Source organism: Haemaphysalis longicornis, unplaced genomic scaffold (genome assembly GCF_048455015.1).
Source record: "Haemaphysalis longicornis isolate Haplotype H1 unplaced genomic scaffold, Haemaphysalis longicornis Haplotype H1 scaffold_6, whole genome shotgun sequence".
NCBI lineage: Eukaryota > Metazoa > Arthropoda > Arachnida > Ixodida > Ixodidae > Haemaphysalis > Haemaphysalis longicornis.
This window is the reverse complement of record NW_027526407.1, coordinates 11491050-11563138: the sequence shown is the minus strand read 5'-3', so window position 1 is coordinate 11563138 and position 72089 is coordinate 11491050. Positions and strand designations below refer to the sequence as shown.

The 72089-nt window shown below is 47.3% G+C and overlaps 2 protein-coding genes across 2 annotated transcripts in view; both read right to left on the bottom strand.

Moving 5' to 3' along the window:
* LOC144141809 (histone-lysine N-methyltransferase PRDM9-like) overlaps positions 1-10948 on the bottom strand; it is a 26415-nt gene extending 15467 nt beyond the window's left edge. The window contains exons 1-4 of the mRNA XM_077673301.1: positions 10819-10948; positions 10392-10481; positions 1513-1620; positions 1-95 (exon numbers count right to left, since the gene is read on the bottom strand). The exon at positions 1-95 is cut by the window's left edge and continues 10 nt beyond it. Coding sequence (XP_077529427.1) covers positions 1-95; positions 1513-1620; positions 10392-10481; positions 10819-10948 — 423 coding nt within the window. The remainder of the gene's footprint in view (positions 96-1512; positions 1621-10391; positions 10482-10818) is intronic.
* Positions 10949-39853: 28905 nt separating this feature from the next.
* Positions 39854-69837, bottom strand: LOC144141807 (histone-lysine N-methyltransferase PRDM9-like). The gene is made up of 9 exons (XM_077673300.1): positions 69708-69837; positions 69281-69370; positions 58341-58448; positions 56832-56936; positions 55805-55881; positions 54383-54571; positions 53057-53309; positions 42533-42698; positions 39854-40561 (listed from the first exon to the last, which is right to left on the bottom strand). Exons 1-9 carry the CDS (start codon positions 69835-69837, stop codon positions 40054-40056), a joined length of 1626 nt encoding a protein of 541 aa, XP_077529426.1. The 3' UTR covers positions 39854-40053.
* Between the last annotated feature and the right edge of the window lie 2252 nt (positions 69838-72089).

Sequence of the window (72089 nt, the reverse complement as noted above, 5' to 3'; positions counted from 1 at the left end):
AGAACCGGAGTCGTCGCCATCGCCCTCGGTGTAGTCCACCACCTTTCGGCTGCGCCTCGGGTAGCGATGCTCACTCGATGCTACGCTCGCTGGTGCTGCGATGCACGCGCACGCATAACGAGCAAGGAGAAAGTATGCGAGCTTCTTCTACCGATGAAATTACCAATGGGCATTTCATCTAGAGTCTAATATTGTTTAAGCATATCACCAATCGATGTCTCTTTAACGGTTGAACTTAGGGCGATTGGCCGACTATGTAGGCCACTGCTTGCGGTATACAGTTGAATGTTACATATTTTACGATAACACAGTGGAGTGTACTGGTTGTATCTCTCTCATTTTTATCCCCTTTTTGTGACTACGTTTTCTCCTGCAGAGAAATTTTATTCTTTTTTTGCATTATCTTTACAATGTACTTTCAGTATATCGATGTTGCCAACGTACAAAATTCACGCCTTTGTTGTAGCTTTCTGACGAAAAAATGTTCTGTACTATACATACATCACAATAAGGACTGACTCCAAACCCGCCTGCCATCTCTACACCACGGGTTGTATCACCAACCTCTTCCTAAGCATCGCGTCCTAACTGCCCACACTACCAAACACCCGAATCGTATGAATCCTGGGGCATTGATCTCTTCCCGGGAATTATGTGGCTCAAGTCACTGCCCGCGCCTTAACCTAGCGGCCATTCCTAGAGGGGATGAATCACCTCCAACACTCAGACATCCACCCTTTACCTCGCAAGTACGCCAATATGCTCTCCGACTACCATCAGTCCCTCCACCTGTACCCACTATCTCCCCTCTCCCTTCCAATCGCGAACGCACGGATCTGGCGCTGCCTACACAACACCAGGGTGTATAACTACCAACGTCTACGCCACATATCTCTGGTGCTACAATCCCTATACTCCAAACACTGCAAATCCCCATTAACAACACTCCACTTGGTAAGGCGGTGTCCTACTAACCGCTCACCACCAACTCATGCAACCCACGACCAGTCGGAGGGCCTGCTGCAGAGCGGCCAGCTCAAGGACCAGGTTGCACTGGTCGAACGAGCTGGGTCAGCGGCCGTAGCACGTGTTCTACCGGAATATACTGGCCACCCATGCCCGTTTTCTTAATCACCCTTCTTCACCCTCCCCCATTTTCAGAAAAATGTTTAATCTCGCTGTCTTCTGATTGCCACCCTACACAATCCCCCATTGAATTCCCACACGGTCATTTAGAGTATTTAATTGAATAAATAAACAAATAAATAAATACCCTTACAACAACGTAGATAAAAACTAACGCACCCTCAAAGCGGCGAAAGCCGACACAAGACGTGTCACTACAGCCACATCAATGAAGTCCTATTACCTGGGATGAAGTAAGCACAGTTGACACTTCATTTACGGAAATATTCTGACATGCCGGTCTCCCTCGGTTACCGGAGACTGCAACTGCAGTGTCACGCACCTCAGCCTGCGAGATTCTTACTATGGAAAGTCTGTTGTACTCACCGTACACCTGTCCCGGTGAGCCGCCGTCATCGCTTTCCTCCTCGTAGCGGATCTCCTTGCGGTCACGCTTGGGATAGCGCTGTGCCGCTGCTTCTCTGAGACCAGCCTCTGCCAAAGGGAACATACGCAAGGGTACAGTTGAATATCATCGACCTAACCTGTGCATTCCAAGAAATCGGGTGCAAGAACTGCATGCAGGTCCCGTAATTCCTAGGCAGGGTAAATATACTGCACAAGAGCGTAGATTTCCGCAATCGATCGATAATGTAACTGCAGCAGTTTCGCCTCTAGAAGGCGATTTCCATAGCAGATATATTCCCATCGCAGTATTCCTTGATGTCTAATCTGCGTTAAATTAGTTTTTCTTGGTGCGGTCCCATTATCCCTCGATGCTCTTGGTCTCGATTGAAAACGTTACTCGGGGACATCAAGCTACCTACAAAAGCGAAAACTTTTTATGTGCACTCCCGACCGCCCAACTTCGTACTATGCTATGCACAAAAGACAGTCTCAAAGAGACGTATTAAGCCCTCTCCTATTCCACCTGCCACTTAAAAACCTAATGCAAGCCCTCCTGCCTGGCGCACGTCACGCTCTGAATGTGAACATCTTACCGGAACACTGTGTGGTTGGGTTAAACTTGAGGAACAGGCAGATACACCAAATAATTGCGTTTATTGAAAGCGTTCCCAATGTTTGGAGCCTACTCGACTCATTCATCAGTGAGACTGGAAGCAGCAGTTATATCAGGTGTCTTCGTTTTCTTTTTTCTTTTACTTGTATGTTTTCTTTTACTTGTATGTTAACTAAGCCTCGAAATGAATTGTGCCTGAAAGAAGGTGCATTTAGTTTGTTAGTAGATTGTACCAAGCTCAGTAAAGGCTTTGAAGGCACTGTAACTGCACACAAGCGAACACGCAACGCTTCGCTGGCTGCTACGCTAGTAGAAAATGTAAGAACAAATAGAGGCGGGAAAAAAGGCCAGCGAAGTAACATAGGTACTAAGGAATTAAAATCAACCGGAACCTTTATTTTACTTCTTACAACCAAGCTACGGGAGCACGTTTCGCTTTGGGTGAACTAGCAGAGCGGCCAGGTGCACGACCACACTTTTGCTCTCTTTTTTCGTTCATAAGGTTTCGTAGCGCTAGCAATAAGCTGTTGGCGGCAATTTTGTGGACGCTACTACTGCGCAAGCCTTATTTAAAAAAATAGTCATCTAAGCTACTGGGAATGGAAAACTAAAAAAACAGGCTATACAATATATACCTTACATTTCCATCCCCGACAGCGGTGGGGCTAAGGCAGAATGGTCTGAAGCATGGGTGGTCGAATCCTGAGTCAGGCTTGGGTTTTTTTTATTTGTACTTAGTGATGTTTTGTATACAGAATTCGCCATTTTTCACTGCCGCCGTCACTGCTCGACGAGCGAACTGGCCGACTGAATCTGGCGTTCTGGCGAGTTCTTTTTGGGGTGCTGTTGCACCGACTTTTTGTGGGCAGTGCCGAATAAGGCGACACTCGGTCTGGCGCGAACACGGCTTTTACGCCACAGGGACGAGGCAGGCAAGCTCCAGAGGGGGTAGTGAAGCGCCTTGCTGTTTTGCGCCCCGATGACGACGAGGGCGTTCAGCCACTGCAGCCACGCATCGCTCGCTTGCATCGTCGCAACCCTTGCCGCGCACAATCATCATCATAGCCCTCGTGGCTGGTTCTTGTTGACTCCTTGGTGGAGAACGCCGGAATAAAGGCTGCCCTGCCTTAGCCCTACTTTCCTCTCTCAAGTGGTTGCCAAACTAAGAAAGTAACTCGCTATACGATACCTAATTATTATTTCAATACCCGACAGCGCTGGGCTATAACGGAATGGCGTTGAGAATAGGGTGCAGTGTGTCGCAATTAGCAAGATCGAATCTGTGGTTAGGCATAGCTTTTTTCGTGATTATGCCGCACTTATACAACGTTTTCTGTAATGAATAAACCATTTTCCCCTGCAATGTTCATCGCTTCATACGCGAGTTGACAGACTGACACTGACGCGCTGGCGAGTTCTCGTCGTGGTGTTGACATAAGCACGGATTGCTCGCGCGCACAGTGCCGAATCAGCCGACTCTCGACCAGGTGCGACTCTCGGCTGTGTCTAACGACGCAGTGAGGACACAGGCAAGCTCCAAGTGGTGCGGGGGCGAAGCGCCACGCAGTTGTGCGTCTCCGACGACGCGGAGGGTGTTCAGCCATGCACACACGCATCACTCGCTTTCATGGCATTCCTTGCTCGGCGCGATCAAACCCTCCTCCTCCGCCCACTTATCATCATCATCATCATCATAATCATCATCGGGGTTGGATCTGTTCAATGCTTGGTCTAGAATGCCGAAATGAACGGAGCCCTGCCTTAGCCCTGCTCTCTCCTCTCTCAAGTAAATACCAATAATGTTGTTGCAAAGAACCTTAATGGTAACTGATTTAAACTACAATATTTGACGTCGTGCAATCCCATAGCAATCCGAATACACGTTATTGCTGTTGTAGCAGCCACCGCTACTACTACGTGGTATTTTTGATTCCTTGAGCTTATACAGTTTAAATACTTCTTTGTCGACTCGGTAAATGATGCACACTCTATTTATATGATCCAGTCTATAGAATGAAAAAAAAAACAGAGGCTTTACAAATTCAGTTCAGTGTCCCGTTAAGTTTTAATAAATGAAATAAAATGAATACTGATCCAGGTATCCACACATTCTCACCCTACGAAAATACTTCTCACCAAAGGTTTCTCAATAAATTTTGCAGATAAACCAGAAACTGAAATGTGCTCATGCTCTCCGTGACTACTTCCGAACTAAAACCACTTTCTCTGGGCACTCTCCTCCGCAGTCAAAGAATCATCCGAAAAGTTGTAATTTTAGAAAATCCAGTCAACGTCCTGCAATTTTTGTGAAACAAAAACAACAAAAAAGAACCGACGCCACTCACCCTCTTTGCCCTTGGTCTTTGCAGGTCCTCGGGAACCAGTCCCCTTGTTCTTTGCACGAGGCCCAGGGGCCGTTTTCTTCATCAAGGCTTTTTTCGCTTCTCCGGTTGCTCCATCGCAAGCAGCATTGGAGTCCCCAAGGGGCGCCTATGCAATAAATACACGCGGGTTAACGGCATCTGAGTAATCTGCAGATATCGTCGTTTTTCTCAAATACACAAACTTCTGAATTGTGTAAGCGGTACTACTAGAATTTTCAGCAACTTGTAAAAATGCCATAGATTCACAACATTTACGTAGAAAGACTTATCTGTTATCTAGTCTTACATTGTGCATATATATGTATAGCCAGGGCCCCTTGCTAGGCATGTGCAAATTTCAAACACTGCGAAATGGAGTAATATTCGTCATACCTGAAACCTTTTGGATGGATCTGGAGGCAACTTACTTGCGACCACATCTGTAATGTAGACCCATTGACGAAATTATATGATCCAGGAACCATGAATGAAACAGAACTCTTCATCGAAGGCATGGAACAAAGAAAAACTTCAGTGAAGCTCTAATGACACTTTAAGTGCACCCGGAAACTCAATTATAAAAGGTATTTTGCCGCACACTCGCCACAGTCTGGCTCTTTAATTGCTTCTTCTGAGTTCTTGGTTTTTTAGCATCCTGCATATATGCCCCGAGATCAACAAAGAATATCGGAATTCGGTGAGGAATACACACCGGCCAACAACACCCGCCACACCGACATCGCTGACTCGCCTAACTATGCAACCCTATGCATTCGCCGAAACCAAGAAACCTTCTTCCCCGCAGCCACAAGCAGCTACGTACTTTCAGCTGCAGCGGAAACTACGACATCAGCCCTCGCGCATACAGAATGCTAACTTCGCCCGCCTCACTATTACCACCGTCTAATAGCGGGCCTGCCGAAGTTACCTGCTTGGAAGAATTCCCCCACCTGCCCTCAAGCTTTGACAGGGCTGAGAGTACCCTCTACCATCGCCCGTACTCCTGTTCACGCCTCCTTACCCGGAAATGAAGCAGCACACGCTGCGGCACACGAAGTCAACTACTGGGCGCCTTAGACGAGGCCGAAGACTTGTCCACTACGAAAGACACGCGATACCCATTTCCAGCCACCTACTGGGATACCTCATCGCACTACCGACACACCCGCCGAGAACACTATCCTCCACACAAACCCCTGCCAAAAACTAATCCCGCATCTGGCGACATCTACAAACAAATTCACACTTTCACAGTCGTGTCCCAAATTTCTCACTGCCGTGGCACCCAAAATTGCCCTGACTGCTCCACCCCAGCCACAACCCCCCCCCCCCCGCGTGCTCAGGTACTCCAGAGGAGAGGGAATGAGCAATCAACCGCTCTAACCTGCAGTACCAGCAAAAACGCATCGACTGGGCCTCCCGAGCAGCGAAACACGCGACTTCCTGGACTGAGAAGGCCACCAATTTGCTCTAAATTAAAAAATTGGCCGCGTATCTGCTTCTTGCAAATGTCGTCAACAGACTATAGTCTTTATTGACTTTTGCCAAGTAAATGCCTCCCTTCGCTTTCTCGCTCACCTCTCATGTTGTTCCTCTTGCGTGGTGCTCCTCCCAAGGTAAAGACGCCAAAGGTTTGCTTAAATCATTTTAAATTTCCCGCGTTCCACTGCTCCAAACCGGGTGTCTCGATGCCAACGCTGCCGTACGGCGAAGACGCGCGTAAATGGAGGCGCCCTACTTCAACGTTCATAGAACCGCGTTTCCTCACTCCACGTGCTTTGCAAGCAGAACGTGGAACCTATCTAGTGGAACCTTTCGTAACTGTTGCCGGGTGATTCCTTAAAATTCCGCTAGAAGTTATAGTGGCGCAGCGAAAGCAGGCGACGGCAAAGTGATTTTTTTTCTGGAATTGATGAAGTATTTAATTTCGCCAAAGACAAGGATGTATGATTTTTATAAAGGAACACTGCAAATGTCACTTCTGTATTAATTTGTTCTCTTATATTTGCGTAATGTCTTGTTCTTCTTCAACAATGTTGACAGGTATGAACATTACAACGGACTTAGACGGGTAGATTTAGCTGTGACTATATAAGACTGTTCCGCAGGCATTGTTTTACTTTGGCCGGGTGGCTGAATCGAGTAACAGGCAGACAGAGGGACAGACATACAGACAGACCAAAGTTTCTGGTTTAAGTAGTCTGGTTTAAGTTTAAGTAGCTTTTTTAGAGACTATCGTCTCTAAACAACCCTGCTCATCCTTTCCTTTATTTACCCTTAACTCCTTTAGATTCACAATGCTCACAAAAACAGCTCCCCGAAATATTTAAAGTTTGTCCTAGTTTGTTTTTGCTTAAATAGCCTCCACCCCTCTTCTGCCCGCTTTAGGAATACCTCCGAAGAAGTCAACAGTCATTCACTATATAATAATAGTTGGCTCAGTTTGGACGTGTGTTGTAGTCAACAAATTGTTTTTTCTCGTTCCCCTACGCGAAATGACCTTTCAAACCACACAGTTGCTCTCACCTTTGGTAAGTGAACGTACAACAAAAACACTCCGAAGTGAATTTCATGGACATCGAAGTTCCACGGCAAGAAGGGGGACACCCCGTGCAGGCAAGGTTTTGTCCACACTTGAAATATTGCGGAAAATCACCTCCCAATTACAAGCCGTAAAATTTCATGAAAACTGCCAAACAAGTTCGTTCCGTCTGCGCTTACACCGCTGCAAACGATGCCAGAGACTGCTGTGTTTATGCCAACCCTTCCTCCCAACTCCCCTCAATTCTTCCTTACCACCCGCCCTTATTTCTCCCAGTGGGCTCCACTTTCATCCTCTGCTACCTACGTTCGTTTTACTTGAATTTATGCCTTCCTCTCTCTGCGATTACAACCTCCCCTTTCCTTTCTTTTGTCACTCTCTCTTTTCTTTCTTTCGTCGTTTTGTCACTCTTCCTTCGTCTTCCCCTACTCCCCTTTTCTCCTACAAACCTCCCCCTCCGGTTTCGCCCTACCTTCCTACGTACGCACTCTTCCCAACACTCGTTTCATTCTGTCGTCGCTTTCTCACCTTCTTTCCTCTTCCCCTACTCCCCTTTTCTCCTCCCACCTCCCCCTCCCCTTTCGCCCTACCTTCGTGTGTGCGCACTCTTCCCAACACTCGTTTCATTCTTTGGTTGCTTTCTCACTCTTCTTTCCTCTTTCCCTACTCCCCCTTTCTCCTACCCACCTCCCCCTACCCTTTCGCCCTACAATCCTGTGTACACACTCTTCCCAACACTCGTTTCATTCTTTCGTCGCTTTCTCACTCTTCCTTCCTCTTCCCCTACTCCTGTTTTCTCCTAACCTCCTCCCCTTACGCTTTCGCCCTACCCTCCTGTGTACGCAATCTTCCCAACACTTCTTTCATTCTTTCGTTGCTTTCTCACTCTTCCTTCCTCTTCCCCTACTCCCCTTTTCTCCTACCCACCTCCCCCTACCCTTTCGCCCTACCTTCCTGTGTACGCACTCTTGCCAACACTCGTTTCATTGTTTCGTCGCTTTCTCACTCTCCCTTCCTCTTCCCCTACTCCCCTTTTCTCCTACCCACCTCCTCCTCCCCTTTCGCCCTACCTTCCTGTGTAAGCACTCTTCCCAACACTCGTTTCTTTCTTTCGTCGCTTTCTCACTCTTGCTTCCCCTTCTCCTACCCACCTATCCCTCCCCTTTCGCCCTACCTGCCTGTGTACGCACTCTTCCCAACACTCGTTTCATTCCCAACACTCGTTTCATTCTTTCGCCGCTTTCTCACTCTTCCTTCCTCTTCCCCTACTCCCCTTTTCTCCTACCCACCTCCCCCTGCCCTTTCGCCCTACCTTCCTGTGTAAACACTCTTCCCAACACTCGTTTCTTTATTTCATCGCTTTCGCACTCTTCCCAAGACTCGTTTCAGACGTTCGTCGACTTCTCACTCTTCCGTCCTCTTCCCCTACTCCCCTTTTCTCCTATCCACCTCCCCCTACCCTTTCGCCCTACCTTCCTGTGTAAGCACTTTTTACAACGCTCGTTTCATTCATTCGTCGCTTTCTCACTCTTCCTTCCTCTTCCCCTTCTCTCCTTTACTCCTCACCACCTCCCCCTATTCTTTCGGCCTACCTTCCAGTGTACGCACTCTTCCCAACGCTCGTTTCATTCTTTCGTCGCTTTCTCACTCTTCCTTCCTCTTCCCTTACTCCCCTTTTCTCCTACCCACCTCCTCCTCCCCTTTCGCCCTACCTTCCTGTGTACACACTCTTCCGAACACTCGTTTCATTCTTTCGTTGCTTTCTCAATCTTCCTTCCTCTTCCCCTACCCCGCTTTTCTCCTACCCCCCCTCCTCTTTCGCCCTACCTTCCTGTGTATGCACTCTTCCAAACACTCGTTTCTTTATTTCGTTGCCTTCTCACTCTTCCTTCCTCTTTCCCTACTTCCGTTTTCTCCTACCCACCTCCGCCTCCTCTTTCGCCCTACCTGCATGTGTACGCACTCTTGCCAATACTCGTTTCCTTCTTTCGTCGCTTTCTCACTCTTCCTGACTCTATCCTTACTTCACTCTTCTCGTCCTCTCCTCCCCCTCCCCTTTCGCCCTACAATCCTGTATACAAACTCTTCCCAACACTCGTTTCATTCTTTCGTTGCTTTCTCAATCTTCCTTCCTCTTCCCCTACTCCGCTTTTCTCCTACCCCCCTCCTCTTTCGCCCTACCTTCCTGTGTATGCACTCTTCCAAACACTCGTTTCTTTATTTCGTTGCCTTCTCACTCTTCCTTCCTCTTTCCCTACTTCCGTTTTCTCCTACCCACCTCCGCCTCCTCTTTCGCCCTACCTGCATGTGTACGCACTCTTGCCAATACTCGTTTCCTTCTTTCGTCGCTTTCTCACTCTTCCTGACTCTATCCTTACTTCACTCTTCTCGTCCTCTCCTCCCCCTCCCCTTTCGCCCTACAATCCTGTATACAAACTCTTCCGAACACTCGTTTCATTCTTTCGTTGCTTTCTCAATCTTCCTTCCTCTTCCCCTACTCCGCTTTTCTCCTACCCCCCCTCCTCTTTCGCCCTACCTTCCTGTGTATGCACTCTTCCAAACACTCGTTTCTTTATTTCGTTGCCTTCTCACTCTTCCTTCCTCTTTCCCTACTTCCGTTTTCTCCTACCCACCTCCGCCTCCTCTTTCGCCCTACCTGCATGTGTACGCACTCTTGCCAATATTCGTTTCCTTCTTTCGTCGCTTTCTCACTCTTCCTGACTCTATCCTTACTTCACTCTTCTCGTCCTCTCCTCCCCCTCCCCTTTCGCCCTACAATCCTGTATACAAACTCTTCCCAACACTCGTTTCACTCTTTCGTCGGTTTCTCACTCTTCCTTCCTCTTCCCCTCCTCCCCTTTATATTACCCCCCCTCTTCTTTCGTGCTACTGTCCTGTGTAAGCACTCCTTCCTGTAGCTTACCACTTCTCCTCTCCTTTCCTCCTCCCCACTTGGTGATGTGACCGACCTCTAGATATCGTGTCCTAACGGTGGGACACAAAGTGGTCAACAGTAACCCCCAATGCCACTGAGTGACACCGTAACTTGTAGGCCCCGTGTACTGTCCCTGGGTGATTCCAGAATCAACGCCAAACAAACAATGACTCCCATAACCTACGCGAAGGCTGCCGTGGCGCTGTGCTAATACAACAGGCACCCCGTTTTCCTCTTATATTTTCATCAAGCGATAAGTATGCTGGCTTTAAAAGGCTTAAAGTAGACGACCGAAACACTTCGGAGAAACTTCTAGTGAAATATGGACACAGGTGAAGCAATATGTAATGTTTGATATCGCGTGAACTGAGTGAAATTGAATCCTGTTCAAATGGAAACACTTGCCTTCTGCGAATGTCCGGGAGCCATCTCGTACATGGGGCTTCTGTGCAGAAGGCTTGGCCTTCAGGAACTCGGGAATTGGTGGCGTCAGACCTGCGGTTGAAGACATTTCATTAGCAATTATAGGCTTTTAAAGAGAGATGCGGTATAAAGATAGCCACAGATCGGCCAAAGTGGCGAAACCAAAGGAACTGACCCTGTTTATTTATTGTATGTGTAGCTTTCTCCTACAGCTGAAAAACGTCAATAGGCAACATGCGAGTTCGTGGGTCATCTCTGTGGTTGCCCTGAGACCCTGGATATGCCTGTTCTCGAAATATGCACCATAAATACGTGCAAGAATAGAGCTTATCCCTTAAAAGTTGCAAGAGAGTACGATTTGTGTGAAGAACAGGCCAGGGTGAAAAGCGCATCAATTGGGGTCACTTACCGACGTTTAGCATAAGCTCGTAGTTGACTTTTATATTTGCGTAGCGATACTTGGCGAAGTCTGGAAGGTTCTCCCACTCATCATCGGTGAAATACGGTCGTATCTTCTCGATTTCCACTTCTTCGGTCATCTTGGATAGCGGAAACCGATGACCTGAACGGAGCTGAGTTGAAGGTCTGTCTGCCGGCTTACAAAGTATCGTCTGCTCTGCCGCGGAGCTTTTTACATGAAACAAAATTACCAAAGACTGCAAAGAATGACACCAAAAACCTTATATATTACATTTTTTTAGTTGTTAAGCATTTTTTAGTGCCGTTACTTAAATTTAAATTTAATAATTGGTGACCCTATGTTTGTGCTCGCCACCTGGCGTCCGTCGCGAGCATCGCCCTAATCAGATCGGCTTCCCGACTTGGCGCTTGCCCGACTTCGTGGCGTGCCGTGGCCCGTCGTATGCCCGGGTTAGTGTTGGTCGTCGTAACTGCGTAGTTGTCGTGATACAACTAAAAATACCCCGAAGACGAAAAAGCGGAGGTGTAAGAAGTTTTGTTTCGTGCACTTCTGCGTGTCGGCAGGATGGAAGCACAGCAGTGCATCCTTTTAACGCTTCCCGCGAGAAGCACACGACGCGCCTCGCAAAGCGTTGTTGCACTGAACGTACGGATTGTGAGAAATGTGACGCGCGTATAGGGACCGGGCAGCTGGACGGGTGGCGCCACCACTCGGCGCTCCTCTCGTCAGTGGAATGAGCCGGTGCACTGGACTACACAGCCTCCCGTTCTTTTTGTTGTGTTTACTTCGGTGCTTTGAACGTTTTGGTGGTGTTGTGAGCGTATATGCGCGCTGAAACAAAGTCTAGACAGATGTGTTGGGTTCTTAGATGCAGTAATGACTACGTAAACTTGTCGGACGCTTCTAAAGTTGGGTGTCGGCTGCAATGGCATGAGCGCTTTTTGCAGCGATCTGCGCTTGGCTACACCCGTTCTGAGTGCGAATAAAACTACTATTAGTAGTATTATTTTCTTCTTAAATGCACTAGCGGCTACGCAAACCTATTAGATGCTTGTAAGTTTGGGAATGGGCTACATTGACACGAGCGCTTTTTGCAGCGCTCTGCGCCTGGCTCCGCGTGATCTGGGTAGGAATAAAGCTATTAGCAATGTTATTATTCATTTCTACCACTTTAAATTATCTTCACTGGTTTCAATGACTACGGTTTCCACGCCAGCCTTAGCGGTGGGATACCTCAATACGTGTGCTTTAAATAGAAAGGCACCTGCATACGAGATGGATTACCGTGTAGCCGTAGAAGTGTTGCGGTAGTTTACACTTTCTGTAACCGTGAGCTTTGTACCTTCGGTTTTTGTGAGCGACTCTGTGACAACATGGGAGCCTGAAAGCCGAAGTGGAAATCCCACGTTTGTGGTGGTCATTTTATCAAGAGCCGAAGTTATTCACCAACTCAACAGCTCAACACCATCCCTCCTCCCCTTCCCGTTTTACCACCTGCGTAGAATAAAGGCTGGCACAGATAGTTAAACAATGTGGTAGTGTTAACGTCAGCCGGTGTTTTTTAATGCTTAAGTATTCTTTACAGAGTACCTAAAAAATTGTGAAATGCCTGGTGAAGACACCAAAAACGCGCGATTAGTTGCCTCAAATATGGGTGCATCAGCCCGAGTCCTCCAGCACAGACACATTTCCGACACGCCGGACAAAGTTTAAATTTGGAGAGGGGGGCGTGGAAGTTCAAAATTAAACAGCAAAATCATCTAGCCCTCCATGTAATTATTATGATGGTTGAACGCAAAGCTTTCTTTTTACGAAATCGAATGGGAAATGGTCAAAGTCAAAGACACAGCGATCAAAAGACCAAACTGCGTGCTGGTCAAATTCGACGCTTAAGTAGTCAAAGTTTAAATCCAGAAGGCAACCAAGGAAACTCATACGATAGAGCTTTGCGATAAACCATCATCGTCGTTAGACGGAGGTGTGCATGATTTTTCAAGCGTAGGTGACAGCTTGTAAACCGACCGCAGCATTCAGTTGTGAAGCTGAGTACAGGTTTCGGGCACCCTCCTGTCTTGCGTCCTTCAGCCACGCAGGAATTGGTTTTTGAAAAACCATTTACCAACTAGCCAGCGACCATTGCAATTCTTGTAAAGCAATTCTTCTCCACGACAAGCAATATCGTTCTACTATCATGCGGTATTTATTCTATGAACGATTCCCGATGACTGTAGTAAGAGCATTTCTGTGAAATTATACACGTTTCAGCCGTAGGTAATGAAGTTACGGAAGCGTCGTCTATCAAAATTTCTGTTTTGAGGTATATCTTAGAAGACACCCCCCAACTTTGTCTTTCGCTTGTGCACGATGTCGACGCCGTTTCGTCATCAACTGCCCAAGGGCAGCGCCGCAGCATTCCTAGATCGGTTGCACACACCGGCTTTGTGGGAGCATTTAGCTGCAGTATACTCCTCGATACGCGAAACTGCATGCAGGCATCAAAAAATTGCATGAAGCAACGAACTTTCACTTCCAGCTTGACTTCCAGCTTGGCGCATTGAGCGTCGTCTGCTATTTGTAAATACTGAGTATGGGCGTAAATCACACACATGGCATGCCTCGTAAACGTCACATACACGCTCAAGATATACCGATCTGAAAAATGCACGTGGGGTTACGTACGCTTTGCAAGCCGCATCGCAGAAAAACGACAGAAAGCCATGCACAGTTACGCTGCGCTGACCGCCGCCGGCATTCCACTGACGAGCGGTTCGCCACGGGCGGCGCTGTTCGCTGAAGCGACGGTGGTGCCATACAACGGCCGCCCGGTCCCTATTGTAAGTTTGCCAAAAGCAATTCGCTCAAAACGACTACTATCTTCCAGGTGAGCCGCCACTTACCTTTTCATTGTAATGAAGCGGCATTGCATGCCCGAGGCGTATTTTCTGTCGGCGCGCATCCCCGTGTGGTACATGTACTACCTGCCCCTTTCAGATATCTATGAGGTGCTAAAGGTGTCTGTTAGGTGCTAGTTATGTCAAGCTAGGAGCTTGAAATTAAGCCTTGATTTCGGTTAGCTCGGAACATCGTTTTTTACTCCGTGCTTGAAGCAGGCCTCAAATGCGCATCTGCGCGGCCGGCCCGCGCTCAGCTCGATATGCCTTTTGCTCAAGGCGGTGAATAGCTCCACTCCCGCAGCTTCGACTGCTTCAAGTTGCGATCGCACGACGTTATCTTATTGGCGCATGCTGTGTCGCCTTTCTGTTTACTTTTATCGCACGTGAGCTTATAGTTCCGTCGTTTCCCAGAAGTAAGTTGTGCGCGCTATACGAACGCCCGCAGTAATCCGCGCGATTGTTAACCAACTAGCACAACTTTGTACTTTTTATTAATTTACGAACGCCGCAGGCGCCTACAGATCAAATAAGTCAAAGTTTGGTCTCAAAGCGGATAATTACGAAAGTGCGAGAAGAAAATGTACAGTCATGGACAATTCAAATAGGCTGCGTCTAATCTAACGGCAGCCGTGAGAATTACCTCGGGGAAATTCTCACGGCAGTTTCCATAAAAGCTGGCTGGCCAAAATGCGCTGAATAATATTACGTCCCAACGTAACCTAACGTAACATAACCTGACCGAACCCTTCCTAACCTAACCCAACGCGTCATAACCTACCCAAATTCTGCCAAACTGCCACAAGCCCAATCTAACCTAGCCCAACGACACAGACCACAACCTGTATTAAACGTAATTCAACAAATTGTAAAAGTCATGTGCGTAGTTCTCTTGATACAGTAAAAACTAGAGTAAGAAAAGCACTAAAAAATCACAATGGCCAAAAAATTCCGAAAGCTACTAAAAAAACGTCCGAACGTCGGACTCGAACCTTACCCTTCTCGTTTAATACCGAGCACTATGCCACAGTGCTAAAGAGGTAGCTGGAGACAGGTCTTTATAGGGGGATATTTATCAGATTGAATCTCCGCGTAGCGTGAGTTATAGCAGATCGGAAAAACGGTTCCGGTATGGTACACGCTACCCGTTACCAGACCGTACCGGGAACGCTCATTTTTTAGAGTTATAGCTGACCGTAACTACCGGTCATGCTACCGTGAGTGGGAGCGACTTGTGTTGTACGTTGTTTGACAATTTTTCGTGAGCCTGTGGCGTTTCCTGTGCTGAAATATTAGTTTTCAGTTCTCAAAAGCGCTTAAGACAGTGTTAGAAAAAAAATTCGGACTGCCGGCCGTGTGGAAACACGCAGATGTCAATATGCTTCCCAAAGCCAACAAACCCTTGGGGATATCCTACCTCAGGCCGATATCTCTGACTTGGTGCGCGGGCAAACTAGTGGAACACATGGTGATAGAGAGGCTGACATATCACATGGACGAATCAATAGAGGGACGAAAAGGATTCCCGGAAACCATGCATGGATTCCGCCCCAAATTGTTCACTCTGGACATCCTTTTAGAAATAAAAGAAGAGCTCATCGACAGCCTAAGCACCTCAGAGACAAGCGCCATCCTCGTCTTGGACGTCAAAGGGACTGTTGACAACGTGTCGCACGCGGCCATACTTGAAACCCTGAGGACTACCCAATGCAAAGAGAAAGATTATGATTACACCAGGGAATTCTTCTTGCATCGCAAGGCAACAGTAGGACTTGGCAAATTACTGAGCGACAAATTCAACGTCACCGCGAAGGGCAGTCCGCAGGGCTCGGTTATCTCGCCATTTTTATTAAATTTATCAATAATGAACCTACCTGACAAGCGAAATGCCATCCCAGGTCTCAGGCATGTCATGTCCGCCGAGTACGTCATCTTTTGAACAACCAAAGGGCCAGAAGGGCTACAACAAGACGCCCTGCAGAAAGCCGTTAACGGTACGGAAACGTATCTGGAAAAATGTGGGCTGTCTATTGCACCGGAAAAATCTGAAATTCTCATACTCAAGAAGCGAACAAGAGGTAGACCACCTTCAGTACACTAAAAGCTAACTCCTACCCGCAAAACATCGTTGTACATAGCCTGTATCTCATCCTGTATCCCGCCCCATGCACATTCGGCCACATCCAGGCACCGTGTACCACCTGGTACCACCCGCCAGCAATCTCAAACTCTCACCCCTAACCGCAACCATGACTCCCAGCAGTGGCGCTCTGGGTGGAGCTGCTGACCAGCTGTGACCTCTCAGACTAGCGACGAATTGGGGAGAGGGCTCAGATGGCCAACACGGGCCAAAGCATCGCGGACTAAATACGCCTCCCACCCGGTGGGTTCCTAATACCAGCCCCTCGACTCAGACTAAAAAAGTTTATTCATCATCATCATCATTATCATCATCGTGCGTCTTCTCTTCTTCATCCACCTTTTCTAAATGCCTCATCATTACAAACTTCTGCAATTGCCTCATGAACCATGAACGTATAGCGCTCATAGGGTGGGAAATCCGAGAACCTGGAAAGGCAGGCGACAGAAGACAGATTAAGTTTGAGTTGCGTAGAGGTGCTAAATTAAAACTTTATGTCGATAATCACAAGGCCAGCGGTGGCTGAAGGAAACACCACTGTGACTACTCTATCAATGAAAGCCAGACCTTTCATAAAAACACATTTGCAAAATCAGAGGTGAGACCAAGGGCCCCGACGTCCCAGTGATACCCGTGTGATTTTATTTACGAGATAGCGATGCAAGGACAAAGAAGCTCGAGCGAGCGCCGCCGACTTCAAAACGGGCACCAGTGATGATGATCTTATCAGTGCAACGATGAGGACTATGTACAAATGTCTGCGATAACTATCAGCATTATCATCACCCTATCTAAATCCACTTTAGGAGAAAGGCCTCTCCCATAGATCTCCAATTATCCCGGTCCTGTGCTAATTTTGACCAATTTCTTCCCGAAAACTTCTTGATCTCATCTGCTTATCTAGCTTTTTGCCACCCCCTGCCACGCTTGCCTTCTCTAGAGATCCATTCTGTTACCCTTAATGTACAGCGGTTATCTTGCCTTCACAATACATTCCCTGCCCCTACCCATTCCTTCTTCTTAATTTCTACTAATATGTCCTTAACACGCATTTGTTCCCTGATCCACTGCGCTCTATTCTTGTCCCAGAATGGTGCACCTATCATCTTCCGTTCTGTTGCTTGCTGTGTCATCTCTAAATTAACTTGAACCCTTTTAGTAAGCCTCCAAGTTTCTGCTCCGTAGGGGAGTAGTGGTAAGATGCAGTTGTCATACACTTTTTTCTCCAGGGACAATGGGAGGCTGCAATTCATTATCTGAGAATGCCTGCCCAATGCACTCTACCCCATTTATATCCTTTTAATCATTTCTGCCCAATGATTTCGATTCGGGGTCACAATTTGGCCTACCGTAAAGTTCCGAGAAAACACCCACCCCGAGACATCGCCCACCTCCCTTTAGGGGGGGGGGGGAATATTCAATTTACTAAAAGAACATAAACATCGCCCACCCTCTAAAACCGATGACTTCAGCGCCGATAAGTGAACAAAAAAAAGTGAATCCTCTATTCACGTGTTGATGCGGTTACTTATTTGTCCTTTCCGCACTTAACCCGAAAGTTCACCCATCTCGTATTTTTCTTCATATCTCAGCAGTTTTGGTTGGCGGCGCAGCCACTTTTTTGTAGTGTTTCGCACCTAACCTGAAAGATCGCCCATCCCGTATTTTTCACTCGATATCTCCGTATTTTTGGGTGGGCGTTCTTTCGGGACTTTACGGTAAGTAGATATATTCGCTTACCACGCACGTTTACTGCCTCGCCACCTATCTCAAACCGCTGTGCTCTCCCGAGGTTATTGAGCATTACTTTAATTTTCTGCATATTAATTTTCAGGCCCATGGTTCCACTCTGCTTGTCCAGTGCGGTAAGCATGCTTTGCAATGCTTCCCGCGAGTTACTCAGCAAGGCAACGTCATCAGCAAATCTGAGGTTACTGAGGTATTCGCCATTAACCCTTACGGCCCCCTGTTCCCAAACCAATGTTCAGAATACCTATTTTAAACATTATGCAAATAACATTGGATAGATTGTGCCTCCTTGTCTCACGCCCTTCTGTGTAGGTATTGTTATGGAGTACAATGGTAGCTTTGCACCCACTGCACCAATGCTCCAGTATTCTAACGCAGTGCTCGTCTGCACCTTTACTTTGGAATGCCTGAATGATTGCTGAGGTCTCGACCGAGTAAAATGCTTCCTCATAACCTATGAAGGCTATATGTTGGGGGTTGAGTATATATGCTCCACGCACTTCTGTATCACCTGTCTGATCATGTGAATATGGTCTGTTGTTGAATTGCCTTTAGGAAACCCTCCTTGTTCATTAGGTTGACTGAAATCTAAGGTTGCAGGAATTCTGTTAGCGATTAAATTGGTACGTCCCTTGTAGACGACTGACAGTAAGCTGATCGGCTAGTAATTTTTCAAGTCCTTCATGTCCCCTTTCTTATGGATTGGGATTATGTTCGCGTTCTTCCAAGCTTCCGGTGCACTCGCGGGCATTAGGCATTACGTATACAGGTTCGTGAACGTTCCTTCATCCCATTGTGAACAAGCCTTCCGTAGAGAAGCCGAAACGTCTGTTTGTTGTTTTTAAAAAGTTAAATTTTGAAATGTTGAATGTTAAAGTGTTGAATTTAAAGTGTTCAATCTTTTCCTTGGTGCTTTCACTTTTTACTTCAACAATAAGAGCGGGAACTCCGAATGAACCCGTAGAATTGGCTGAGCTATCCAAATCAATTACCAATACCAGAACTGCGGACATTCACCTAAACGGCGTTGAAGATCCGACAAAGTTTCAAATCAATCAATAGGAGACTCGCTATAAGCACTCAAATTTGGTACTTAGGCCGTATAAAAACATATTCGCGAAGACGCCCCAAAGCAAAAGCAAATACTCGAAGTCCTAGGACTCAAAGTGGACGGAGTATAACACGCAGATTAATCATATAGTTGTCCCATAACTTTCAATGTATGATCACCTTGGGCCCAGAAAATAATAATGAAGATTTATACAATTAAGGAAAGAGAGAGGGAAAGGGGCGGAGCACACGCTGGATGTTAGGGATGGGGTCGAACGTCACGGCTGCGAGACGCACAGCTAATCTAAGCTGGTAAAGTCCAGAAAACCATCGACGCAATTACGCTACCGGCAAGACAGTGGCGTCTAATGCGTGATGTCGGTGATCGGTTGCGCTCTGCCAACTTCGTTTGTTGGATGCGACAGAGTCAATTCCACCCGTGGAAGTACGACTATTGGTAAGACGCCTAACTAATAGTTACGCGGAATGACTGTACCGGATCACCGCGAGAATAAACAAGGGTCAATACGTGGGGGAATCCTTACCTGGAATAGTCTGTCGATGTATTTTAAAGAGAAACCTCTCTTAGTTGGTCCGATTACGTTCTGTAATAAAATTAATGCATTTCCCCATAGACCGGTTGGTCGACTGAAAAGCTCTGACACGATCTTTGGACCCACTGCGCGTTCGTGAAACCGCGCTTGCATCGTGTCGAAACAGTTATCCGAAAATCGCGAAAAAAGGAGCGGTTCCTGAAAAGACAATTCACACTTCGATCACGAAGAATGAGTTGAATAGTATATCTTTATCTTACAAACCACGTATCGGTGTACGTTTAGATCATTCGGACATGAGTTTACTTAGTGCAGAAAAAAAAAGTGGCATAGTCTCGTTCTTCGTTTGCAATTTGGATATTTGAAAGTTTGAAGACCGATTGGACACACTTTTAGCAAAGGTTGGACGCATATTCGGCATTCGTGCTTCTGTCAAAGTTCTTTAGAAAGGGATGATAAATGACTTATGAACATTTTGCATCCGCCATTTTTTATTTGTTAAGTATTCGTGGGACATTTCGCCTACCTTTCGGCGAGACAATCTTAGTTTTTCGCAGGGAGGGACGAATACTCAAGTAATGTCTTGACGTCACTGGTTGTTAAGCCCCTCACGGCGTGTCAGCACGTTCACTAAGCTCCATCCCTTTTCCCATTCTCTCTTGTGCCTCGCCTTCTCCACCGATACTCCCATTCAAAGAGAAGCGGCTGGTTCACGCTGGCGCGGAAGAATCCTGATTACGCCGGGAGATCTGGTAAAAATCAGCTGTGCTTGCCATATTCGCTTCAAGGTTTGGTCACACGCATACTTCTATCGGGCGCCGTAAAAATCGGATTTGGTGTTTCGCCAGGTTGAGACGCCGTAGCGGCAAAGAATTAAGCGACACTCTCGTGTACGTCATTAAACTGACGTGGGGGATAAAAGGGATCTTCGCCGAGAATTCTTTCCTCCAGGGTTTCGCTCTGCATGCTATGACACCCGTGTTCACGAGTGTAAAGACGAGTGCAGGAGAATACCGGCCAACAAAAATGGGCGTCGTACAGTTACCTGACTTCCGCTTGAACACGTAAACGTTTTGAATAGGTAGTCACAATTTCACCATTTGCAGTTCCCTTCAAATGACACGTTTTCTCTTATAATGGTCGCTGCTTTTAAGGTCCGACACCACGGCATCTTAGGCACTCGGTTAAATAAATGTCCGACGGCGTTTATCGACGAACGCTGCATCCGGCACTATTTTTTCTCTCCGTAACCTAACGTAAAAAAGAGAAAGAAATCATTTAAAACAGAAAAAAAAACTCAGGAAAGCCAGTGAAGTAAAGTGCAATTACTATAAAAAAAACTTCCATGACCTGTGTTGAAATACCACCGATCGTAAAGCGAAGCTCAGACGTAATGTTGACACTACAGCACCGAAAAGTCCAGTTCATGCCAGCCCGGCCTTTAAAAGTTCAAATACCGGTCTGAAGAAACTGGAGCGCCGTTAACGCTGCACTGAAAGCCGCCAGACAGCACTGTAGAAACTGCGTTCTTTAAAATTCATCGTAGGCCCAATTTTTTCTGGGATTTGCCAAGGGCTACTTGCCGGAGCTTCTTCAGTAAACTTTAGAAAAAAACGACCGGGTTATGACTACGGTGATTGAAACATCTGTTTGCTAAAAAATAGGTTGCATGCTTTTTTTCTAACGCCTACAGCTTAGCATGTTTTGCATTACCAACTGTTCTAGACGACTTCTATGATTTTGATCTTGAACGACCCGAGTGCGGCACGTAGAAGAGGAAGCAAAAAACGATATTCGGAGCACCCGCTTTCCAGCATCACGTAGCTTCCAGCAAGCAGCAGCATGGCGACGGACAACGCTGTGTCTACCGCGTTCATCACAACCCCGGACGAGGCGAGCGTGGACACGAGGACGTGGTCGTCCAGCGAACATCCTCAGGAGGACGTTGCCCGAGCTGCGGACTACCTGCTCGAGACGATGCGTGAACAGCGAATGATGCTTCTGGATCTCGGGCGTGTCTTGACCGTGGATGGTGTGGAACCAGTGGATCCCGGTCGGCCTCAAGGCATAGCGTCTTACCTCCACTCTGGATCATTGGCCGGCGAGAAGCCAATCTATTTGGGAGATAAGGGTAAGCCTAGGTGAATTTTCTAAAGTGGCCAGCTGAAATCTGAGGAGACAGGGATCCTTTGTAGATTACCGACTGGATGCCAGAAGTAACCGACAAAAGCTTGAGCGCGCGTTTTTAATATACTCGAGACACAGACACTGGTGGGGACCTCCATGTTTTCTGAACATTTTTACTGTGTGGAATTGCATATGCGACGAGACTTCATTACAGTGGTTTAGAGAAACGCAAACACATGCCTTCTTTAAAAAAAGAGTAGTAGTGAAGAAACAAATATATATTAATGAACTCCACTTATACGCAGTTGAATAGTGTTTTTAATTTTAAGACAATAGAGGATTTACGTATGCGAATATTTACCATTATTTAAGCCGATTCCCTATCTCGATTACAATAAACAGTTCAAGAACCACAAGATTGACAGATAATTTAGTTAAGTTATTAAACCCGAGGGGTTCTTAGTGTGACATATGACGTTTTGTCTAAAAACCAATGCATTTCCCCATAGACAGGTTCGTCGACCGAAAAGCTCTGATAAGATCCCCGGACACACGGCGTGTGCGTGAAACCTCTTGACTTTCACTGTGTAGAACGGTTACTTGAGCCTCGCGAAAAACGAACTGTTCTAGATGAGACAATACACGCATCGGTCTTGAAGAACGACTGGAATAGTACACCTTTATCTTAGAAACCACGTGTCGGTGAAAATTTAAGCCGTTCTTAGATAAATTCACTGAGAACGCAGAAACTCGACGCAGGTATGCGTTCTTCGTTCGCGATTGTGGTCTTCTTGTTTTGACGAGAAATTGGATGCACTTTCAGCGAAGATAAGACGGTCGCTTGGCAACTGTGCTTCTCTTCTCTCAATTTCGTTACCAAGGGATGGTCATTTTTCTCCTTTGCTTGTGAGATTTCAGGTGTGTTTAGTGCATTAATGCTGAAAAAAGAGGCAGCCGTTGGAAAAACGTTTTTACTTGCCATACGATGGCTGGAAGAATATTCTAAAAGTACTGCCGGACCTCATAGATTTTGTAGGCTAGAAACAACTTCCTGTCTTAAAAAATAATTGAAACGTGAACTAAGGGACGGTTTAAAAATCTCTAGGGGAGCAAATGGTACGTTCTATCGTAGGACGTGGTACGGAGATTTACAGACATTGACGCATTATGATACGCTGCGGCGTTGCCTATGTAATATAGTGAAGCGTTATTGGACCGTCATACAGAAAACTGGGTGCTTTAAACGGTTATTGGATACTAAATAGAAGTCACATTATGTCTAGGGAGCCAGGTTGATGCAAAACAGATATGCTGTTTCGAATTCTACAGAACATTTGCTGGTGTGAGTTAGCACTCGTAAGCAAAACGGCACGCAGGCTGAATATAGTGGCAGGATTTTCCCCAGATGTGAACTACGGATTTTGCAACAACCGCTAACAAATTAGCTGTATTGCTTCACCAGTTCGAATTAGGTGGGGCTTGTGTATTTCTAGAAACACAGGCTTAGTGCTTGTTAGGTCGGGGTCGAAAACGTTTGTTGGAAATGCAGGAGGACACTATTCAGAGCGGTCGATGGGTATTGGCATCTCCTAAAAGGACATACTGCTGCTTGTTTCCGACAGACATGATAAAATATGTAGACGGGAAGGCAGAGGATACGTAAGGTTCTCGACAACCACATAACTCTGCTGCTGCTATGCACAATTAGTGTTACACTTCTATCTGCGCAAAAGTCGGCTCAAGGCATGTTTGCTACACGTCTGTTTGTGTCAATCGGCTACAAGCATTCCTTTACCGACTTTTGCTGTCCTACATTTCTTCACTTACCACTATCCTACTCACTGGCCATTAAAAGATCACTTTATTTTTTGTAACTCGAAAGAAACCTTAGATTCTAATAATGCGGAGTTTTGGGCAAGTTGATATTCCATAGGTGACGAGTGAAACGCAAAAAGATTCTCGTAACTGCTTGGATGCAAAGATCCAGGACAACTCTGCATCGCATAGCAATAGCAGTTTACACATCGGACGCTTGGTCTTTGTCAAGGACACATGCCGGGGTTGTGGTATTAGGGGTATTGTGGGGTTGTGCATTAGTGTTTCAGCTGAAAATTTCCCTCGCGTTTTTTCTACGCTTCACAGCCGCCGATATAGCCATTAGGTTATAAAAATTTCTGTATCTAAACAATATCTTTCTTGTCGTTCTGTGCGTTGTAATTATACGCATCAAGGGCTATCATCAGGTATCGCGTATAAATGAGCCGCAAAAAGATGCGAGACAAATCTGTTGCAAGTTTCAGTGTTTTGTAAAATTTGTGATATGGATTGTAAGGAGGCGCAGTTGTTTGTGTAAACGCTTTATATTTGCCTAATTATTACATTTTAAATTGTGTTCCTCCTGTTAAGGTAAAAGAGACAAGCGCAAAGCAGGGCATTTGTGGTTTCACTCCGACATAGTTGCTCGAAATCGACCAGGAACGTAAAAGCACGCAACTGTGTTCGTTTTGTGAAGAGATTGCAAAGAAAACCAATTGTTTCTTGGTTGCACTGGTACATAGCTACCAGAAATCGCCCAGGAGCAGCAAAGAACAAAGCTTCTTACCGTTCGCAGGTGATCAGGCGGCCATTTGCAGGCGCTCCACGATTGGTGCATCCAAGGAGCGTTTATATCCATCAACAGGTTGGAAGACGACGACCGCACGTGTTGTCGTCATCGTGATCATGCTGATAGCTGCAGTTGTTCTAGTAGCTTGCGCATTATTGCTATTCCGCACCACATGGGTTAACACACACGACATTAAGATTGTTCCGCGATCGGCTAACGATACGATTGGACAACTGGACTGAAGGACCTTGGAACGAGCTAATTTAAGAGTGCATATCACCTGCTTTTGTGGAACTGTCAAGCGGCCGACGTCACTGTTGGAATTTTTTTATGGGACGTCTTTCCTTTTCACCGAAACTTTTTAGAGCTGGTTTAATATCATCGAGGTGTAAATAATTGTTCCGGATTTGGGAATTACACCTCCTCTGCTACGACGACATTTGCGATACGGTTTCAGAAAAAGAAATAAAACTTTTTGCGTGCTTCTACTGGCTGTTTTAAAGAAATAAATCGACAACCTTTTTTCTGTGGTACTCTTCATGCCCAAAAGTGCGCTAAGAGCTCTACCTATATGAGAATTCGCATGGCGTTTATGCCGTTTGTGATGTGAAAATCTATGCAGGTGAAACAGCACACCCTCGGCCTGTAGATTCCAAAGAGTGCTGTTAAAGTTCGGGGGTGTTGTTCAATGGGCGAAAAACAATTGGTATTCATGTTTGACAACTTCTCGCTGCTGGAAAAGTGTTTTTGACAACAATACACTGATATGAGTGCTGTAGTAGGTCGAAAGCGCATAATTTATAATATAGATGCGTTTTAGTGAATCACACTAGAGATTTGCTAGTGGAAACCGGATATCATTTGGCTTGAGTATTCATTTCCAGATGCTTCAAAGTATGAACGCCGCTTTGTAGAGTGCAATCAACGACGTGCGAAAGCGTTTGTATAATGCTGAGGAAAGTGTGACTTAGTCTAGTTATGTTAGATAATTAGTGAGGTGCGAGGCACTCCACAAAAGAGGAGACTGCAGAAGTCGGTGCATGTTAAAGCTAAGCGTTAGTGTCCTCAGTGATGACGTACGCCAATACGCCCTGCAGGAAAGATAACTTTCTCTCACGATGATAGTGAATTATCATGGGCTTAGTGAAAGCAAAAACGCCTCTTGTCGCCAGAATCTTGCCTGGATCTATCGCGTTATGAAGCCAGTGTCAACCGATTGCTCCATTTCTGACACGGTCGAAGCGAACGCCAAGTACAAGGTACCGGCTCGCGCAGTACACTAAAAATCCAAACGTTAGGCCTACGAAGTGCACACCCAAGAGTTGTCAGAGGTATTCTTAAACATCGTGCGTATCTCCAGAGTAGCGCATCCTCGTTGTGTGGCATTGGCGAAACAAAAGAGAATCCATAAGAAGAAAGCCTCGCGTTCAACCATTGTCGTCGTTATACGGAGAGGTGCATCATTTTGTTCACGTAGCTGTGCAGAGAGGCCTGCGTGGAAATGCAGTGGACAGAAGATGCTTGACGTGTTCCCTTTATTGCCCGCTTGTCCCGGTGCTGTTACCTGAGAAACACTCTACTAGCTGGCCGTCCGGGCTCCGCTATTGAAATAACGACGCGAGCGTTGTCGCAAACTTGGAAGCAAACTCTATGCAAACAAGGAAACACCAAAAACGAGAAAAATGAGGGTGCCGTGAATAGTTTTGAGATCCTCATTGTTAAGCGACAGCAGATATATAGCTTTTTGCCTGCGACAACTGTACTATGTAATGATACACTTTCGCTTCGCCCGCAGAGAATTGTTGCGGGAAAGCAGCACGAATTCTTGCCTATAAAGACTTGTCCAATACACCACACTAGCTTTGTGCTTATTTATACTCTGTGAGTATGTAACACTCTTCTAAGCTACACCATTATCCCATCGAATTCACAGTACGAGAAGAGGTTTCCTGTTCTCGGCCGCTCAGTGTTGCCTCTGAGCATTTGATTTATTATAGTAGTAAACGTTTTGATTGTCTGTGATGGTTTATGGGCGTAGCCGTTTCTGTTACGCGTTTGCCAATCCCCCAGCGCGAATATGCTATACTGCCGGCGGGCTTCCATTGAGTTTCGTAGTAGTAGTAGTTACTGTACTAGAAGTACGACTAGTGGTAAAAGAGTCTTTTTGGGCCTGTCAAGCCCGAGCGATTGCATATTTCAGAAACACATGTGTTGAGCGGGCAGCCTTCGGTCTTGAGGTCAAAGTTGTTGGACGCCCAGAAGGCTGCTGGTCGGCAGGTTCTCTCACCGCTCACTGGTGGAAAGGGAGAAAGTCGACAGGAGAGGCTGGGGTTGTAGTTGTGCTCTATCAAAATATCAGGCAGTGTCTTCGGTTGCGAACAAAGCTTGCGTTCGCCAGGGGATTCACTCTGCAACACTCAATGGAGACCTACTGGGCGAGGAAAGGTATTGCTTCCTAATCTGTGAAGAAGCGATGTTTCTGTTTTGGAGAGTTCAGGGTGAGAGAGAGATAGAAGTGTTGTGTCTCGTACCTGTAATACTGAGTGATGTCTTGTGACAACTGGTATGGACGATGATGATTCTTCCAATGCAGGGACAAGGTGCAGACCTCTGACGAGCAAAGTTATTGTCCATGAGCGAGGAGTAATCAAGAGTCCAAATCCGTTGTATTTTTCGGTATGAAAGATGTTACGAGAGTAGCTTAGAAATTTGGCAGCCTCCCTTACGGTTAAAAAACTTCTTCAGGCAGCTTGGGAATTTGTGATGATGATTGCGTTCCTCTTATAATAAGGGCGAAAGGGATCACGAATTTGGCGATCCAAATTGTGGAAGGGTCGATTGAGACACAAGTTCCCAGGTTGGTCGCAGTCATCACTGTAGCTACAATATGTTGGGCGTTAGGGTAGTTGCTAGCGTCCCTGTAAGAGCTGTTCGTAAGCTTTTTTATGGATGTTTTCGTCCCCCTGTGCTCACACAATTCAGCGGCACGGATGAACGTCGGGGTGCATGAGTTTTGTACGGGGGTGGCATGTACGCCTGCGTTGTTTAGGTTGTAGGCCAAGGAAGAGCGCAATTGGCGACTCCGCGTTTGTGCTCGCCACCTGGCGGCCGTCGCGAGAAGTGCTGTAATGAGGTCCGGTTGCGGACTTCTCCGTTGCGCAGCACGCTTGCTTACCGTCGTAACTGCGGAGTTGTGGTGATACTGCCGCAAGAACACCCAAAGAGGAAAAAGCGGAGGTTTTGTTGCGTCCTCTTCTGTGTTTCGGAACGATGAAAGGACAGCAGTCCACCCTTTTACCGATTCCCGCGAGAAGCAGACGAGGTGCCTCGCAAGGCGTTGTGTAGAGAGAACCTACGGATTGGAAAAAAAGTGGCGCGCACCATGAAAGTTTGCCCAAAGCACTTCCCTTAAGGCAACTACTATCTTCAAGGTCAGTAGCCACTGGCTTTTTTATAATACTAAAGGCGCATTGCGTATGCGCTGTGTACTTTCTGTCACCACGCTTCCCCATTGTGCTCTGCTCGAGTATGTATACCTGTCCTTTCCGTGTATCTGCTAGGGGCTAAAGACATGTTAGGTGCTAATTATATCCAGATATGTTAAATGACGCTTTGATATCTGGTATTTTGGAGCATTTTGTTTTTACTCTGTGCCTGAAGCGGGCCTAAAATGCACGTTGGCGCTTTCGCCCCGCGCGTAGTTGGATGTGCTTGACGCTGAAGTTGATGGGCGGCAGAACTACCGCAGCTTCGACTGCTCCAAGCAGCGAGCGCATGACGTTATCTTACCGGCGCACGCTGTGCCGCAATTCTGTTTACTTTTATCGCACGTGCGTTTCTAATTAAGTCGTTTCCCAGTAGTAAATAAATTGTGAATGTTCCAAACACCTCCAGTAATCGGCGCACCCGTTAAATCACCAGTAAGACGTGTAACGTATTGTTAATTCGCGAACTTCCAGGGCGCCCGAAAATCGAAATAGTCAAACTTGGCTCTCAAAGGAAAAAATTACGCATTCGTGAGAAAAAAAAATGCACCGGAAATATAACGTGCCCTTCGAACGTAGAGCAACTTAAAACAGTCCGGTTGCATTGAACTGACTTAACTCGCAGGTATCGAACACCCGAAACATTGCACCCGGCGTAAGATGTTCGCTTTATAAGTTAATGAGGCACCTGTAAGTTGTATGCTGTCATCGCTGTCATGAGAAGCCAAATATCTTGCGCCTTTTCGCGTTTCGTTTTCACACGGGCGTTTTCGCTTTTCGCCTCCATCAGGAAAGTAGCCGCCCGGTCCGGGAAGCAAACCCGCCTCCTTGGGCTCAGCAGCACAACGCCTTAGCCACTGAGGCACCGCGGCGGGTATTGACGGCGTCTATCAGCGGACACGTATGTATACAAGCGCATATCGCAAACAGGGTAAATATATTAGTGCACTACCTCTTCACGTCGGCAAAATGCATTTGCTTCGCCACGTTCCCCGGCATGAACCACAGTGTAGGGTACCTCGGCGAACATTTTACGGCTGGATCCTCGCTGGACTCGTGAACACCCCCTACCTAAAACGCACGGTACGGCTCCTCATACGTTTCGTCACACCGTGCCTACATTTCCCTTCACCACCAAAGCATAAAGCACGTTCGCAAGGAGTTGACACAGCAGAAAGTGCTATAACCCTTTCCGTAAGCTTCAGTGAACGTAAAAGTAGTTACTGCGCACACCACGTCGTAAGTAGCGCCTACCTCAGTGCTAACGCGGGCGCAGTTAAAGAGTTTCTCTTAAATGAGACTACGTGCACGTACCGCTGATAGCCTTAAGGAAATGATATAACCAATTTATCGCGCCCATGTCCGCGAAAAAAAAAACTCTGGTTGATTCCTCTGTCCTAGGAATCATTAAAACACGAAAGTGAAATGTGCAGTGAAATCTGCAGCTGAGCATGGATTTCGGGTCGGCGTCTGTCTTGTGGGTGCGCTTGGTGACAGAAATCCTGCTGGTGGGTCGCTTCGGCAAAGGTGTACGGCCATTATTTCCGTGACGGATATGACGTCAATTAAGGGTTTGTGTATCCCTGCATGAAACACTTTGGTGTTAAATATAAAACTAAAAACGAAGTACCCTAAGTATAACGTACTCTTTAGTACTAAGGGTTTAGTTCCTGCAAGAAAACCCTGTGTGCAGGGGTGCACCCTTTACAGGCCGCTTGCTTCGTTGTACTGGCGTCATTTCCGGGACGGGTATGACGTCAGTGAAATCTTGGTGTATCCAGGACTAAAACACTTTCGTTTTAAATATACTTCCCTGAGCGCTTTTTCTTACACCGTCATTCAAACTAGCAAAGCCAGTTATCCCGAACTTCGGTAAAGCGTACGGCGTTTGCCGTACATGGAAAGCTAAAGAAATTGTCTACCCCTTCGCCCCTCACCGGAACCTAAAACAATGTCTTACCTCTTTTTCAGGACGCAAAAAGGAGCCTAGAAGAAAGCAGCTGGGTTGCTTTCTCCACGATAATCGGAGTTTGTTGGCTCTTCGGAACTCGCACACAAAAGCTAATGGCTGTGGCTCTACGGCCTGACGTGGCTTCATCATGCTTGGCTTTGCGTCGCGCAAAACAAAGTGAAATCCCTTTGTTACAACAAAAACCTTTTATGCCTAATTAGCATCCAATCAAACAATGAAAAAGAGCATGTCACCCCAAGTGTTTTTATAAAGCTTTATGAGACCTGATTTTTTTTTTTGAAGTTCACTCCATCTACAAAACATTTTGAAGTTGACTCTATAAGTGCGGAATGGATGTTTTGTACGCGAGCCGAAAGGGCGGATAGGTTACAGCCATTACATTTGTTTTCTGAACTGAGAGATTGTTTGCCTCCCACGGCAGGCAGTAAGACTATAAATAATATAATTAACATTACGCTAATTACCAAAAGTGACAAACATAATCGAGGGTTATAGCTTCAACCATACGAATTTACGGTGATCGTTCGGCGGGTTCTATTGATGGGACCATAACAAACGTTCATGCACAAATGTAGCCCCACGTCCGTGGTACCAAATTCAACGGATGCTCACATTTCACGGAAAAATACATCCGACATCGGCCGGACGTCGAGTGCAGGACTCGGACGTTCGGCTGTAATACGGAGGTCCTACAGGTAACTGTGGTGCAAGGGGACAGCTGGTGCTACATTTTCCAAACGGGACAGTGAATGAATGATCGTTTAGAGAACACATGTACTGCTTGTAGTTTGGCAAAAGAGACCTCTTTTTCCTTGTTCAATGGGCAGCAATGGCTTGCCGAGTTGTGACGAAATTCGTATTCTAAAACTGTACCGAGGTGACGGGCCCAAGAGATTCTTTCTGTCTTAGTCATTCATCTAAAGGGAAAAAATGAGTCCGGTCACGATTGTTGCCTCATTGGAAATTCTAATTACGTGTACGTATCTAAACTCCCAATCCCTGTTTTCACTACGTTTTTATTTCGGCATTATCGCTTTACCTGTGATGCATGCATTGATAGAATTTTCCCACACTCAACCTTCAGTTTGCAGTCAGCATTCCATCTTGTCCCAGCTTTCATCCTTTTTATGTGTTTGTTTTTCTCTAAAAATATGTTCCGGTTGCAGAACGCCAATCAATTTGTTTGTTAAAATGGAAGATTGGGCGAGTTGGTGCGTCAATAAAGGGATAACCAGTGCATAACAATCGCGCAGAGGAGAAGGTAGCAAACAAATAATCTTCTGCTCTTGCAATTAAGAATTACAGAAAAACGCCGCGCCTTTTTATGGCTTACATCTAGCAAGCAAGGAATCGGAATAAAACATTGGTGATGGATGATTCTACACAACATGAACAGCAGCACATAGGGGGGTTGCTGGTTAAAAGAAAAATCAAATTTCCAAACAGAGTTGTGTGGCACACATAAGCATTCCTTAGTAGGCTAAGATAATATGTAACAATGATCAAGTAGCAGAAGTCTCTAAAAACACACAACAAAACAACACGGGCAATTGAAGGATCTATGAGTTACTTAAGCTGCAACAAACACACTTCCTTTTTTGAAAGGAAGAGTGAGGGCCTGGTTACACAATCATCCCAAAGTCTGAATTTCTGCTGCCTCCAGGACTTCTCGGACCTATTGCTCGCCATGCCTGCCGATAACTGAGCACCACTCAAAAAGCGAAATGCAGCCACAGCCACTGCAATGCACAGCCAGGTGGGTGCACTCTGCAATAACCAAGTTATTCGGGTGCTCCTTTAGTGGGACGTTCAGGCACCTTCCAGTTTGGCCAAGCTTCTGTTTGTTGCAATACAGTTGTGCAGAGAACACCACTCCGTGTGCACATTGCACGAAGCGGTGGCAGTGCTTTGTTTCACATTGGGCAGATTTTAGGGCCTGCGTTCACTGCTCTGCTTGGCCTGCGAAGTCTTTCAGGAGCTGAAAACGACAACTTGACACCACAGTGGTGGGCGATCTTTTCAGGTTATTCATCAGCGGATGCATATGGCGCAACCACAGTTCTTTTTTCTTTGGGAGATGTCTGTTCCTTAACGTCCTTAGTAGCTGTTTTACCTCGGAGCACACATTCCGCCACGGCTGCCAGCATATGCAACTGGTACGCTGAAGAAAAAATTACACCATCTTCCCGTAGGAGAACCCTGAGTAGTATGCGAAGCAGCCATGGGGTCGACTAGGGTCGACGACAACGAGGAAGGGAGGGACACAGCCCCCGAGCGTGAGATGCTTTGCATCTAAAAAAATTGTCATTCTGTGCTCTCAAGTTTAACACTTGAGGCGTTGCAGTGAAAGCAGAACCCGTTCTGTGCACTTGGAAAGCATGCTCTCTTCAGAGCCCTCTCCACAAACTTTGATGGCGCTTAGTCATGTTGCAGTAACGGTTTTTCTGTGCGTGGTTCATGTGTCCAGCATTCATGTCCCGGCACCAAGGTTAGTTACAATTCCAGATACCTGATGCACGATTCTTCTGGAACTTAACACGCTACAACAAGTGGTACCAAACGTTCCTGAAACAATTTCACCCCGTCCATTCGTACTTCTTTAAAACCTGCCTAATTGCTACTGTTGAGCAGTGCAAGGTAGTTATCCACATACATAAATATATTGGCCGCTTCGGTACCCACAGCCGTTTCTGCAAAACTTTGTCTAGGCTAGCTAAGAACAAAACGCTGAGTACAGCGTCGATCGACGACACTACACAAACGCCATTTTTCTGAAAGAAGAGGCACCCTTCACTGTTTGAAAAGGTAAACCTTAGGTAAAAGTCTAGCAACTCCAAAAAACGGCATTTGAAACTGTATCGCTTGAGGCATTTCCAAAGGGAACAGCACCACAGCCATCAATGCTATCCTCAATACGGCACAGCAGTTGTTCATGAGGCAAGGGATAAAAACGATCCTTCACATAAAACAAACATAGGTATTCGTTCTTACTAGTTCTTTCAAAAAGCCCATACCTTGTTCAGAGTTTTCCCTTCAAAATGATGATCTAATTCCAAAAGGTTTACTTTCACCTCCAAAAATCAAATAACTTTTTCTTCCCTAATCAGCATGGCTTCAGAAAAAACGTTTCACGCGACACACAGCTATTCGAATTTACAACTGACCTGCACTCAGGCATGAATAACAACAAACAAACTGCATTTTCCTTGACTTTTCGAAAGCATTTGACCGTGTAGCCCATATTCGTTTAATCTCGAAATTATCTGCTCTACGCTTGGATTCTCTAACCCTATCATGGCTGCGTAACTTCCTAACACTTCGCAAACAGTTCACAGTCATCAATAATGCTTCATCTTCCTACTGTTACGTAACGTCCGGTGTCCCGCAGGGCAGTATTCTTGGCCCCTTATTGTTTCTTATTTACATTAATGACTTGCCCACTAGCATACTATCTTCCATCCGTCTATTTGCCGATGACTGCATCCTTTACCGCATCATTAACAGCGCTGATGATCACTTCATGTTACAAAATGATCTTAACCTTATTTACAGTTGGTGTAACAAGTGGCAAATGACCCTTAATATATCCAAGTGCAAAATAATGTCTTTTAGCCGCAAAAACATAAATACCAACTTTTCATACGTACTAAACAATGAACAGATTTCGCGACCGTCATGGTACAAATATCTTGGCGTACATCTATCACCCAATCTATCCTGGTCGTTTCATATCACTGCCCTCAGTGCGAAAGCATCTCAAACTTTAGGATATCTGCGGAGAAATTTGCGAAAAGCCCCCTCTGACGTCAGCAAGGTAGCCTATTTGACTTTTGTGCGCCCACAGCTTGAGTTTGCATCCCCAATACGGTCCCCGTTTCAAAACTACCTAACCACGATGTTGGAGTCTGTGCAAAACAGAGCAGCTCGCTTTATTTCAGAAACTTTTGATCGTCATTCAAGTGTAACAAAAAAAAATTAGATATTTTACTTCCGCCTCTAGAAAAACGCCGGTCCATTGCTCTTCGCTGCTTATTTCATAAATATGTTCATAATAGTAGGCTCTCACCATTACCTCTAGTAACACCAGTGCGCATGTCGAGACTACTTCATAATCAGTTCAGTTTTTCCCGCATTTATGGCAACACAAGTGCATTTATTTATCAGCACTGGCTCGGGCTATTTCCATGTGGAATGGCCTTCCAGATACCACTGCTTCCATAGCTGACAGTACTAGATTTGAGGAACATGTGTCTCGCCATTTTTCATGTTAATGACGCACAACACAACATTTGCAATCTTGTTCATTTTGTGCCTTGTTTTTTGTTTTTGATTTTGTTTGCTTTTTACTTGGCTGTTCACTTTTCTGTTTGAGTGCAATTTTTATATTTTAAAAATGAAATTGTTGAAATCTTTGTTTTTATTTTGTGAATATTAAGCGTGTTTCTATGCTTGCATCACCTGTATTAATGCACATAGCGATTTATGTACTATTGCTTCTCGGTACAACATCGTCTTTAACCTTTGATGTTACTTTAATGCTTTTGCAAATAGTTTTGTATTTACCCCCCTTTACTCAATGCTCCTAGGAGCCTGTAAAGAATTGTGAATAATAATAATAATAATAATAATAAAAATTTTGATATCTCCTCCTGCCAAGTTCCGCTTTTGAAACAATGAAGGTTACTGGACAAACTACCTGATGTCTTCACGCTGAAAAATATTTCCAAGCTTAAGATCCTCTTCGATATTACGGATTTACGTTGGCAATCGAGATTTAACGTCTTGCGGAGTCCTTTTGCTTCTGCCTTTACCTTTTAATTAGTGTCGCCTCTATGCTGTGTGTTTCAACCAAGAGCGTCGCTTGCTTTTTTCTTCAGTAACTCATTTTGTAGAAACGGAAACACCCTTCTTGTCAGCAGGGAACAATACATATGCACGGCTCCTACGATACGACACAGCTACACTTACAGGAACTCCCTGGGCTTCATGCCGCTACCGATGTAATGTCCGCTGTGGTGGCGGGAGATTTAAACGTGGAACTCTAACAGTTCAATGCCACCTGTTAGCTGTCCTCCGTGGTCGAGTGGTTTGGGTTTCCGTTAGTGTGTTATACAACTAGTAGGATGCCTACTATGCGGGAGGGAAACAAACAACCAGTTGGTTGTATTCTAGAATAAAGCTCGAGTGTTTCTAGGTTTTAAGTAGCTATTGGACGGACGGTAAGAGGGAGAAGAGCGGGTATTGAAGGAGCGTCGGCGCTAACAGAAGCGCGAATGGGCGCGAACGCATGCACAACGAAAATCCGCTGCCGCCGGCACTTCCGCCGCCAGTTCCAGCTCGTCGAGTTGCTGCAAATGAACAGAAAGTTTTCCACTTGGAACACCCATGTGAGCCAATATTTCTTGTTCAGCGTGGAGGGCTTTAAGAGCGATATTTATGACGAAGTCTTTCACTTCTAAGTACACGCACATAACCGGTTGCCAGTTTATACGTGCTCTTGTTGGGAGTTATGGGAGAGGGGCGTGCACGCAAAGCTATTAGTTTCATGGCTTCACTGATGACATGCCCGGTGTACTGCGTGAGGTGTAAACGTGGACGCGAAACGGCCCACTCTGACCTGTCCGATGTCCCCAATGGTAGAGTGGATTGGGTTGGTGTATTACACAGACACTATGACATCCACGACACGGGAAGGTAACTGGAGATGATGCACGCCGGTTGTTTTTTTCTTCGGGAGTCACTGGCACTAGCCGCGCCATGTCCAGGGTGCATCGGCCGTGTCCGTGGCTGTTTCCAGTGTTGCCAAGCGAAAAATTTGACAGCTAAACTTTCCAATGAATACCATCCATAGGTTGTATTCACTGGCGTTGCGCGCATGTCGGCAATCCCGTCTGTTACCTTAGCAACGGCGACGCGGCCATCATCACGGAGGCACACGCATCAGGACGTCCCACCGAGGTCAAAGCATGGGCTTGCGGAGACACATGGGTTGATTTCTTCCATCCCAAGCGACGGACCACAAATGCTCCTCTCCGGGGCGGAATGTTCCCACAACTCTCACGTGGTTCCGCGCGCGTATTCGATAATGGAGCCAACTGGTATGCCGTAGCGTCGTTTCCTCAATTGCGCAATCTCGAAGGGACTTCATTTTTAAGTGCGAATGCACTTTACAAGCGACCCCAAACCATCCACCGCCGGCGGCGGCGGCGGCGGCGTCGGCGGCGTCGGCGTCCGCAGTGCTCCTCTATATTTAAAAAAGAAACAGCATCCGGCGCCAGGTTTCGATCCGAGGACTTTGCGGCCGCAGCGCGACGCTCTACCGACCAAGCCACGGACACGACGCTGATATCAGTGTTAGTGACGCGCCTTATATCTTTAACGCATTCAAACTACGTCGTCAGCGGCGTGCGTTGGCGACTCAGCGGCGTTATAGCGGCTTGATAACTGCGTGGTGTACACGTGATACTACAAACCCGATGGAAGAGATGGAAGAGAAGGCGGCGAGGCGGTGGGCTGCGGGGGCCGAGCGCAAGCGCCGCAAGCGGGCCGACAACCGTGCATTCGCACTTTCACATTCTCCCCCTCGGGGAAATGCGGGGGAATTTTCCGGCCCGTTGTCTACGCGGGACGCCGCCCTTAATTTGGATGTCGCCCGGCGTTCCCCCTGCATTTGTGGGCCCTAGAGTGCAAGCTCCCGCTCCCCAGCCCCCGTCTTGCGGCCACACTTCATTCCAGCGAACTCCGAAGTGGTTGGAGCAGCCCGAGACTTCGGCCCTCGTCACAGAAAGCTCGCTCGACTGCACTCTTCGCTGTTCTCTTCGGGGCTTCTACTATCCTTGACGCAGCATGACACTACCGAGCAGTTGTCGAGGCGTGTTGTGTGCGACGGGATCAACCGCAGTGGAACTACTCCTCTCTACTCTCTCCTGGCCTATCTAGCCTTTGCTTTTCTGTATTCTGTCCTAGCATCACATCAAAATGTTGCTGCTAGTATTCATATCCGTTGACGTCCCGATCTAGACGGCGGATGGGAAGTCCTCGACGGCAAAATGAGCGCAACGATGTAATGTGAGGGCAACGAATAATATATCTCTTGACGCCGCCACCGAAAATCTGGATGAAAGGAGGCAGGCGATGCACGCTGGTGCATTGTTTCTGCGAGATGTGGGCCCCCAGCTCATGCGCAAGCACACTGACTACTGTCATGGCTGTTTTCAGTGTTATCAAGCTTGAAATCACCCGCTAAATGTTTCAGCGAATACTGCCCATAGATTGCGTACCCCTTGGAGTAGCTGCTGGCGCGACAGCGTCGAGCAGTGCTCAGCAAACATCTATCGTTACGCGCCAGTGCTTCGAGGCTCTGTGTTTCTCCTGGGGCAATTCCGCCATCAAATGCCGATTCCTGTAGGTAAAATCAGAAGACATTGTACGAGTTAGGGTTCCTAGATTGAGTATCCTCAGTGTAAAGTGAAGTCAGTTATGAAAAAGGTCGACTCCGCCTGGGCAGCCTTGGCTGCATGGCCGCCATTTTGCCAGCCGTGTCGCGGCCGACGCGCTTATGCGCGTGTTGTTGCGTCCCTGCCTTTGCCCGCTTTCAGTTCCCTGCTGAAAAATTTTGTTTTCAGCCTGCGTACTTCCTAAGTCATTTTTATTCGGCAGGCATTCCTTACAGTAGCGGGTGGCCCTATATCTTTAATGGTTATTTTCTCTGCCTTATCCTGTAAAATATACCCCGCAAGACTACCGTGCATTATAATGGGCATTTTAGAAATATTTCTATCAGTTTTTATTATATCTTGCGTGTTGAAGATGGCGTTCGGGCTTTCGTGCCCGTGAAGAAGTGTATTTACTTGTTTTAGTAATGCCCTATTACACTGAAGAGTTTAGCGGTAGGGAATAAAGGAATGAGCAGTAAGGTGTTTTTTGTAGAATAAATGTTGCCAAGCGATAACGCGTCGGCAAACGAGACGACAGTGCACTAAAAAAATTTAACTTCACGGTTCATAAAGTTTGACACAGTAACAATTCGGGCCACCTGGTTTTTGCGTTATTGTAGACTGAACTTTGGGATAAACTTTACACATAATTACAGTGGACACACAACGAATGAGAACACACGTTCGCGCTCACGACTTAGTTCCTGCGTGATCTCTGATGTGTATACCGTGTAACACAAAGCGTGGTCTACAATAATGAAGGTCGAGCAGTGGTCGACTGTGACCGACACTGGCTGAGTGGCCAATTATCTGCGGTGCGCCTTACATTATAATTACAGACTTTCAGACGAGGCGGTTAACCATTGTCGTGCCAGAAGTCAGGTGGTTTAAAGTCATGGGTATGACGATTGTGGCGTACGCGCTACGTCTGGCATGACATGATGAAGACAGCGACAGGCGGCCGCTACGGCGAAGTCCTCTTGGGCGTAGGCTGGTAACAGCAGCGAGTTCTTGGCGAGTTGCCTACCGCACATCCTATCGGAAATGAAAACACACTACAACTTTCCCATTTCATACTTTTCTAACTCTTCCCGGACAATGAAACGCACAAGTCTGGGCAGGCTTTTGTCATCCATGGAGGTAAACAATGTGGCGGATGTCGGGCTTGGAGTTCTGAGATTCATTACGTCGTACCGACGACACCGCTCCTGCACGGTTTTTTAAACAAATTTGTGCTCTCATTCCTGTTAAATAAATTTATGTCCGAAGTGTGCTGCTCACAACATCTTCGAACACTTCTTGTTTGATGTCCGGAATGAAATACCGTAGATATATGGCCTACGTCATCTCACGTGTCATGGCTGAACGCACCGTTTTGTCAGCGCGGTATAAATATATCTGCGTTTGTAATTTATTTCCTTGAATTACATTTATTTAAATGTTTGAATAGATCAGAGTATGAGGAGACGAATACAAAGATTGGTGCAACTGAATTCACGTCGGCTTGCTAAGGCCAGTGACCAAGGGTTCAATTAGATCACACCTATCATGTTTTTATTGTTTCATCATCACCATCATCGTGGTCGTTTCGTGAAACGTATGTTGTTAAGTTGGCTTTCCAGTAGTGCGTTCATGTTACGACACCGCCATCCATGTGAGCAAAGCAGCTTCGTTTAGAAAAGACGCTATTCTAACGGCTCCCGTTATTTTATTGCGGATTTGCAACTTACAGTACACACGTCGACATCGGGGCGTAATGTACCACCTGCACCATGTGCCATGCATCCAGTACGTCCTGTATAACAGCCGCACCATTGCGCCATGAGGAATCCTGATTTACGCCCAAACGGCTACTTCACGTGGTATTAGGGAAGCATAATAAACAACACAAATATAATTAGAGATACTTTAAATGCACGTTTATACCCACGAGCTCGCGCAGAAAAACTTAGCCCTTCCCTGATAAAATTTACTAGCGCCTGTCAGTAGCGATCACGCAAGGATACCTAGACGCCCTGTTTCCCGCCTTTCGGTGTTTCTCGCATCACCGAAGCGTATACAAACCTCATTTAGACTGTCAGTATTGCAGAAACTATTGTCGTCCGCCTCTGACACAGGATTCCGAAAACATAGGAGCATTTGTTTCCTTACGGCAGCACACGCGGATTTTAATCGAGACTTATTCAGTATCCTTTGGTTGGCAACCCCAGCTCTCTCCTCTTCAAAAACACCACTGCAACCTATGCAGACTTTATTCTAAATACGCCTCTACTCGTCCATCTAAGCCTGTGCGAAAGTTACAGCCCGTCTCAACCGTTCTTTATACAAGTACTTGCGTGGTATATGCTCCTTATATTTTGTTTCCTGAAGACAAGATTGTTTAGTAACGATATTTCGCTCAAAGTTCCCTTTTTACCACGCTAAAAGAACCACTGCAGTCACACTAAAATTTGAGAACCATCGAAGAACTTTGAAAGAATTCCTAGTTATAGAAAATAGTCGTCCCAATGTATGCGAAAAAACACATAAGGGACAATGGAGGTTCAACGGAACGGTATCCTATTGAGCTTGCTAACATATTTCGAAAGTCCTGAAGTCCACATTACGTATGGGCACCACCAATACTCCGGACAGCAGATTATTGCAAGACAGAAATGGATGTAAGTTACAACGAGAGCACAGACACGAATGGCTCAAAGGAAACTTTATTAGCAGAAGGCTTAAAAGCGAGTATTTAAACGGAAACCAGGAACAATTTTAAAATATAATTCCACTACGGAAAACAACAGTTAAACATCGACAATCGTGGGTGCTAACATTTTTAATAACGTGAGTACATACGTATCGAAAACAAAGTGGTTATTGGCTATCAGGATACAATATATCCATTGTCAGAAATAGTTGGAAAGTGAACTAAAACACAAATTTGAGTACAGAGCATTGTATAACATAAAAAACGAAAAGCCTTGAAACGTTAAAATAACAAACAGGAGTTCAAATACACGCATTCTATATCAACGTGAAACAAAAATAACGCCATGGACGCCCTTGCTGGCTTCCATGTGGCAGCGCCCACGTTGAGACACAAACCAAAACAAATATACAAAGAATAAAGCATTTAAACGAGGAACATAACCTTTTTTCACGGAAGAGCTGTTTACAACCGCAGTGTAGTACACACAGTTGCCCACTGGCGTGGTTTCCTCCCTCCCGTTCACTCCTCGCTCTCACCCGCAGCGCCCTCTTCTTCCCCCCGGTGGCGTACACGCAGATGGTTCCTCAGGTGGGTCACAACGGCAAATCCCATACCGCAGTGCGGGCAGCGGTGCGGGTACTGCCTGTGGTGCACCACCATCACGTGTTTCTTCAGGTTGCCCGCAAAGGTGAACCTGGCCCTGCACGTGGCGCAGGCGTGCGGCCGCTCTCCGGTGTGGATGAGCAGGTGTGCGTTGAGGTTGTCTTTGCGAGTGAATCCCTTCCCGCACTGCGGACACGCGAGCGAGGGGCCGTCACGCGTGTGAACGAGCCTTCGGTGCCGAGCCAGGTCAGACGCCCGAGTGAAGCGCTGTCCGCAGACCTCGCACTCGTGAGGCCTCTCCCTGGCGTGCACTGCCCGCTGGTGTTTCCGTAGATTGCCTTTCAGAGTGAAGCCCTTCCTGCACAGCCGGCACACGAACGGCCTCTCCCCCGTGTGCGTCCTCTCGTGCGTGGCGACGTCGGCGCTGGCCGGGTGTAGGTTGCGGGGCAAAAAAAGAACGCTCTTGATAACGGATTGACACAGGCCCAGTATCAGGACGGATATCAAAGCAGCCACTGTGGGACGGCCGTTAAAAAACACTACTTATTGTAATTTGCAATGTTTTCGTTTTTTTTTTCGAAAAACAGAATTTTCTCAACTAAGCCATTTCACACCTGTGCATAATCACATCGACAAAAATTGAGCCTCAGGGGACAACAATTCAAATGCCAACAAACTACTCAGTAGTACCATATAAACAGATTGTGTAAAATTGGGAAATACGATAGTTCTCGTTCAAGAATCATCCTCAAGTCCTTATCCTTAACAATCGACGAGGTCAACAAGATCCACTTTTTCGGTGCATTCGGTGCAATAAAGCGTGAAGATACATGAATAATTAGTACAAACAACCAGACCGGTAATGTTTGTTGAAACCAGGTGCGCATCAAATCGCCTCGTGTGCGTGTTTTGCAGTGAATGCAAATGTCCGCTTGCGATTATTCGATTTATGGGTGTTCACGCCGTGTGATTGACTGTGACACTTTGACGACGTCACTACAATTGCGGGTTCCTTTTAAATCATCGATAGCATTGATTGGGTATGGAGCCAAGCAAGGTTTATTCTTCGGTACGACGGTGTAATTTGAATAATAATGTACATTCTAATGTTAATATTTTAACAACGATCTGTTTGCATATAAACTTGCTATCTAAATGTTACAGTCTCTCATTGTACTCCTAATATTTTCCATCATTTCAACGCTTATTTGTGTTCATTTTTCAATGGTGCGTTATTTTTTCTCTGTTTAGTTCATCACTGCGAAAATCGACGCGCTATATGCGGCCGCGTACAAATAAAGAGGAATGAATGACTGAATGAAGGAATGAATGAGTGAATGAATGACGCCGCTATTCTGGGGTTATTCTGTAGGCGTAAACAGATTGATAATAATGGACTTTTAACGCACGTGTTTGCGCCACAAATCGGTAGACATCTCAAAGGCAGAGCTTGACCATTTCAAACAAGCCTGATTTCTAAAAGCCCTGATATATTTGAGCCTCCGAGGTCAATGGACCTCGAAGGTTCAATTTTGTGCTTCAGCGCATATAACCCATTGGGGCGAATTTCTAGACTATAAGCGTCACCACCCATGGACTCCGCTGTGTGAACGATTGGCATTTTCTAATGCCGAAAAAAGTTATTTTAACCGATTGACAAGTCCTTGCTGCACCGTCTTTACTTGGGTATCCTTAAAAGGAGGAAGAGGAATAGGCGTCCCTATAAAGCAATTCGCCTGGGAGAAGAGTCCTTATTCCTGAACCCCCTTAGACCGTCCGGCTTCTTGAGCCCTCTTCACCAGCCAAAGCTGGTCGTCAGGGTCCGAGTTGGACAGTGCTCTCTCCCAGTGCTCAAGGGAGGGGAATGGCAGGGGGTAGGTTGGGGTTCTTATCGCAGCCCCACACAATAGCGTAAAGCGTGCCCGGAGCCTCACAGAAGCGGCATTCTGACGAGTAGAGGGTGGGGGCCAGAATGAGGGCTCTAGTTGGGTTGGGAAAAGTGTTGGTTTGGATGCCTCGAAGGTGGTGTTCTTGTTCTTTTGTGAAGTTTTTTTGTAGAGGAGGGTATATTGTTCACTGCAGGCGCTAGTGCTGAGTTATTTCTGTGTAGGACAAAAGAGGACCGACACGCCACTGCTCCCCGTGGTTGGGTTAGTGTCCCCTGTACGGTCGAAATAAAACAGGAATTCCGACATGCCACGTGAGGCGCACTTCCATGGTGCCCGAACTACATGAATCCTATCAGGCGAGAAAGTACAACATTTCAGCATATCGTGCACCTCTTACATGCCTAACCCACGCGTAAATGCCACCGAATTTCATAGCCAGTTAAAGCGAAAATAGCCCTCCTCTTTTCTCGCTACAAGAAATGGATGCACATACAAACATTGCCCACCTTCTATCACTAGAGTAGGAGCACTGCGAGCAGCGGAACTTGCGCTGTGGTTTCTCAGCGTGCTTGTCCCGCATGTGCCGGTCAAGACACTCCCTAGATAAGAAGACCACGCCGCAGGTCTCGCAGGGGATTCGCTCCTGCTGCTGCCTCGGGTCTCCTGCATTTTCTGAAATCGCGCAAACATACAAATCACGGCTGTAACTAAGGTTTAAAAAAACATCTTTAATTTAACGAGAGTGTGCATTAAGGCATAAAGAGCACATCGCCTGGCACTGCCTTGCTGAGGTTATGTTTGAAAGATGCCCGCATTGCAGAGCCGAAAGGTTCTGACATAGCACTTTTGGAAGCACCAATATGGTCGTCAAGAAATTTTTAATAGGAGTTTTCGTGATCCTTCTTAATCACTTGTGATCCTGTGATGATATTTTCTGTTGCCGAATTTATCCCCTCCGCGCGATCCCCGGCCCCAGAAATGCCACTGGTGTCTGAACTCTATATAAGAGTGTAGCGGATATTACTCACTCTGCTGGCATGTGACTAGCAGCAATCAAACGATTCGCATGTAATGTTTCGTTTTTTGTCATGAGTCAGAAAACAAAATACCTGTTCAGCACTCCGTATCTCCCTTTCTATTACTGGCGGCTGTTTTTCTGGTCTGTCTCTGAGGAATATTAAGCCAGCTTGCCCGACCTTCAACCTTACCCTTTTTCTTGGCCGAGCGGTAAACTGCTTGAATGGGTGAAATATGATGATAGACAATTTGCTCATCCACCTGATAAATATAAACCAAGCCATTCATCTGCTACCATATGTACGACCCACTCATTGGTTGCTTCATTCACGCTTTCAGTTATCCCCAGAAATATGCAGAAAATATTTGTGTCTCAAAATAAGCATTGCTTTCTATATGAAAGCGAATACCTCCAAACAAGCCCATTCCATTTGCACAGGCTTCCCTCAAAGAGATGGGGAAACGGCACTTTCCAAAAAATGGCTCAGGCCTAACACATCTAGGCCTAGCTATCACGACTGAAAACACAGACTGCGCGTAGCGTTTCCTGAAGGTGCCTTTGCTTGACATTTCTCAGCCTGCCGTATAGCTGTGACGGCTCATGGTCGTCGAGAGGACTGCGATCGGCAACTTGGCTTAAGGAACTGTACATGGCGCCATACTGACACCGTGTCATACGGCGAACACCACCAATGTCGGGAACGGGCGCCTAAAGAGATTATCGCTGGGAAGCCGCCCCAGTGAAATCTTTATTGTATGTGTGTGCGCATCTGTACAGTTACCACCCAATGATTGGCGACGGGACTCCGGTCTGCGATTCTTCTGAAAAACGGCGCAGCGCGCCACACTGGCATGGCATCACAGGGTCAAGAACGGGAATTTTGGGAGTCTGCGCGAAGAGAGGCGGGAGCGTTGGGAAGTACCCTTGGCTCATCTTCCAGAGGGCATATTAGTCCCGTCTTGAAGACACCGCTCGAAATCCCACGGTAAGGACGACTTTTTTTGTGACCGCCATTAGCTAACTGGCCAAGCTACCGGAAGGCTAGAATCACGACACAGATGAAGGGACGGCGGTCAATTACGGCCTTTGAGGGGGTGTGGAACAAAGCGACGAAAAGTATTAAAGGAGTACTGACACCAAATTTAGAGGCCTAAATAACGATATAATTGGCTTCAGTAGTTTGTACAGATTACCCACAGAAATTTTTGGAGCGATCCGAGGCTGGAAACGCATCAAAAATCGATTTTAATTGCCCTGGCCGCGAACTATTACAAATCGGCAGCACTAGCGAAATCGCTTAGGGTGTGACGTCAGGCTATCCGCGATTTTGCGGCCGATTCAGCATGACGTCATACAGTTGTTTCCGGAACCGGAAGCGATAGCCTGCGCTGTTGTTGTGGGCGGTCTCGCTTCGATAGGAGGTTTGGCTTGGCTGCGGTACCGCTGTGAGCAAGGCTTGCGAAGTGCGCACTTCACGTTTCCGCGCAGGTATTGCCATCTCTCGACCGGTCGGCGCACCGCCCGCCGCGCGCCGCGGGGGGCCGGTCAGCGTATACGCTTGCATCGCGGCAGATATCTGATCGCCGCTTTTAAAATAAGCCCTGATAACAATCCCAAGCACAATTTTTCACCACACTAACACCTACTTTCTCGCATGTGGAACTTCATTTTAACGATCAGATTGATTCAGAAGAGCAGCGACAAGCGGTTGCTACCGTCTTGCTACCGTGGTCTGCGCCGGATCGAGCCGCTGAGTGTCCGAGCTGGCAGGCGCGGCCGGCGTGTGCGCGAACTGTTTCCGAAGGCAGGAAACGCTTCACGATTGCCTGCTTTATCCATTTTTTGCGATTAAACGCGCGGGATCTACAAATTCAGCTCAGCGATAGTCGTAGTTGACCATGGAGCAAAAACGGTGGGCGGAGCGACGCCGACGACGCATCGCATGCACGCATCGGGTCATGTGTCTCAAATTCACGCGTACGACTAGTCGTGGTGACAGTCGTAACGATTAGTCGCATGCGAATCGAGTGTACAAATCGTACATGTGCCCAGCGCTTTAGTGTGAACCGCGTGCAATCCGTAGCAGACGATGCAGCGAACGTCCCTGACGTCACGGAGACCATGACGTCACGGTCCGACGTCACGGAGACCGTGACGTCAGGCAGTCCGCTTGCAGGCTCTCCTCCGAACGGCCATTTTCCCGCGCGGCGACCGAATTTGAAAGTGGTTGCAATAAACGTGCTATAATTAATTATATGTTGGTGGCTGACGCCTTTCGGTTCGATTTTCGTAATTACTGGGACCATAGGTATTCTTTACAGCATAAAAACTGAAAGCGAGAAATTTCGTGTCAGTACTCCTTTAAAAGAGGAGACCGTCTGAAGGGAGGGAGAGAATGATCTGGGGAACGGACGAGACGAGTCTCAAAAAGCGCTAGGCAGAAGACAGGGGCCTCGTGTTCCGGAGGCTAGCCATCACTCGGGTGCGACGACCGACCACCTGACCCCACACTTAGCCAAACAACGTCCAGCCACCGTTAGACCCCGCGCTGCAGCAGCCTCGTCGCGGCGGACGTCTGCCCTTCGCTCGAGCCCGAGCGGGAGCACCCTCATCGCTGCGGACTCCACATCATCGTTGCAGCCCGCGTCGCAGATGCCTGCTCGCGGTGGACTCCAGTCCATCGTTGGGGCCCAAGCCACAGCAGCGGGACCGTGGCATACTCCGGGTCACCGTTCAAGCCCGAAACACAGCACGTTGGTTGGGGGGAACGTCCAGCCCTTCGTACGAGGCCGTTCCCCGCCACAGCGAAGCAGCCCATCCCTCGAGCCTGAGCCACCGCGGCGTGACAGCTTCGGATTCCCGACCGGCTTTATAGATAGCGACCTGCCCATGCGTGCCGATTCCGTGCGAGGAATTTAGTATTGCTTCTGTTGTATTTTTGGGTCCTTTCGACGACATTGCTTCGCCTGGTGCTCATTTATTCCCCATTTCCGCCCTGTACCGTGTCAGTTTCGCCTGCCGTAGTTATTTTCTCTTTCTCGCGAGTCCCTTAGGGTCAGTCTCTTACAATTCGCACAGGAGAAAGTGCACACCTTCCGATGGCTCGACGGCGTGCTCAATTAAGAGATTTTAGCTTGACATTGTTACTTGGCCATACTGGCAAAAGCACGCGCCAGGCTATCGACCACCGAACGCCCACCCACCCGGATATCGACCGCAAAAAAATTGGCTCCAATCCATGCTGTGAAAGTGGTTGGAAAGCAAAGCTTTAAACGACATTCACAACAATTGAGCATGTGACGTCACTTTAATTCACACACGAGGCTCTACAAAGAGTGAAACCAGAGATTCTGCCAGACGTTACCTGGCATTCGCGGCAGGGGCGTGCCGAATGCAGCAGCAGCGTCGGCCACGACCGGACTCGAGTGGCGGACGATGCCGCTGTAGCCCGGCCGGGAGTCGGTAGAAAGATAGCGGAGACAACCTTCTAGCGGAACCTAGCTAGCCTGATGTGCTAGCTCGGGGCTACACCACCGCGCGACACAAGCGCGGACACTGAAACAATTCGGTGTGTGAGCTTAGTGATTTCTACTTATGCCGATTAAAACTAGTTAGTTTAGTAAGTTTGAGAATTGCGAGGAAGCTGAGGGAAATTTTTAAGCGCTATTTAAGAACCAGTTGCTACTTTCGCCTTTTGTAATACCTTTTACAACACAACTGAATTGGTATTCACCAATTTAGAAAACGGAGTCCCATTCGTGTCAGGCAGAGCGCAAAAGGTAGTGTTTATCTTTCGGCCCGATGTATGCATCTGGTTTGTACATTTTGTTTGCCGGTCCTGCAAATCAATCTTTAATGTCTGTTTTTCAAATGACCAATTCTCTCCGTTGAGTGCGGGTTACGCTGGAGGTGTTGCCGCACAAGTTAATCAAGCCATAAGAAGGCAGCGCGCAATGGACGCGAAGCTGCGCCAAAACAGGCCCAAAACAGCCGTCGCTAAAGCAGACGGCAACGCCGTACCGCTGACGCCGCCGCCGGCGAGTAGGCACTTCCGCGTGGGGAACGCTGGGTAAATTCGCCACGCTATGTACAGTCTGCTCCATGAGTAAAACCCTCTGCCCCTCCCCCCTTCTTTCCCCCCGCCAGCTCAGCTGCGTTGGGAGTTTGTTCTCCCGCACGCCACGAAAGGACCGTTGGCTGGTAGAGCTAGAAAGCTTTCCTTTAAAAATGTCCACAGCTGCTAACACTTCGCTAATGCGTTCCATGTAGTTTCACGATTTCGATATCGTGCGTAAGTCCGAAAGAATATAACACAAAAACATATTCAGCCGGTTTCATCATAACGAAATCAATTGAAAAAGATGAACCGGAATAAGCGCTTTGCGCGGACTGTTCGATATAGTGCATTAAACGAAAACAAAAAACAAAACAGGAACGAACACTCGGGGCATGGCCAATTCCCATAACAAAAAAAAAGCGCGTGCCTGAGAAATTCCCGCGCTGTCTTGGTTGGCCTTTAGCTTGTGTGGAGGCAGTGTAGCTGCAGCATGAATAGTGATTCTTGATAAGAGTAGCTCCAGTAAGTCTGATTCCTCGCTTGTAGGTTATAGTCGTACAAGGCTTGGTGACAAACCTCGCCAAAATAAACTCTCTCGCGGAAGAAGATGTAAACGATCCTGCAATATCTTTTTATTGAACTTTCAGTGAATATATCGCATGCAATGGTATTTGATGCATACAGCTGAGCCAGCCAGGCTGGTGCCCGGTGAAGGCGATTGGTTTTCACCAGATTACAAACCTTTCCGTATGGGGGGTGTGGCTCCAACAGCTATCCCAAAGATACTTGTAGATTTCACTGCAACAATACACCGGGGACAGCTTCAATAGCCAAGTTCACTGTTCGTTGGGCTTGAGCTCCCAGACGGAGCCCCTACAAATATGGCGCTCCAGTTATGGTGAAATCGCTGAAGGCGCTCAAAAGGTTGCGGTTGAGTAGTGCTCTCTTCGCTGGAAAATCATCATGTTTTCCCGCAAGAACGACGGCACTTTTATGCACAGAATGTCTCTCTGGGGTTGTTTATACTAAATCGAGCTTCCATGTGAAAGCCTGGACGTGCGTAGACGAGATTTGCGTCAAATTAAAGCTCCACGACGCAAATCAAAAGTCGACAAAGTTAGCCTATATATAAATAAATCAAAATGTACGAATATAAAGACGGCTGCCAGTCGAGCAAGCATATATGGTAGCAGTGTGGTTGACGTGTGTAAGTTGACGTTTGCACAGCTAAGAAACGGTGCTAGACTTAACCGTGGATTGTCGTTGCTGGCCGGTATTAGGGGCAGTTATCGAGCGAAGCTGCCGAGTTTTGAGATTAAACAGCCGTGCCTGACGGAGCATGCCACCCCTAGACGGCCGGTCATAATCGTTCTCCGCGCCATCGTTCGAGCCCGCGCCGCCGAAGTTTGCTTGCGGTGAACATCCAGCCCTTCGTACGAGCCCGTGCCGCACTACACGGAAGCAGCCCAGCTAGGCCGAGCAGTAAGTGAGATCGAACTAGTTGATCCTATTAAATAGATAAAAAATTCCGTGTGTCTGTGCCTCCAACTCACCATGCCTAGTGTGGATGCACGGCCACTTTGGGAAACCGGAGCACCACACAGCTATACACTAAATCAATTGATTCTCGCTTGCGCTGAAAGACATGCTGAAAAAGCTCATCCAGTGCACAACCCATGGCGAGAGTGAAGCACCAGGCGCCGGCGGAGCAGCCATGGAATCCTCGCCTACTAACGTGGTATGCTTGAGCTGAAGCACACGCATAAACGATAAAGCCAGAGTCCTTCAAAGCATTGAAGGACTCTGATAAAGCGCAGGCGACAACGCCGTTTTATTCTCGTCTCGTCACGTGGTACCGAAGGGCCGATGCTCCTAGAGAGCGAAGCGGATTGAAATGCGCATCATGCGCGCCGACCGCTAAAGGGCACTGCCGACACCATTAATAACCTGGAAATATGTAACGAGTGCAGTTTGCGCGCTAAAAATTCTTTCTGGAATCGTGGAAATGAAATATTATTTCTAGCCTTCACGAAGTATACATACAAGTAAACCAACAACGCACGCTCGCACCCGCGTGCACACGTACCTTCTATATAATAATCATCATCAGGAGCATATCTACGCCCACTTGTCACCTACCTATATATGTGTAATCAAAACAACGGTTAAACGTGTGCAGTGCAGGGTAACTAGGCGAAATCAAGATTTGTGTGATGAGACGGAGCCCAGCGGTGGTGGCACATCGAAGATGGCTTTGACGACGATGAAGTTAACGGCCTAGCGTGGGCAATCGCCCTCTGTGGGTATGCGATGGAATAGGAGGAAGAGGAGATCGTGGCTGGTGACGATGCAGGGGTACTCGTAGCAGCAATAATTCCTAGGGCTACCCGCAAGGTGCGGTAGCCGTTGTCTACCGAGGCCGTCGTTAAGGACGCCCGTAGACCGAGCGGGGCTGGAGTGCCAGCCATTCGTCGACCGCGCATTAAATCGCCGGCTTCGACTGGGCAGCCTTGGCGTCGTCGACCGTGCATTATATCTCCGGATTCGACTGTGTGACGTCGTGTTCCCTCTGTGCCGAACTACCGAGAGCCGCCGAGTACCGAAACTGGCGAACGCCTCAGCCGTGAGTGTGCCCTACGAAGTGAGACGCTTAATCTGTAACCGCCAGGTTTCTAGACTGCGAACTGGTAATCTTTTGTCGCCGTCGCCCGAACTTTGTATCTTTAGGAGAGAGTTTTGTATCTTGTACTGCTCGTCTCTGCAATGTTGTACTTCTTAACTCGTCCGGATAAATGTTCGTGCCCGTCGTCATAAAGATCTCAAGCGCCTGTCTCGTTTGTGCGACGCGAATCCCGAGGTCGTAGCCACGAATACCATCACAACTGGCGTCCGCAACAGGACCTCTTCTCTACCATCTCGAAGAGTGGAAAGGCTAGATTTCGGGATAAACGGAGACGATTCGAGTCATGGACATTGAGACGAAGTTAACGGCCTAGCGTGGACAATCGCACTGAACATGTCTGAAGACGAACATGACTGTCTACTAATAACTTCTAGACTGTGAACTGGTAATCTTTTGTCACCGTCGCCCGAACTTTGTATCTTTAGGAGAGAGTTTTGTATCTTGTTCTGCTCGTCCCTGCAATGTCGTACTTCTTAACTCGTCCGGATAAATGTTCGTGCCCGTCATCATAAAGATCTCAAGCGCCTGTCTCGTTTGTGCGACGCGAATCCCGAGATCGTAGCCACGAATACCATCCCAATTTGCTTGTAGTGCTGGTTATGCGTCCTGCCGGACCTTGTTTTCATCCGGATTTTCAGAAACGCTTTACGGATAATATTAGCGCTGTTACCAGCCACAGTCACAGCCCCCTTCCCCTCTACACAAACGTTAGCACCATCCAAGTACTATGCGAGAAACCTCTTCGCTTCAGTGGCAAGTTGTGAAGCTGTCGTTAAACTATGGTTTCTTGTTAAAAGGTTTCTGCAATTGTCACCATCGGCCATGCCTTACCTCGGAATGTTTGAAAAACTAGCAGCGAGATTTGTCAATGATGTTTTTCTAGCCTCTCTGTCCCCGAAACCTACACCATCTACGACATAAAGCTCGTACGATTTGTGCAAGGGATAGACGGAACAAATGATTACTAGAAGCCCCAACCGTCCTACCACCGCTACGCAAAGTGACGAGCGCAAGACGATCGAAGTAAGCCGTCATGAAAACTTCTTTGCGTTGAGGTTTTATCCCTCCTTGCCAAGATAAACCCCGCCTTAGCTCTGGACTCTGTATCAGGACGAAAACACCTGGTTCTATGAAGTATTGGCAGTTCTATTTGAGAACGTGCTGTAGTTTGCTGGGATCCACTTGGTGCCCAAGCAGAGTAAATGCACATTCCAATTCTCAGAAGGTTTGAAAGAAGGTGAAGCATACTCCGGCTCACCTTATTAAGAGTAAATAAAGTAGAAGTAATTATGCAGTGTTTTCTGCAAAATTCAATCAACCTACAACCAGTCTGGCAGAGTTCATATTTGCCAGAATTGCGAGAAGCAATGCTCTGAGTGAGCATGTCTAGAAAACTTCCCAGCCACCACAAAAACGTGTTTTTTAACAGCGTGTAAAAGAAATTTGTTTCCAGTTATCCGAGTTACGGTTTTAGTTGAACCAGGTCATACTGTAACTCCATAAAGAGCTCTACCCTTAACTAGAACTGTTTTCAACATTTCTACACACCACCGTTTCCTTTGACTGCACAATCTAACCTTTCAGACATTTTTTTGCTTACAAAGCATAACCTTCTATCTGTTACCAGCTGTAGTTATTAACCTGCAATAGGCACATCAATAATGCTTAAGCCTTGCCTTATCGACTCCTTGCAGCTCAAACAATTGACATCAATTAAAACGCTTCAGTGGCGCCTGCGTGGGTCAGTTTCGTATAGAACGCCACGCACGACATTTGTAAGCAATAGTCTCGTCGTCATATTAGAGGTATTGACGAATCGGAACAATCGACCCCGACAAAATCACCCTAACATTTACGAACACAGTGTTTTCCAACGAGGAACGCGGGACCAGTGCAAGGAACTAGTCATAGGTAAATGCAAAGCTACCCTCAGTAAAACGCTCAACACACGCGATATTGAATGAGCCCAGGAACTGGGATCTTTCACCCTCTCAAAAACAGGCCTATTGTTGCAAAGCATGCCCATTTCCAAGATAAAGGCCCAGTTCTTTTTACACAAATAAACTGAACAATACTACATTGACAATACCACCGCAGACCTCTACCAACACCCGATCGACGCACCAACAATCGGGATATTGTATTCATCAAAGCCGCGTCCGCACCCTCCAAGCTTACAAACCGAAAAGTACTCGTCAGTATCGTGACTTCCAGTTTTGACGCAACCACGCGAACGCCAGTTCCACGAACGCCATAGCAGTCTACTACAGCCACTGGTCCCTCTAATATAAACTTATTTTCATTTATTTATACTAGCATTAGGGACCTGTTACCCAAGCGCAGCGCGATTCCATGGACAGCCTGATCCAGGTAAGCGATTTGACCTCAGTCGTACTAACCGAAGCATGGCTTGTACGTCTATGTCGACTATGAATTACTTCCTCAATTCACTGAGCTTCAAATAAAAAAATTGGCCGCGTATCTGCTCCTTTCGTTGCAAATGTCGTCAAAAGACGATGCCCTTTATCGACTTTCACCAAGTAAATGCCTCCCTTCGCTTTCCCGCTCACCTCTCATGTTGTTCCTCTTGCGTCGCGCTCCTCCCAAGGTAAAGGCGCCAAAGGTTTGTTTAAATCACTTTAAATTTCCCGCGTTCTACTGCTCCAAACCGGGTGTCTCGATGCCAACGCTGCCGTACGGCGAAGACGCGCGTGAATCGAGGCGCCCTACTTCAACGTTTATACAACCGCGTTTCGCTGCTCCACGTGCGTTGCAATCAGAACGTGGAACCTATCTAGTGGAACCTTTCGTAACTGTTGCCGGTTGATTTCTTAAAATGGCGCCAGGAGCTATAGGGGCGCGGGCGACAGCAGGCGACGGCGGTGTGAATTTTTTTCTGCAGTTGATGAAGTATTTAATTTCGCAAAAGTCAAGCATGTTTGATTTTTAATAAAGGAGCACTGCAAATGTCACTTCTGTATTAATTTGTTGTCTTATATTTGCGTAATGTCATGTTCTTCTTCGACAATGTTGACAAGTATGAATATTACACAGGACTTAGACGGGTAGATTTAGCTGTGACTATACAAGACTATTGCGCAGGCATTGTTTTACTTCGGCTGGGTGGCTGAATCGAGTCACAGAAAGACAGACAGACATACAGACAGACCAAAATTTCTGGGTTTAAGTAGCCAAAGAAAGTAGCCATCGTCTTTAAAACAAATTACAGCACCTCCATTGATGCTGCTGAGATGCCGGAGAAGTGCCCTCACCTTTGTCCTCCTTCCCTGTGGCATCCCTGTCCTTGAGGAGCCCGAGCTCCCTGGCGAAGGAGTTGCCGTACCAGACGAGCAGCTCCTCGTAGGCCTCTATGGGCTTCCGCGTCCGGTAGTAGACAGCCCCCGCGCGTTCGAAGGCCACCACATTCTGCTCTGCTTCACTGGGGGCGCAGTTGACGTACCGCATCCAGTTGGACTTGTCTAGTGGGCGGGCGTCTACCAGGAAGCTCCGCCCAGCACCTCGCACCTGCGGCATGGTATCGGAATAGCAGTGTGCCGCAGTAGTTTAGGTACCTGCCAGCATATAACAATGTTCTCCCACTAATGACCTAAGCCATCAACAGCCCGCAGTCAGTCATAATTCTTCCGGCCACGTTCACCATCCGTACCTTCAGCCAAACATATCTTTGCTTCCTCATATAGGCCACCCTGTACTGACCTAAAATTGTTTCGATCCTGCAGTCTCAGAAATGTTCTTTGCCACACATTTCTTTAACTCATCTCTCCGTGCAGTTATCGGTCTTCCGCTACCTCAAGCCTGTGTCTCTAGGCATCCACTGCGCCTCCCTTATGCCCTGCGAGTCAGTCATTCCCAGTAGATCTAAAGCCCAACTTCATTTCGTTCTGTGTCACTGCACGACGCCACGCTGTCTCTCATTGTGCACTATCTAAAGAAAATATTCTTGAGCGAGCACTGTGGAGCCGCATCTGCCTCCCTCGACCCAACCAAGAACACGCCCCACATATATCATGTTCCCGAGTGGCCCACCAGCCTCATTCCAAGAACACAAAGGACCTTTTAAAATATCCAAGGCTGCAAACACCACCTACTTCCTACACCCGCATCCCCCTCGTTGGGGAGTTCTCAAGCCAAAATACTTGTGCCGCACAGGTGATATGACTGCAACTGCTGCCGGATGGCCAACACCCTGCACTCCATGGTGTGCGAGTGTAAGGGCGTCGCGAACTATCAGAGTTCCCCTCAGCGACACCGGGGCAGTGGGAGATCCTGCTAAACAGCGAGGTCCCCGAAATCGGGTGAGCAATAAACATTTTCCTACTTTATCTTGCCTATCTCTTGTTATTGCATTTAGCATGTATAAACCAAATTGGCTCCCTAATCTAAAAGGCTACTTTCCTATCCCTACACTTTGCTCCCTATGGTCTTCTTATTTCCAATTTTTTAACAGGTATGTGTTTCCGTCCGATAACCCTCGTTTAAAGAGGGCAACTATCAATGTTTGGGTAGAAAATTGGGTCTTTCAGCAGATCGCAGCGCCATGGAGTTCTCTGCAAATATCCAAGAATCTCGTCTCGCACCCGCCAGGCGTAGCCGTTGCCCTTGTCAACCGAGTCCACCCGGACGCCCTCGTATGGTCCAAAGTACAGCCTCTTTGGCAGGGGCTTGGCAGCGAACACGCCGTATTGGGCGCCCTTGATACTCGAGCGGCGGATGACCAGGCAGTCGGGCACCGTCTTGTTGGCGCGCTGGGGATCGCCCTCAGGGACCTGCACCGAAGACCACGGCACTGTTCAGGGCAGTGGACCGAAACGCTACTTCCCTTTTTCCTAGAGTTCCCAGCCGACTTCCTGCAAGCCATCAGGCTTAGAATGTGTACGTATGGTAGGTGAATCCATTTTTGCATACAACACCGAAGTGTCCTAAAATAAGGGGCGGAAAATTCTGATATAAAAATAATTTCCCTGTCGGCCCTGCGTAGAAACACTCGCATGAAGCCAGAGACCCTCGTTCACAGTGACCTATTATTCCACGTACGCTTGGGGTAGCTATAAATGTCAGAACTATATAAACACCGGGCAACCATTATCCTAATGGTTTCGTTTATTGAGAGTAGTGATTTTTTTCTTCTTAAGAAGTGACGCCATTGTTTGGTCCCAATGAGGGTAACTACTGATGTACGGGAATGTACCATTTTCATCATTCCTTTTCACTGTAGGATCAGGGACTCGTTCTCAAGAATAGGCGCAGGCATTTGGCCACCGTAATTCTAGAAGCCTGGTTTCCCATAATGACCTAGCAGGGTGATCCCGCTGGCACAAATAACGCGTTCTAGTCACGACAATGAGAGAGGGCTGCGCCTTATTGTAATCTGCATCCTCACAGCCCTCGAATATCTTTACCTTTCTCAGTGTTTGACCTCCTAATTTTCTACGACTAAAAAGTGACGAAAAGTGTGCCAGTACGCTGAAAGTGCGGTATAGTGGCCTGACGACGCTGCCACTCGCCGCAAAATCTTACAGTCGCGTTCAAACTGGCTGGGTGTAGAGTCTACCCTCCTGACAATTCTACGTCCCTCTTACCCTGTCTTGGTTCTGCATTAGAAACGTAAAAGAGGACATTTGGCCTTCCTGAATTCCCAAGTTACAAAACGGAGTTGCATGTTTCTCACTTCCCTACACGCCCACGCTTTCACGCACACATGCACGCACGCACACCCACACACACGCCACCGCACCCACACACGCACAGAGACACGCGAAAGAACACACACCCAAACACATCCACCCACACACACGAACGCACGCACACGCACACACACCCTCACACACACACACACGCACGCACTCACACGCACCCGCACACACAGAGCACGAATATGAAGAGAACGTCCGGCTCATTTGCTTACGCAAAAAAGCGTGATTTAGGCGGGCGCTACGAATACCTGGAAGGGTCAGTTCTTATCCAGGCAGCGTATAATACAGGAAGTGCATTCAACCTACCGGGGTGTCCTCGACGTGCGTCAAGGGGCCGTGGACGGGGCAGTCGCCAGGGTAGTCCTGGTCGCAGTCTTCGCAGACTATACGTCAAGGTTGGAACAGGCATTGTTGACAATCCAGTGGTAATTTCAAAAAAAGCACAAACACTTCCTTTCCAGAGTTACGCAGTTTCTTTCCTTTCTAATATGTTGTATATTACTTTCAAACCATCAAATGCTGCAATTCAGCTGCCCTAGTCGTGATTCAACACGGCTTGGCAAGATATATTCTATTGCCCGCGTTCAAAACGTCTGCCCTTCATTACGTTAAATTCTCCTAAGGCACCTTGAGCGACACTGATTATCAATTGTACGAACGCATGGCAAGAGAGGGACGTCGCGGAAATAATGCTTAATGTCAACGGAGACACCATATATAAGCGGCAGGTTGCCGGTACTTTGAGTGATTGTATCCATTCAGAGCCAAAGAATACTATTGGAGCGCGCGACATAGCATAATTCTAGCTGGGACCTGTGCCAATAATGTCTTTAAAGCATAACGTGTTACGTCGGTTTGATAAGATCCCGTTTTATAAGGTCGCTGAGATATGTGAAGAGTAAAGAGATATGTGAAGAATAAATTATGCCTTTGCAATTGCTTAATCACTGTCCGAGTTTTTGCAAAAAACCCTTGTTTTTTTCCTCGCAGCGAGCTTGTACTTGAACCACAACTGAACTCAATAAAATGCTGACAAACAGGCGCCATCTGCTTTGCTATGTGAGGAAAGATTATTTCTGCCGCCAAAAAATTGCTCAAGTGATACGACGATCTTATAAGGCCACACATTGCGTAAAACTATTTTTTTAATTTTTAGGAACATTTGGAGATAATGCACAACAAATAAAATGGCTATCTACCCGTACTTCCCACAGAGACAGCGTTTTGTTGCGGTTGTGAATATAACCAAGTGGATGAGCGAGAACCTGGGTTTAATTGTGCAGTCCTTGGAATTACATTTTGCGAAGTTCGGGTTAAAGCAGAGAACACTCACAGAGGTACTCAGAACCGGAGTCGTCGCCATCGCCCTCGGTGTAGTCCACGACCTTTCGGCTGCGCCTCGGGTAGCGATGCCCACTCGATGCTACGCCTGCTGGGGCTGCGATACACGAGCATGCACAACGAGCAAGGGGAAAGTATGCCAGCTTCTTCTACCCATGAAATTACCTGTGGGCATTTCATCTACAGTGTAATGTTGTTAAAGCATATCACCAAGTGCCGTCTCTTATTCGGTTGAACTTAGGGCGACAGGCCGAATAAATAGGCCACTGCTTTCGGTATACAGTTGAATGTACCACATTCTACGATACCACAGTGGAGTGTACTGGTTGTATTTCTCTCATTTTTATGCCCTTTTTGTGACTACTTTTTCTCCTCTAGAGAAATTTTATTGTTTTTTTGCATTATCTTTGCAATGTTCTTTCAGTTTATCGATGTTGCCAACGTACAAAACTCACGCCATTGTTGTAGTTTTCTGACGCAAAAATGTTCTGTACTACATACATCACAATACGGACTGACTCCCAACCCCCCTGCCGTCTCTACACCACGGGTTGTATCACGAACCTCTTCCTAAGCATCGCGTCCTAACGGCCGACACTACCAAACACCCGAATCGTATGAATCCCGGGACATTTATCTCTTCCCGGGAATTATGTGCCTCAAGTCACTGCCCGCGCCTTAACCTAGCGGCCATTCCTAGAGGGGATGAATCACCTCCCACACTCAGACATGCACCCTTTACCTCGCACATACGCCAATATGCTCTCCGACTACCATCAGTCCCTCCACCTGTACCCACTATCTCCCCCCTCCCTTCCAATCGCGAACGCACGCATCTGGCGCCACCTACACAACACCAGGGCGTACAACTACCAACATCTACGCCACATATCTCTGACGCTACAATCCCTATACTCCAAACACTGCAAATCCCCATTAATAACACTCTACTTGGTAAGGCGGTGTCCTACTAACCGCTAACCACCCACTCATGCAACCCACGACCAGTCGGAGGGCCTGCTGCAGAGCGGCCAGCTCAAGGACCAGGCTGCACTGGTCGAACGGGCTGGGTCAGCGGCCGTAGCATGTGTCCTACCGGAATATACTGGCCACCCATACCCGTTTTCTTAATCACCCTTCTTCAGCCTCCCCCGTTTTCAGAAAAATGTTTAGTCTATCTCTCTTCTGATTTCCACCCTACACAATCCCCCCTTGAATTCCCACACGGTCATTTAGAGTATTTAATTGAATAAATAATCAAATAAATAAATACCCTTACAACAACGTAGATAAAAACTAACGCACCCTCAAAGCGGCGAAATCCGACACAAGACGAGTCACTACAGCCACATCAATGAAGTCCTATCACCTGGGATGAAGTAAGCACAGTTGTCACTTCATTTACGGACATGCCGCTCTCCCTCGGTTCCCGGAGACTGCAAATGCGTGTCACGCACCTCAGCCTGCGAGATTCTCACTATGCAAAGTCTGTTGCACTCACCGCCAACCTGCCCCGGTGAGCCGCCGTCATCGCTTTCCTCCTCGTAGCGGATCTCCTTGCGGTCACGCTTGGGATAGCGCTGTGCCGCTGCTTCTCTGAGACCAGGTTCTGCCAAGGGGAACATACGAAGGGGTACAGTTGAATATCATCCACCTAACCTGTGCATTCCACGGGTGCAAGAACTGCATGCAGGTCCCGTAATTCCTAGACAGGTTAAATATACTGCACAAGAGCGTAGATTTCCGCAATCGATGGATAATGTAACTGCAGCAGTTTCGCCTCTAGAAGACGATTTCCATATTCCCATCGCAGTATTCCTTGATGTCTAATCTGCGTCAAATGAGTTTTTCTTGGTGCGGTCCCATTATCCCTCGATGCTCTTGGTCTCGATTGAAAACGTTACGCGTGGACAGAAAGGTACCTGCAAAAGCGAAAACTCTTTATGTGCACTCCAAACCGCCCAACTTCGTACTATGCTATGCAAAAAAGAGTCTCAAGGAGACGTATTGAGCCCTCTCCTGTTCCACCTGTCACTTAAAAACCTACAGCAAGCCCTCCTGCCTGGCGTACATTTCACGCTCTGAATGTGAACATCTTACCAGAACACTGTGTGGTTGGGTTAAACTTTAGGAACAGGCAGATACACCAAATAAGTGCGTTTATTGAAAGCAGTCCCAATGTTTTGGAGCCTACTCGGCTCATTCATCAGTGAGACTAGAAGCAACAGTTATATCAGGTGTCTTCGTTTTCTTTTTTCTTTTACTTGTATGTTTTCTTTTCCTTGTATGTTAAATAAGCCTCAACATGGATTGTGCCTGAAAGAAGGTGCATTTAGTTTGTTAGTTTGTAGACTGTACCAAGCTTAGTAAATGCTCTGCAGGCACTGTAACTGCACACAAGCGAACACGCAACGCTTCGCTGGCTGCTACGCTAGTAGAAAATGTAAGAACAAATAGAGGCGGGAAAAAAGGTCAGCGAAGTAACATAGGTACTAAGGAATTAAAATCAACCGGAACGTTTATTTTACTTCTTACAACCAAGCTACGGGAGCACGTTTCGCTTTGGGTGAACTAGCAGAGCGGCCAGGTGCACGACCACACTTTTGCTCTCTTTTTTCGTTCATAAGGTTTCGTAGCGCTAGCAATAAGTTGTTGCGGCAATTTTGGGGACGCTACTACTGCGGAAGCCTTATTTAAAAAATAGTCATCTAAGCTACTGGGAATGGAAAACTAAAAAAACAGGCTATACAATATATACCTTACATTTCCATCCCCGACAGCGGTGGGGCTAAGGCAGAATGGTCTGAAGCATGGGTGGTCGAATCCTGAGTCAGGCTTGGGTTTTTTTTATTTGTACTTAGTGATGTTTTGTATACAGAATTCGCCATTTTTCACTGCCGCCGTCACTGCTCCACGAGCGAACTGGCCGACTGAATCTGGCGTTCTGGCGAGTTCTCTTTGGGGTGCTGTTGCACCGACTTTTTGTGGGCAGTGCCGAGTAAGGCGACATTCGGTCTGGCGCGAACACGGCTTTTACGCCACAGGGACGAGGCAGGCAAGCTCCAGAGGGGGTAGTGAAGCGCCTTGCTGTTTTGCGCCCCGATGACGACGAGGGCGTTCAGCCACTGCAGCCACGCATCGCTCGCTTGCATCGTCGCAACCCTTGCCGCGCACAATCATCATCATAGCCCTCGTGGCTGGTTCTTGTTGACTCCTTGGTGGAGAACGCCGGAATAAAGGCTGCCCTGCCTTAGCCCTACTTTCCTCTCTCAAGTGTTTGCCAAACTAAGAAATTAACTCGCTATACGATACCTAATTATTATTTCAATACCCGACAGCGCTGGGCTATAACGGAATGGCGTTGAGAATAGGGTGCAGTGTGTCGCAATTAGCAAGATCGAATCTGTGGTTAGGCGTAGCTTTTTTCGTGATTATGTCGCACTTAACAACGTTTTCTGCAATGAATAAACCATTTTCCCCTGCAATGTTCATCGCTTCATACGCGAGTTGACAGACTGACACCGACGCGCTGGCGAGTTCTCGTCGTGGTGTTGAGATAAGCACGGACTGCTCGCACGCACAGTGCCGAATCAGCCGACTCTCGACCAGGTGCGACTCTCGGCTGTGTCTAACGACACAGGGAGGACACACGCAAGCTCCAAGGGGTGCGGGGGCGAAGCGCCACGCAGCTGTGCGTCTCCAATGACGCGGAGGATGTTCAGCCATGCACACACGCATCGTTCGCTTTCATGGCATTCCTTGCATGGCGCCATCATCCCCTTCTCCTCCTCCCACTTATCATCATCATCATCATCATCATAATCGGGGTTGGATCTGTTCAATGCTTGGTCTGGAACGCCGAAATAAACGGAGCCCTGCCTTAGCCCTGCTCTCTCCTCTCTCAAGTAAATACCAAGAATGTTGTTGCACATAGTCTTAATGGAAACTGATTTGAACTAAAATATTTGACATCGCCTAATCCCATAGCAATCCGAATACGCGTTATTGCTGTTGTAGCGGCCACCGCTATTTCTACGTGGTATTTTTGATTCCTTGAGCTAATATAGTTTAAATACTTCTTTGTCGACTCGGTAAATGATGCACACTCTATTTATATGATCCAGTGTATAGAATGCAAAAAAAAACAGAGGTTTTACAAATTCAGTTTAGTGTACCTTTAAGTTTTAATACATGAAATTAAATGAATCCTGATCTAGGTATCCACACATTCTCACCCTACGAAAATACTTCTCACCCAAGCTTTATTAATAAATTTTACAGATATATCAGAAACTGAAATGCTGTGTCTGACTACTTCCGAACTAAAACTACTTTCCCTTGGCACTCTTCTCCCCAGTAAAAGAATCATCCGAAAAGGTGTAATTTTAAAAAATCCACTCGACGTCCTGCAATTTCTGTGATACAAAAACAACAAAAAAGAACCGACGCCACTCACCCTTTTTGCCCCTGGTCTTTGCAGGGCCTCGGGAACCAGTCCCCTTGTTCTTTGGACGGGGCCCACGGGCCGTTTTCTTCCTCATGGCTTTTTTCGCTTCTGCGGTTGCTCCATCGCAAGCAGCATTGGAGTCCGCAAGGGGCGCCTATGCAACAAATACACGCGGGTGAATGGCATCTGAGTATATCTGCAGATATCGTCGTTTTTCTAAAATAGAGAAACTTCTGAATTGTGTAAGCGGTACTACTAGAATTTCCAGCAACTTGTAACAATGGCATAGAATTACAACATTTACGTAGAAAGACATATCCGTTAGTTAGACTTACATCGTGCATGTATATATATATATATATATATATATATATATATATATATATATATATATATATATATATATATATATATATATATATATATATATATAGGGTTTGGAAATGAGGGGCTCGTTAGGAAATGCACAAAGAAAATGCCAGCAGTCTACAACGCCAAAGAATGCATTGGGGAATGGTTAGACAATTTTTTTTACCGTTAGTGACGTTACATTATTATTTTACATTATTATTAATTCCGTGAGAAAGAAAGAAAAACACGCGCCCAGAGTGGGGACCGAACCAATGACGCGGAGGTTCGAAAGGCGTGGGTTCGGTCCCCACTCTGGGCGCGTGTTTTTCTTTCTTTCTCACGTAATTAATAATAATGTAAAATAATAATGTAACGTCACTAACGGTAAAAAAATTTGTCTAACCATTCCCCAATGCATTCTTTGGCGTTGTAGACTGCTGGCATTTTCTTTGTGTGTGTATATATATATATATATATATATATATATATATATCTATATATATATATATATATATATATATATATATATATATATATATATATATATATATATATATATATATATATATCTATATATATATATATATATATATATATATATATATATATATATATATATATATATATATATATATATATATATATATATATATATATATATATATAGTCAGGGCTTCTTGCTAGGCATGTGAACATTGGTAATTTCAAACACTGCGAAATGGAGTTCTTTTGATCATACCTGAAACCTTTTGGGTGGATCCGGAGGCAACTTACTTGCGCCCGCATCTGTAATGTAGACCCATTAACAAAATATAAAATCCAGGAACGATGCCTGAAACAGAACTCTTCATCGAAGGCATGGAACAAAGAAAAAATTTCAGTGAAGCTCTAATGACACTTTAAGTGTATCCGGAAACTCAATTATAAAAGGTATTTTGGCGCACACTCGCCACAGTCAGGCCCTTTCGTTGCTTCTTCTGCCTTCTTGGTTTTTAGCCTGCTGCCTTTATGTGCCCCGAAATCAACAAAGAATGTCGGAATTCGGTGAGGAATACTCACCGGCCAACGACACTCGCCCAACCGACATCGCTGACTCGCCTAACTATGCAACCCTATGCAGTCGTCGAAACCAAGCAACCTTCTTCCCCGCAGCCACAAGCAGCTACGTACTTCCAGCTGTAGCGGAAACTACGGCATTAGCGCTCACGCATACAGAATGCTAGCTTCGACTGCCTCACCATTACCACCGACTAATGGCGGGCCTGCCGAAGTTACCTTCTTGGAAGAATTCCCCACCTGCCCTCAAGCTTCGACAGGGCTGAGAATACCCTCTACCATCGCCCGTACTCCATTTCACGCCTCCTTACCTGTAAATGAAGCAGCACACGCTGCGGCCCACGAAGTCAACTACTGGGCGCCTTAGACGAGGCCGAAGACTTGCCCACCACGAAAGACACGCGACACCCATTGCCAGCCACCTACTGGGATACCTTATCGCACTGCCGACACACCCACCGAGAACACTATCCTCCACACCAACCTCTGCGAAAAAATAATCCCGCATCTGGCGGCATCTACAAACAAATTCCCATTTTCACCGTCGTGTCCCAAATTTCTCACAGCCGTGTCACCAAAAATTCCCCGCATTTCCCCGAGGGGAAGAATGTGAAAGTACGAATGCACGAGTTGAATTTGCGCGGTTCGGTAATATTCGCGAAAGAGAGATCACACACACATACACAACTACAAAGAAAGAAAGATGCATTTATTCACAGACACCTATTTGTGTTGTCGTTGTACTTGATTGCTAGGTCGGATCTCAGCTTTGAAATTTCGTGTCAGTACTCCTTTAAGCGGGTGCATTAGCCCTTCTCACGCCCGATTCCTGGTCAATCCCCCACGTGGGTATGTGCCATGTCAGCGGCCAGGCAGCGCGCGCCCATCTCCCCCCGTTGCCAAGGAAGACGAGGAGATTCCTGGCCAATCCCCCACGTGGGTATGCTATGCGGACATCGCCGGTGGACGCAGGTTCAGGGTCGCTTAAGAAGTGCATTCGCACTTAAAATTTCTGCCCTGACTGCTCCACCCCAGCCACAAACCACCACCTCGTATTTGTCTGCCCAAACCACCGCTCCCCCCTCTTCTCAGGTACTCCAGAGCAGAGGGAATGCGCGATGAACAGCTTGAAATATGCAGTACCAGCAAAAACGCATCAACTGGGCCACCCGAGCAGCGAAACACGCGGCTTCAAGCACTGTGAAGGCCGCCAATTTGTGTAAATTAAAAAAAAAACTCCTCATTCTTCCTCTAGCATTAACTCCTTTAGATTCACAATGCTCATGAAAACAGCTACTCCGAAATATTCGAATTCGCCGTTGTTTGTTTTTGCTTAAATAGCCTCCACCCCTCTTCTGCCCGCTTTAGGAATACCTCCGAAGAAGTCAGCAGCCATGCACTATATAATAATAGTTGGCTCAGTTTGGACGTGTGTTGTAGTCAACAAATTGTTTTTTTTTTCTCGTTCCCCTTTGGGAAATAACCTTTCAAAACACGCAGTTGCTCTCACCTTTGGGAAGTGAACGTACAACAAAAACACTCCGAAGTGAATTTCCTGGACATGGAGGTTCCCCGGCTCGACGGGGGACATCCCGTGAGGCAAGGTTTTGTACAAGCTTGAAATATTGCGGAAAATCAGCTTCCGATTCCAAGCCGTGAAATTCAGTGGAAACTGCCGAAACAAGTTCGTTCCATCTGCGCTTACTCTGTTGCAAACGGTGCCGGAAACGACTGTGTTTATGGCAACCCTTCTTCCCAACTTCCGTCAATTCTTCCTTACCACCCACCCTTATTGCTCCCAGTAGGCTCCACTCCCCTCCTCTGCTACCTGCTTTCATTTAACTTGTCTTTTATGCCTTCCTCTCCCTGCGATTACACCCTCCGCCTTTTCTATCTATGTGCCTCTCAATTTTCTTTCTTTCGTCGCTTTCTCACTCTTCCTTCCTCTCCCCTCCCCCTTCTCTCCCACCCACCTCCCCCGCCCATTTCACCCTACCTTCCTGTGTAAGCACTCTTCCCAAGACTAGTTTCATTCTTTCGTCGCTTTCTCACTCTTCCTTCCTCATCCCCTACTGCACTTTTCTCCTACACACCTCCCGCTCCCCTTTCGTCTTGCCTTCCTGTGGACGCACTCTTCCCAACACTCGTTTCATTCTTTCGTCGCTTTCTCACTCTTCCTTCCTCTTCCCCTACTCCCCTTTTCTCCTACCTACCTTCCCCTCCCCTTTCGCCCTACCTTCCTGTGTACGCACTCTTCCCAACACTCGTTTCATTCTTTCGTAGCTTTCACACTCTTTCTTTCTCTTCCCCTCCCGCTTTTCTCCTACCCGCCTCCAGCTCCCCTTTCGACCTACCTTCCTGTGTACGCACTCTTCCCAACACTCGTTGCATTCATCGTCGCTTTCTCAATGTTCCTTCCTACTCGCGTACTCCCCTTTTCTCATATCCACCTCCTCCTCCCCTTTCGCCCTACCTTCCTGTGTACGCACTCTTCCCAACACTCGTTTCATTCTTTCGTCGCTTTCTCAATGTTCCTTCCTCTTCGCCTCTCCCCTTTTCTCCTACCCACCTACTCCTCCACTTTCGCCCTACCTTACTGTGTACGCACTCTTCCCAACACTCGTTTCATTCTTTCCTCGCTTTCTCACTGTTCCATCGTCTTCGCCTCCCCCCTTTTCTCCTACCCACCTCCTCCTCCCCTTTCGCCCTACCTTCCTGTGTACGCACTCTCCCCAACACTCGTTTCATTGTTTTTCGCTTTCTCACTCTTCCTTCCTCTTCCCCTACTCCCCTTTTCTCCTGCCCACATCCTCCTCCCCTTTCGCCCTACCTTCCTGTGTACGCACTCTTCCCAACACTCGTTTCATTCTTTCGTCGCTTTCTCACTGTTCCTTCCTCTTCGCCTCTCCCCTTTTCTCCTACCCACCTCCTCCTCCCCTTTCGCCCTACCTTCCTGTGTGCGCACTCTTCCCAACACTCGTTCATTCTTTCGTCGCTTTCTCACTGTTCCTTCCTCTTCGCCTCTCCCCTTTTCTCCTACCCACCACCTCCTCCCCTTTCGCCCTACCTTCCTGTGTACGCACTCTCCCCAACACTCGTTTCATTGTTTTTCGCTTTCTCACTCTTCCTTCCTCTTCCACTACTCCCCTTTGCTCCTGCCCACCTCCTCCTCCCCTTTCGCCCTACCTTCCTGTGCACGCACTCTTCCCAACACTCGTTGCATTCTTTCGTCGGTTTCTCACTCTTCCTTCTCTTCCCCTCCCCTCTTTTCTCATAACCACCTCCTCCTCCCCTTTCGCCCTACCTTCCTGTGTACGCACTCTTCCCAACACTCGTTTCAATCTTTCGTCGCTCTCTCACTCGTCCTTCTCTTCCCCTCCCCCTTTTTCATATCCACCTCCTCCCCTTTCGCCCTACCTTCCTGTGCACGCACTCTTCCCAACACTCGTTTCATTCTTTCGTCGCTTTCTCACTCTTCCTTCTCTTCCCCTCCCCCTTTTCTCATATCCACCTCCTCCTCCCCTTTCGCCTACCTTCCTGTGTATTCACTCCTCCCAACACTCGTTCCATTCTTTCGTCACTTTCTCACTCTTCCTTCCTCTTCCCCTACTCCCCTTTTCTTCTACCCACCTTCTCCTCCCCTTTCGCCCTACCTTCGTGTGTACGCACTCTTCCCAACACTCGTTTCATACTTTCGTCCCTTCCTCACTCTTCATTCCTCTTCCCTCCTCCTTTCCTCCTACCCACCTCCTCCTCCCCTTTCGCCCTACCTTCCTGTGTACGCACTCTTCCCAACCCTCGTTCATTCTTTCGTCGCTTTCTCACTGTTCCTTCCTCTTCGCCTCTCCCCTTTTCTCCTACCCACCACCTCCTCCCCTTTCGCCCTACCTTCCTGTGTACGCACTCTCCCCAACACTCGTTTCATTGTTTTTCGCTTTCTCACTCTTCCTTCCTCTTCCCCTACTCCCCTTTTCTCCTGCCCACCTCCTCCTCCCCTTTCGCCCTACCTTCCTGTGTACGCACTCTTCCCAACGCTCGTTTCATTCTTTCGTCAGTTTCTCACTCTTCCTTCTCTTCCCCTCCCCTCTTTTCTCATAACCACCTCCTCCTCCCCTTTCGCCCTACCTTCCTGTGTACGCACTCTTCCCAACACTCGTTTCAATCTTTCGTCGCTCTCTCACTCGTCCTTCTCTTCCCCTCCCCCTTTTTCATATCCACCTCCTCCCCTTTCGCCCTACCTTCCTGTGTACGCACTCTTCCCAACACTCGTTTCAATCTTTCGTCGCTCTCTCACTCTTCCTTCTCTTCCCCTCCCCCCTTTTCTCATATCCACCTCCTCCTCCCCTTTCGCCCTACCTTCCTGTGTACGCACTCTTCCCAACACTCGTTTCAATCTTTCGTCGCTCTCTCACTCTTCCTTCTCTTCCCCTCCCCTCTTTTCTCATAACCACCTCCTCCTCCCCTTTCGCCCTACCTTCCTGTGTACGCACTCTTCCCAACACTCGTTTCAATCTTTCGTCGCTCTCTCACTCTTCCTTCTCTTCCCCTCCCCCCTTTTCTCATAACCACCTCCTCCTCCCCTTTCGCCCTACCTTCCTGTGTACGCACTCTTCCCAACACTCGTTTCATTATTTCGTCGCTTTCTCACTCTTCCTTCTCTTCCCCTCCCCCCTTTTCTCATAACCACCTCCTCCTCCCCTTTCGCCCTACCTTCCTGTGTACGCACTCTTCCCAACACTCGTTTCATTCTTTCGTCGCTTTCTCACTCTTCCTTCTCTTCCCCTCCCCTCTTTTCTCATAACCACCTCCTCCTCCCCTTTCGCCCTACCTTCCTGTGTACGCACTCTTCCCAACACTCGTTTCATTCTTTCGTCGCTTTCTCACTCTTCCTTCTCTTCCCCTCCCCCCTTTTCTCATAACCACCTCCTCCTCCCCTTTCGCCCTACCTTGCTGTGTACGCACTCTTCCCAACACTCGTTTCCTTCTTTCGTCGCTTTCTCACTCTTCCTTCTCTTCCCCTCCCCTCTTTTCTCATAACCACCTCCTCCTCCCCTTTCGCCCTACCTTCCTGTGTACGCACTCTTCCCAACACTCGTTTCAATCTTTCGTCGCTCTCTCACTCTTCCTTCTCTTCCCCTCCCCCCTTTTCTCATATCCACCTCCTCCTCCCCTTTCGCCCTACCTTCCTGTGTATTCACTCCTCCCAACACTCGTTCCATTCTTTCGTCACTTTCTCACTCTTCCTTCCTCTTCCCCTACTCACCTTTTCTTCTACCCACCTTCTCCTCCCCTTTCGCCCTACCTTCGTGTGTACGCACTCTTCCCAACACTCGTTTCATTCTATCGTCGCTTTCTCACTCTTCCTTCTCTTCCCCTCCCCCCTTTTCTCATATCCACCTCCTCCTCCCCTTTCGCCCTACCTTCCTGTGTATTCACTCCTCCCAACACTCGTTCCATTCTTTCGTCACTTTCTCACTCTTCCTTCCTCTTCCCCTACTCACCTTTTCTTCTACCCACCTTCTCCTCCCCTTTCGCCCTACCTTCGTGTGTACGCACTCTTCCCAACACTCGTTTCATTCTTTCGTCGCTTTCTCACTCTTCCTTCTCTTCCCCTCCCCCCTTTTCTCATATCCACCTCCTCCTCCCCTTTCGCCCTACCTTCCTGTGTGTTCACTCCTCCCAACACTCGTTCCATTCTTTCGTCACTTTCTCACTCTTCCTTCCTCTTCCCCTACTCACCTTTTCTTCTACCCACCTTCTCCTCCCCTTTCGCCCTACCTCCGTGTGTACGCACTCTTCCCAACACTCGTTTCATTCTTTCGTCGCTTTCTCACTCTTCCTTCTCTTCTCCTCCCCCCTTTTCTCATAACCACCTCCTCCTCCCCTTTCGCCCTACCTTCCTGGGTACGCACTCTTCCCAACACTCGTTTGATTCTTTCGTATCTTTCTCACTCTTCCTTCCTCTTCCCCTACTCCCCTTTTCTCCTACCCACCTCCCCCTCCCCTTTCGCCCTACCTTCCTGTGCACGCACTCTTCCCAACACTCGTTGCATTCTTTCGTAACTCTCTCACTTTTCCTTCCTTTTTCCCTACTCCCCTTTTCTCCTACCCACTTCCCCCGCGTCTTTCACCCTCCTTCCTGTGTAAGCACTCTTCCGAATACCTTACCACTTTTTGTCCCCTTTCCTTCTCCCCCACTCGGTCATGTGGCCGACCTGCAGGTATCGTGGCCTAAGTGTGGGACAGTAAGTGGTTCACCAGTAGCCCCCAATGCCACTGAGTGACTCCGTAACTTGTAGGCCCCGTGTACTGTCTCTGGCTGATCCCAGAATCAACGCCACGCAAACAATGACTCACATAACCTACGCGAAGGCTGCCGTGGAGCTGTGCTAATGCAACAGGCACCCTGCTTTCCTCTTATATTTTCATCAAGCGATAAGTATCCTGGCTTTAAAAGGCTTAAAGTAGACGACCGAAACACTTCGGAGAAACTTCTAGTGAAATATGGACACAGGTGAAGCAATATGTAATGTTTGATATCGCGTGAACTGAGTGAAATTGAATCCTGTTCAAATAGAAACACTTGCCTTCTGCGAATGTCCGGGAGCCATCTCGTACATGGGGCTTCTGTGCAGAAGGCTTGGCCTTCAGGAACTCGGGAATTGGTGGCGTCAGACCTGCGGTTGAAGACATTTCATTAGCAATTATAGGCTTTTAAAGAGAGATGCGGTATAAAGATAGCCACAGATCGGCCAAAGTGGCGAAACCAAAGGAACTGACCCTGTTTATTTATTGTATGTGTAGCTTTCTCCTACAGCTGAAAAACGTCAATAGGGAACATGCGAGTTCGTGGGTCATCTCTGTGGTTGCCCTGAGACCCTGGATATGCCTGTTCTCAAAATATGCACCATAAACACGTGCAAGAATAGAGCTTATCCCTTAAAAGTTGCAAGAGAGAACGATTTGTGTGAAGAACAGGCCAGGGTGAAAAGCGCATCAATTGGGGTCACTTACCGACGTTTAGCATAAGCTCGTAGTTGACTTTTATATTTGCGTAGCGATACTTGGCGAAGTCTGGAAGGTTCTCCCACTCATCATCGGTGAAATACGGTCGTATCTTCTCAATGTCAACTTCTGTGGTCATTTTGGAAAGCGTAAACAGGTGACCTGAACGGAGCTGAGTTGAAGGTCTGTCTGCCGCCGTACAAAGTATCGTCTGCTCTGCCGCGGAGCTTTTTACATGAAACAAAATTACCAAAGACTGCAAAGAATGACACCAAAAACATTATATATTACATTTTTTAGTTGTTAAGCATTTTTTAGTGCCGTTACCTAAATTTAAATTTAATAATTGGTGACCCTATGTTTGTGCTCGCCACCTGGCGTCCGTCGCGAGCATCGCCCTAATCAGATCGGCTTCCCGACTTGGCGCTTGCCCGACTTCGTGGCGTGCCGTGGCCCGTCGTGTGGCCGGGTTAGTGTTGGTCGTCGTAACTGCGTAGTTGTCGTGATACAATTAAAAATACCCCGAAGACGAAAACGCGGAGGTGTAAGAAGTTTTGTTGGTGCACTTCTGCGTGTCGGCAGGATGTAAGCACAGCAGTGCATCCTTTTAACGCTTCCCGCGAGAAGCAGACGACGCGCTTCGCACAGCGTTGTGGCACTGAACGTACGGATTGTGAAAAATGTGACGTGCGTATTGCAAGTTTGCCAAAAGCAATTCGCTCAAAACGACTACTGTATTCCAGGTGAGCCGCCACTTGCTCTTTCATTGTAATGAAGCGGCATTGCATGCCCGAGGCGTATTTTCTGTTGGCGCGCATCCCCGTGTGCTACATGTACTACCTGCCCCTTTCAGATATCTATGAGGTGCTAAAGATATCTGTTAGGTGCTAGTTATGTCAAGCGAGGAGCTTGAAATTAAGCCTTGATTTCGGTTAGCTCGGAACATCGTTTTTTACTCCGTGCTTGAAGCAGGCCTCAAATGCGCATCTGCGCGGCCGGCCCGCGCCCAGCTCGATGTGCCTGTTGCTCAAGTCGGTGAATAGCGGCATTCCCGCAGCTTCGACTGCTTCAAGTTGCGATCGCACGACGTTATCGTATCGGCGCATGCTGTGTCGCCTTTCTGTTTACTTTTATCGCACGTTAGCTTGTATACTCGGGGACAACTTTCTGTGGCAATGGAGACAAAGCTACGGGGGGGGGGGGGGGCACTGCTTTGTGTTACTGCGCCAAAGTAGTTCTCAATAAACTAGTTTCGGTTTCGGTTTCGACGTGACGCATACGCATTTTCTACAGTTCGTTTCTTCGCGTGAGCTCTTTGGTTGAGTGCGCTGAACTGCAATCACCAATGATGCAGGCATATTGGCGTATCCTTGTCTACGTTTCATTTGATTCTAAGCAAAAGCCAACGCATTCACTGGAGAACTCGGACCGATTTAATATATTATAGCGTGGACGGCACCGTCGAACTCTGAGCCGCCCAGAAACGCCGTTCATTTTGTCAGCGCTGCAGTTTTGAGGGCAGGCACTGATATTCAAACTCTTTAGCCGAAAACTGGGCAGCACAACGCGCACGTCTAGCGTGCTTACATAGCGCAGGCTCGCTATACCATTAGGGCAGCACACGGCACTACGGCGCGAAGTGAAATCCCATTTAGATCGCGCTGAGTTAGGCAGGCCCCAAGAAGTTTCGGTGACCCGCAACTCGGAAAGCGTATAAGGGAAGCTCGCGCTGCAGACCCATGAATCTTGCGGTCAATCGCCACGCCTTCCTATTCCAATATCTTTGATGAACAGCGGGCTTTCGGGCGTGTCTCGCTATACTACGTGGCGCAGGTTTTATATCTGAGGATAGCAGTCGTACTTTACTGGCTGAGTTGCCTATTTACAGCGTAAAGGCGTGTCAGCACTTGGACGGATGAAAAACGTAACGCTGTCTAAACACCTGCACAGTTAGCGCTGGTCGTAAAGTTTAAAAACAATTGGTCACTGAACATTTTCCAAGTAATGTGGTCACTGACATCGTAAAGTACATTGCATCAGCTAACTTTGCCAAACGCCAATATATCGATCCGTTCTCAGATTAGTGGTTACGCCACCCCTTTCCATTTTTTATTGTGTGGTCACTCGCATACTTCTTGGGTCACTTCCCGAAAAAATCACCGTATCCAGAACCTCGCAACTGGGCCTGTCAGCAGAATTTCAATTGGCTTCCAAACCAGGCAACAGAATTCTCGTTGGCTGAGTGTAGCTGCTAACTCTTTATCAACATTCCAATTGGCTGCAACAGCCTCCTTTCTTTGTCACTTACATCAATGTTGTAGGAGCATGGCTAGCTCTACATAAAAAATAGTTGACTGGTATTCATGGCTGTAAATTTGATGTTGGCCTCAC

What these genes read in the sequence shown, in the direction of transcription:
- LOC144141807 (XM_077673300.1), bottom strand. Translation starts at nt 69,837, where the DNA reads ATGACCACAGAAGTTGACATTGAGAAGATACGACCGTATTTCACCGAT. An exon ending in CTCCGGTTCTGAGTACCTCT is followed by an intron (nt 55,882 to 56,831) that starts GTGAGTGTTCTC and finishes CTTGACGTATAG; the next exon opens with TCTGCGAAGACTGCGACCAG. An exon ending in CGCACGTCGAGGACACCCCG is followed by an intron (nt 54,572 to 55,804) that starts GTAGGTTGAATG and finishes TCTTCGGTGCAG; the next exon opens with GTCCCTGAGGGCGATCCCCA.